A 72,089-nucleotide genomic window follows, 5' to 3' on the forward strand; every position below is an offset into this window, starting at 1 on the left:
GTTTTTCCATCAATGTGGGAGAAGTTTAATTAAGTGACCCCTTTTAATTTCTCTCTCTCTCTCTCTCTCTCTCTCTCTCTCTCTCTCTCTATATATATATATATATATATATATATATATATATATATATATATATATATATATATTTGTTGAAAACACTTCATTCTCTTTTTATAGAGAAGACTTTTTTTTTTCAATCAATGTGGACAAGCTAAAATAGCTTTTTTTTTTTTTTTTTTTTTTTTTTTTTTTGTCAATGAATAACTATATAATGAAAAAAAAATTTACAAAAATAATTAAGAGTTATGCCAGCTAATCTATCAATACGAAAAATGTTTCTTTTGATTCACTATGGATTTCAAAAAATAAGAAAAGAATTAATAAAAATTAAAAAAAAAATGATACTAGCTATTGAAGGGTCCAATGTCAACTATATTAATCTCTAGTGCAAATACTACAACTAAAGGAAAGAATTGAACATTTCTCAATCCGTGACCCAAAATGACCCGTGGCCTTGAGAGACCCCACCTAATCAACCGATCTAACCAGAACACATTTCCTTTCCTTCAAAATAATATGTAATTGAAAAATGTTAATTTAATTCATATTCTTTGCTGATTAAATGGTTCAAATTGCAATTTTCAACTTTGTTACCCCGCAACTTATGGTACAAAAAATATTTTACTTTGATGTGTAAGATCAAAATATGGCCATTTAATATTTGATCCACCAATATAGATTTAAAGTGTTACTAACAATTCATCAAGGGATACAAAAAAATTGTGGATGCATGGTTCAAATAAATGCAAAATTATACTCGTACTAATTAACTTAACCTTAAAAAAAATATATGAAGTAAAAATAGTTTCAATTTACTAAAAATAAGTTCAGTAAAAATAATTTCAGTTTAGTAAAAAATCAGTAACTCTAAAGAGGAAATATAACATAACATCAGTAAAAATGTTCAGCAAAAATAATTTCAGTTCAGTAAAATTAATTTCAGTTCAATAAAAATAATTTATGTTGCAAAAATAATTTTGGTTTAGTAAAAATCATTTCAGTTTAGCAAAAATAAAGTGCAGCAAAAGGGACCTAAGTCTAAGGCATGTTCTGTTCACCTTATTTACACATAAAAAAAAGGAAAAATAAGTTCAGGTATGTTCATATAAGTTCAGGAAAAATAAATTCAGATAAGATAAGTTCAGGAAAAATAAGTTCAGATAAGATAAGTTCAGATAAGATAAGTTCAAGGAAAACAAGTTCATATAAGTTTTAAAAAATTGCGATAAGGGTTAATCAGAGGTACCTAAATTCAATCGGATTTTTCCACCAAATACCACTGAGTTTTAACAAAATTCACCAAATACCACCAACTTTTTTCGAATTCACCAAATACCACTCACTTTTTACAAATTATCACAATATGTCTATTTTCTTAACAAACGTTAGCCTGCTATTTGTGTTAGTTTACTAATTCACCATATACCACTCTGATAAACTTTAATTCACCATATACCACACTGATAAAATTTAATTCACCATATACCCAAATCTAATAACGGCTACATAAAAAACAAAAAAAAAAAAAAAAACTAGTCGTTGCCATTTATAAAGGCTAGTTTGTGTATGAAAGCAACTTCCTATAGGGGTGTAAAGTACAGCCACACCTTAGACCATTATCCATCATGGTAAAAACTTTTATACCATCCCCCTCTCTCTACAACTTTCTCACTCCTCCACATCATGTATACCATAATACAATATACTTTCTCCAAAAATCACCCCACCCATGGTATAAAAAATGTTTACCACCACACTTTCTCTCTCCTATATGTATTAATTTTACAATTAATTTAATTATAATTTTATTTTATTTTATTATTGGAAATAGATAATTAATGTTTGTAAAGATAATTAAATAAAATAAACCATTTAGGTGGTAAAAAGCGAATTCAAAAAAATATATAAAACTATATCAATATGGGTGTTTATGTGTAGGTCTTGAAAAATTATGAACAATGGTAATTTTTTCATAATTATTTACTTTATAATTTTTTCTTAAATTGCAATTGAAAAAAAAAAGATACATGATAACCAGGACACATGGGGTGACCTGGTTGGTTCATGTTACACGGAGAACAAAGCAAATGCTTACCATGTGATGTTATATACCATCAAATGGTATAATTTTATACCACAAATGTAGTAAAAATTTACAGATTTTTGATGAATATTTACACCGTGGTATAAAATTATACCACGAGTGTTGATGCTCTTAGTTAATTTGTAAAGATGTTCACAGACTCTAATTCGTCATCCTTTTGTTATGAATCTTTATATGTGAGAGTGCCAAACAAAGTGTGCTCTTGTTGAAGGGAAATTGCAACTAGGAGCTTTTATTCGGCAAAAAATCCTCAAATATTTTTGTTCTTTGAGGCTTCCAAGTATTAAAGATTCAATCTTTAAATATGTTAAGTGATTGAAACTTTATATTACTAAATTCCATGAATTTTTGTTAAACTTTGTTGATTTAATCATTTTTTAGTTGATTGGAATCATAAAGTTTGAAACTTTGTGATAGAAAAATTGTTTATCTTCATATTGGAAGATATAATTTTTCAAGGATTCACAAGTATTAAAGTTGGAATCTTTATTGAATTTATGTTCATTTTTCCAACTCCCTCTTATTTTGTCAAAAACTCAAGGTTAATTTAAATTAATTAAATTAATAGTGAGTAATTGCCCTATTATTTTTGTTGCACCAAGTTAAACCAATTTAATTAACAAAAGGTTCTTGGGAATTATTTTGGTTACATGCACTTTAAAATTTTTATTTAAGTTATACTTGTTTAAATTTTTTATTTTGCTCAAATGAATTAGTTCTAAAATTAATTTAGAATTAATAATTATGTCACGCAAAATTGGGATCAAAATCCCGAGGCTAATGGCATGCAAAACAAGGCATAAGCGCCCTTGGCTAGCCGGGCTGCATAGCAGCCCGCATGTGGCTGCCATGTCCTGTTCGTGCAGCCAAGCCGTGGTTGGTGCGCACAGCCGCAAGCAGCAGCACACTGCCATGTGCGTGCGTGTGTGTGTGTTGTGTTGCGTGGTGCTTGGGGCTGTTGTGGCGCGGGTGTGGGGGCATGAGCACATGGTGCATCGCTTGGGACTTGGTGCATGTGTCGTCTAATTAGGGGTATGCGTAGACGTTGCTTGCGAAGCAATGTAGTGCAATGAATTCGTTCAACATGGCCATCAAGGGCCACGTTATTGATGTGTGAAAGTTCGCTGATGTGGACGGTGTAACGCTTAGCGACATCGGGCCCACTTCCACGTTCATTGAGCATCAAACGGTTGTGCGAAATGTGAGCACTCCATGTCTTAGTGCTAGGCACTTAGACACTTTGGACAACGTATTTTTGCTTAAACAATTGTCGTTTTAATTATTTTATTAATCTAATTTGTTTTAATTATTTTAATAAATTTTGGAGGCTAGGCCTCGGTTTTGAGCGGCATTGGCAAAATTTATTTTGACAAATTTTGGGAATTAACGGCTTAATTAATTGGATTAATTAAGTTGGATGCGGAATTTAGTGGGAGCTTCAAATGTTAATTGCGCTTATTTACATAACCAGTTAAAACAACTTTGACTAGTTTTATTTAAGCGTGTTAATTGGATTAACCACCTAGATTAGTTACTAGTTCACGCGTGTTTATGCATTGTTACTTGTTTATCGTTGTAAAATGCATGGGCCATTCACAGATAGTGAATGGATGAATGGAATGTATATTCTCTCACAGGTTTTATGAAATGACAACTAGTGGGGCCCGATTAGGATAGAAAATACGGACTGTGATCCGTGAGGTATTTTTGTAAATCTAAATACGGTATGCGTACCGTTGAGTATTTTTGTACCTTAATATTTAGATTAGTCCTAATCGTAGATACTAGTAGTTGTATTTATTTATGGTCAAGTCTTGAAGATGGAGGTTCTTGGAAGACGTAGCCATGAAGTTGCAAATGAAGACCTTTTGAAGATCTCAAGGGGTCATGCTAGTTGCCAAATGCATCTATATATATATATATATATATATATATATATATATATATATATATATATATATATATATATATATATATATATATGTTTATGTATATGAATTATATGTTAGATGTATGTTTAGGATTTCGAATGTTTTGATGATTAATTAAGTTCACTTAAATCAACCAACATAGAAACCCTAGGTCCCTAAATATTGAGTAAAAAATTGCCATTCCAAAACAACACTTACCAGCCGAACGAGGGTAGTGGTGGGCTACGCCAAAGCGAGGCATCACTACCTCTCCTAGGAGTGTAAGGCATACTGGGTATGCAAGTTGGTTTTGGTTGTACTCAATGATATGAGTTATGGAGTCCTAACATGTCGTGGTAAAGTGAATAAATTGTTAAGAGAGCATTAGATGCTACGATTTATTCAACCAAGTGTGGCTTGGAGCCATTAGCAAAGTGTTGCTTACCTTAGGAGATTGAGTGTTAAGACAAGTCAAAGCATGCTTAACCACTCTTTGTTTCTTCGGATCTTGGAATCGACTTATTGTCACCAAATTGGGGACAACTTTAAATGTGTGAATAAGACGTTTTAAATAAGTTTGATTAAAACGCAGGAATTCAATCTTATTTAAATTTCATGAATGGTTTTTCATTTCAAATTCTTTCAATTGTAGAATCATGTCTTCAAATAACTCAAATAACCAATTCTCGTTACGCTCAATTCTCGACAAGGAGAAGTTGAGTGGGCCAAATTTTCTTGATTGACAAAGGAACTTGCGAATTGTTCTTATGAAAGAGCAAAAGGAATATGTCCTTGACGAGGAAATTCCCGAGGCTCCTAATGAGGAGATGACTCAGGCTGCCCTAAATCGATGGCAAAGTGCCAATCGAGATGTCAAATGCATCATGTTGGCCACAATGTCTCCAGAGCTTCAAAAGACTTTCTTTAAGAAGGAGACAACTTTTGAGATCATTTCTGAACTTCAGAATATGTTTCAAGAGTAGGCCCGAACTGAAAGGTTTGAAACCCACAGGCAGATCCTTGAGAGCAAGCTCAAGAAAGGAGAGCCAGTCAGCCCACATGTACTCAAAATGATAGGATTATTTGAGAACATGGGAAGGCTTAATGCAGGGTATTCAACCGAGATGGCAATAAACATCTTTCTCCACTCGCTGCAAAAAGGCTATGATCAGTTCAAGATGAACCATAACATGCACAGCATGGAGAAAACACTCACCGAGCTTCATGGTATGTTGAAGCAAGCAGAGCAAACGCTCAAGGATGAGGGGAAGCATGATTTGCTCATGATTAAAAAGGGCAAGCCGTTCAAATTCTCAGGAAAAAAGAAGAAAGGCTTTAAGGGGAAGGGCAAGAGGAAAACCTTTCCGCCTAAGCCTAAAGCTACCAAGGATTACAAAGAAAAGAAGGTAGCATCTTCTAAATCTAATTTCGAATGCTTCTACTGTAAGAAGAAGGGACATTGGAAGAGAGATTGCCTCAAGTTCAAGGAAGATAAGAAGAACGGAACCGCTGCTTCTGAATTAGGTATATTCGTTATAGACTTTAACTTCACTAGCTTAGCATCATGGGTATTAGATACCGGATGTGGCTCACACCTTTGTTCCAATTCTCAGGGACTAAGGAACGCTAGAAGGCTAGAGAAGGGAGAGGTTGAAATCTGGGTCGGCAATGGAGCCAAAATTAGTGTCGTATCCGTAGGAACTTTTAGTTTGTCTTTGCCCACCGGGCTTGTTTTGGAACTAGATAATGTTTATTATGTTCCTAACATTACCAAAAACATCATTTCAATTTTGGCGTTGGACGCCAAGGGTTTTGAATTTCGAATAAAAGACAATGAATGTTCGTTTTATCTCGATAATGTTTTATATATATGGTATTGCACATTCTGAAAATGGTCTTTATGTGCTTGATTTGGACAAACAAGTTTATAATGTGAATAATACTAACAAAAGAGCTAAGACCATGGATTCAAACCAAACTTACTTGTGGCATTATCGTCTTGGCCACATTAACATCAAATGCATCAAGAGACTTCTACAAGAAGGTGTTCTTGACTCTTTCGATTAAGAATCGTTTGAGAACTGCGAGGGATGTTTATTAGGCAAGATGATTAAGCAGCCATTCTCCAAGCTAGGAGAAAGGGCAGGAGACTTATTAGGTCTAATACACACTCATGTATGTGGACCAATGAGCTCAACCACAAGAAATGGACACCGATATTTTATCACCTTCACAGATGACTATAGTAGATATGGTTATGTCTACCCAATGTTGCATAAATCTGAATCGTTTAAAAAGTTCAAAGAATTTCAGAGTGAACTTGAAAATCAGTTTGGCAAGAAAATCAAAGCCCTTCGATCGGATCAAGGTGGTGAATACTTAAGCCAAGAATTCGATGACCATCTGAAAGAAAAAGGTATTCTTTCATAATTGACACCTCCAGGAACTCCACAATGGAACGGAGTACCCGAAAGGAGAAATCTGACCTTGTTAGACATGGTATGATCAACAATGGGTCTTAGTGATCTTCCTATATCTTTCTGGGGACACGCACTTCTAACTGCAGCACTAACACTGAACCGTGCACCATCAAAAGCTGTAGAAAAGACTCCATATGAATTATGGATAAAGAAACCTCAAGGTTGTCTTTTCTAAAGATATGGGGATGTGAAGCATATGTCAAGAAATTGATTTCTGACAAACTTCATCCCAAATATGACAAGGTTTACTTTGTGGGCTACCCAAAAGAAACCAAAGGGTATTAGTTCTACAACAAATCGGAGAACAAAGTGTTTGTTGCTCGCGATGGTGTCTTTTTGGAGAAGGAACACCTTTCCAAAATGACAAGTGGGAGGAAAATCAAAATCGACGAAGTTCATGAGGATGAGAAACAAAATCAATTTGACAGTCAAAGTGCACAAACAGCATCTGTTGACGCAGGTCAAAATGATCAAAATGTGCAAAGTCAAAGCGATAATGCAAATGCTCAATCCATTACCCTACGTAGGTCTTAGAGGCCGAGATCTCAACCTGATAGATATCTTGGTTTAGTATTAACCGAGATCTCAGAGGACATCCTGATTATAGTTGGAGATGAATCGACAACCTACAAGCAAGCGATGGCAAGCACCGACTCTGCTAAATGGCATGAGGCCATGAGATCTGAAATGGATTCCATGTTTGAAAATCAAGTCTGGGACTTGGTTGACTTACCCGAAGGTAATACACCTATCGGATGTAAGTGAATTTTCAAGATGAAAATCGACAAAGATGGAAATGTATTCATTTACAAAGCTAGATTAGTGGCAAAAGGTTATAGACAAGTTCATGGTATTGATTATTATAAAACCTTTTCACCAGTTGCAATGCTTAAATCCGTTCGGATCCTCCTAGCGATTGCTGCATATTATAACTATGAAATATGGCAGATGGACGTCAAAACCGCCTTCTTAAATGGTATTTTGGAAGAAACTGTGTACATGACACAGCCTAAAGGTTTTTTCGACCAAAACAATGCTGGGAAGGTTTGTAAGCTTAAGAAGTCCATTTATGGACTAAAGCAAGCTAGCAGAAGTTGGAATCTGCGATTCGATGAAGCCATCGGTAATTTTGGTTTTATCAAGAATCCAGATGAATCTTGTGTTTACAAGAAGGTCAGTGGGAGTGACATCGCCTTCTTAGTCTTATATGTCGATGACATATTACTCATTGGAAACAACATTTCGTTGTTAGAGTCTTTAAAGGCCTGGCTTGGAAAATGTTTCTCAATAAAAGACTTAGGAGAGGCTCAGTACATACTAGGCATCAAGATCTATAGGGATAGATAAAAAAGGATGATTTGATTGAGTCAAAGTACTTATATTGATAAGGTACTTGCTCAATTTAGCATGGAGGGGGCCAAGAGAGGTCTCCTGCCAATGTCACATGGCATAACCCTGAGTAAGAAGTAGTGTCCATAGACACCTGATGAGCGGGAAAGAATGAATCTGATTCCATATGCTTCGCTTATTGGATCGATCATGTATGCCATGATATGTACTAGGACAAATGTATCGTATGCCTTGAGTGCTACGAGCCGTTACCAATCAGATCCAGGAGAGGCCCATTGGACTGCAGCCAAGAATATCCTAAAGTACGTGAAAAGGAACAAGGATAAATTCCTGGTGTATGGTGGTTCGGAAGAATTAGTTGTTGAAGGTTATACCGACGCAAGCTTCCAGACAGACAGAGACGATTTCAAATCGTAATTTGGATATGTGTTCTGTCTAAATAGAGGAGCGTTCAGTTGGAAGAGTGCCAAGTAGAGTACAACTGCAAATTCTACAACTGAAGCCGAGTACTTAGCAGCTGCTGAAGCGGCTAAGGAGGCTTTTTGGATTCGTAAGTTCATTGGTGAACTTGATGTTGTACCCTCCATAAAGGGTCCAATAGCCCTCTATTGTGACAACAATGGAGCTATTGCTCAGGCTAGAGAGCCAAGGGAACATCAGAAAGTCAAACATGTCAATCGACAATTTCATATGATTCGAGAATGGAAATCAGAAGGTGAAATCAGAATTTGCAAAGTTGGAACAGATGACAATGTAGCCGATCCACTTACTAAACCTTTGCCTCAAGTGAAGCACAACAAGCACGTTGAGGCAATGAGAATCAGGCATGTAGGAGACTGCCTTTGATTTCCTTGTTTAGTGTTTTAGTTAAATTTTTAACATTTAATGTAAGACACTAAGAAAAATCATTCAAGTTTTGGAGTAATATAAATTTCATGCAATATTTTATTACTCCGTTAGCTATTTAATTGTGGTTTAGGATTAAATAATGAGTCCATTCGATTCTTGGAATATTCAAAATAGGGTATCAAGACCAGTCTTGGTAAGGAAACACCTATTAAGTGAACATTGAATATTATAATCGAAAATTATCCCTTATCAAGGTCATTTAAACAATGGACGAATAATGATCAATTGCAATTAGTGTGTAGTCTGATTTATAGCACTGTTTCTTGTGCTACGAGGACATGATTGTCATAAATCATTTGCACATGTATTGCTTTAGAACCATACTGGATCAACCTATGAGAATACTTTAAGAGATTAAAAATCGTCATAAGTATACTTCTCATTATGGCTATCGGAACCTATTTCCTTGACCATGAGTATTGTGAGTTCTCTTCTTTGAGTACTAGTCCGCTTTGATGTTGTCAAACGTCTGCCGTAATAGGGAATTATAACGGCAACACTCGGGCGGCTAGGTCCTCTCAGTAAGAGGAGCTAGATTACAAGACTGGGAATGTCCCCCTACTAAAATAGGGAAGATGTCTTTGTTGTATACAAGGCCTCTCGTAGAGCGAGGCTGTAAAAATACATGGCCGTGCTCGGATGGATTTTAGAAATCATCTGTTTATTGACAATCGGACTCGGAATCGAGAAACACTTCTGGACGTAATAAGGATGACGAAATAATCTTACCTTATAGTTCATGAAGAGACATAGGAAAGGGGCTATACACTAAATGCTCACTTGTCCGGAAGGACAAGTGGGAGATTGAAAGGAATGGTGTCCTTCGAACAAGTGTATTATTCTGATAGCGGGTTCAGAATTATTAGAAAGCTAATATATTCAGTAAGGTCAAGTGATCGGAATGTCTGGGTTGAGGCCGCTTCCGATCAGTAATATTAATGTATAATTAATATTACAGCTTAATCTTGACTGAACCCTTCGGGTCACACCCAAGCAAATATATGAACCGACTCGACGAATTAATTCGGAAGAAATTAATTCGTCGCCCGAGTGTTAAATATTTAGACGTCGAAAATTCGAGCTAAGAGCGTCGAAACCGAGCGTCGGAAGTCGAGTCAAAAATAGTAAAAGACGAGACGACAAAATTAGTAATAAATCAACAATGACTTAAATACCCCTAGCACTGGAATCCCGAGTGCTAGGGGATTAGACAGGCTAGCAGCCCGCACCATGTGCGAGGCTTGCTAGCGAGCCAAGGCCAGCAGCTCGCAAGCATTGCATGGCATGCTGAAGCGCGCCACTGCTAACAGCCCGCACATATGTGCGTAGGTGTGCTGGGCCGAGAAGGCTGCAGCTAGCAGCCTGCGTGTGCGGGGCTAGGCTGGGCCGAGTGCTAGGGCGAGTCATTGGGGAAGCATGTGAAGGGAGTGTGTTTGTATGAGGACAAGTGGCACAAGGAGAGGAAGGAGTGGGGAGCAAGTATGGTCCCCTCCTCTCCAAGTGATCCTCACTTCTCTTTACATACAATAAGGACACTTGTTGATTTATTACTTGCTTGCCTATTTAATTTATTTTAGCTTTAAATTAAATTGTGGAATTTCATGATCCCACATTGATGGGATTGAAATTCTCACTCCCTCTTTTCTCTATAAATACCCATGTTAGGTTTTGGAGAAAAGTGCTTGAGTGAGAGTTAGAAAGAGCATTGCATTTTGGCAAAAACTCATAAACTCCATTAACACTTGGGTTTTGGTCGGACCTTGCTAACTCCAAGGTAGAGGACCTAAAAAGTCGGTCTTCATCCTTTGTGGGTGGATACCGTTGGAGGCTCGGTATTTTCGGAGCTAAAGCTTTCAAGTAAGAGCCCATTAGGTCGGGCGAAGCACGCGTCAAAGGTAAATTCCGATTTTATCCTTTTATGTTTATTTGTTATGCTTTATGGTTTAATTAATTGCGAGTGGTTCTTTGGGTCGGGGTTGTTTCCGCGGTAAGTTGGACTTACCAAACCCCAACACCACCCTAGACTTCAAACTCTCGACCTCCACCTAACAGAACCTAGACTCATCACTCCTTGTCTCCAAAACCCCTTTATCAAACTCTGTCAGTTCAGTAGGTTCCTTGTTAATTGCTTTTTCAAACATAGCACCTATCCTTTTCATGCACTAATTTCTTACATTTGATTAATTAAAAAAAATGGTCTAGGGTATATGGTGAAATAACTTTTAGAATAATAGTATATGGTAAAATAACTTTTAACTTAATAGTATATGGTGAATTAGTAAATTACCTTAACGGCAGACTAACGACAAGCATAGTTTATCATAGTGGTATATGGTGAATTAAAATTATCATAGTGGTATATGGTGAATTAGTAAACTAACACAAACGGCAGGCTAACGTTTGTTTAGAAAATAGACATTTTGTGATATTTTGTATAAATTGAGTGGTATTTGGTGAATTTGAAAAAAGTAGGTGGTATTTGGTGAGTTTTTAATTAAAACTCAGTGGTATTTGGTGAAAAATTCGAAATTAAACTTACAGCTAAAATAAGTTCTAATAAGAGCTAATAAGTTCATATAAGATCATATAAGTAAAAATCAGATAAATAGAGCGCATCCTAACACCAAAATGAGAATTTCATATTCAAGATTTTTTTTACACGGTAAGATATGGGGGTGCCCCTCCTATCACAGGAGGGTGGGGTTAGGATGAACCCAAGTCACTCTTGGGGGAGATAGAGGGACAAACCGTCCATCCATTCCATATCCTCATTTCATATTCAAGTTATTGTCTTCTAGAATATGAGAAATCAAAATACGATACTACAAGTAACAATTAAAGTGTAAGAATCCAAAAATGAGTCAATGAGATATTTTGACTAGTCCAATTTGAAATCATTTCAGTTGCACAAATAGTACACTAAGGGCCAGATCTCTTCAGATTAATTTCAATGCAGTTCAACCAGTTCTTAATTTTCTTCTCATAAAATATTAAGTTCAGTTCAGCTTATTTCAGTTAATCAGTTAAGGCTTTAAGATTAAAAGTTTGTTTATGCTGGAAATAAATCAAATTAACTCAACAATTTGATTAATAAATAGCTAAGCTTCATGTACTATTGTAAATTTGTAATTGTAGGAAGAAGTGAATATGGGTAAAAAAAAAAAAAACTACGGAGTGCACAACAATACATTGATGCATCAATAAATTGAATACTTCGTACATCACGACTAAAAAAATATACATGTATTTTTTTTTTTTTTTTTTTTTTTTTTTTTTTACAAATTCTCTCTGTTTCTTAACCCTTCTTGACAAATAAGTCTAAAATATAATTGAGATTGAGAAAAACAACGAGAGAGTAATGATAATACAAACTTATTTTGTTCCTTCAAAAAAAAATACAAAATTGTTTTGTAACTTTTTTTTTTTCTTGGTAGCAAGTTACTATTTAAAGGAGAAAGTGGAAATGGAGGAATGTTATGCATTTGTAAATACCTAACATTGATTAAAATATTTTAAAAACACATGGAAAAGAGAGAAAGAGGAGAGAGATAGGAAGAGAGAGGTCAGTAGGTGGACCCCACCTACTTTTTGGTCGGATTGTATCACGTGATGGGGGGGACCACATATTGATTGTTCCACTGAAAATTTATATGATACCATTGAATCTTCAATGATATTATTTATGCATAAATTTTATAAAACTGAATGCATATATTATACCATTATGTGCATATATAGTATCACAGTATCTTCAGTGGTACAATTTGATCATCCAATGATACCAATATATGCATTCGTTTGTACATATGTATAATTACATGAATACCCATTGTTATGAATTTTTACATGCCTAACATTCCTCCCTTTAAAATCCCTCCTATTTAAAGTATGTATTAAATATTTAGCAAGCTAATCCCTTTCTTAGCTCATCTACCTTCCCCCTTTTCATCATCTTCAGCAACATTAGAATCCGCACTTCTGCAGCAACAACACCAACAACATATTATATGACCTAACAACATCAAAAGAACATTGTCACAAATCAAATAAAAAGATACCCTAAACATAACATAATCAAGAAAAAAACACAGCAAAAGAAAGAGATAAAGAGAAGAATTAAACGGAAGGAGCAGGAGGAATACAACACTCTTCTGACTGTGAAAAATATTTTATACTCAGAAATAGAGGACATTAGTACTGATGATAATCAGTACATATGGAATAATAAGGCAAAACATTAAGCCCTGTAGACAGTTGATTATTTAATTTTAACAAAGTATATTCTGTAAATTACACAACCTACAACATTAAACAAAAATATAGAAGGAAAAATTACGTTATTAAAGAGTCCGATTTAACATTAACATCCAATATAATAATCTCAATTCAATACAGTATACACCATACTCTACAAATTATATGGGTAGACAATCAACTCTTAAACTAACACTCTATTTTCCTCATCTGCTAAAGGCCCAAAGATCATGAGTTATATTTTAAGAATTACAATTTTTTCTTACAATTTTGTCAGTTTAATTTCAATTTGTTTAAAATTAACCAAACAATTCTCTAATTCAACTGAATTGTAACCTACTAACCTGATAATAACAATTAAAATCAAATCCTATCACTTTAAATTATTACAATAGTGAAATTCAAGTAAATAAAATAACCTAATCAAAACTAATTACACAGATTAATATAAAAAATATAAGGAAATAGTAATACCTTGAGTAACATATATAATAAGACTTTATTGTTCTTTTACCTCTTTAAAATGCAATAACAAGTGCTATCCGAACTCCTCACAATAAATCTTTAATCTTCTTCGGCCAAAACTACGAATTAACTGAGTTTAGATTTGAATATGAGAAAATTGCCAGTAAACACAACGGCTATGCCGAAGGAGAATTAGACGATGCAATTAATGGAGGAGAGAGAAGATAATGGGGGCTTTTGGGATTATTAAAGAATTTTACCATTGATGTTTGGCGCTTAACAAAAATTATCCCGCCCAATCCAACCCTCATCCGCCAAAAGACCAAATTTTTTTCCGCCCAAGTTTCCATCACACTAATTTCCCTTCCCTCTTATTTTTTGTGGGACCTGTTGAGTTGTCCAAATATTATTTATAGTTTGTAACATCAATTTGTACACTGAGTGTAAATGTAGTGTTTTCGCTTTAATTATAAAAGACTCTATATAATCGCGCAAATTGTAAATGCTTCCTAACAAACAATATGTTACATGCTAACAACATATTAAATTCTGCATATTGTATATTGAATTTCAGAGTAATCTTTATATCTTAAAATCGGAGAAAACACAACTGTATATATATCTGTTGAGCTTTTTTTTGTTGAGAGTTACATCAAGTATGAGCATTATACGTTTGATTTTGTTTCAATAACATCGGAACGCATTACCATGTTTAGTGGAATAAGGCTAATTAACCTTTTGTTGTAAGACTTTTCCCTTTTCTTGTAATACACTAACCAATGAAATCTTACTTTCAAAGTACAAGTATTTGGATGAGTGAAGGTGTTCTAGTTTAAATTTATGCAATTTTAATGTTGTTTATGCCAAATTTCACCCAAGGAAAACGACCTAAGGTTAAAACGTTGGCAGCTAGAAAATCAACTATGAATAACGATGAAATCTGAAGTAAAGAGCAATAAAAAGACAAGGTGTTTTAATGATGCAAAAAATCCAAATGCACGAAAAACTGCGGGTGGGAAAGACCACCGTTTCACTATGAATATCTTTTAGTACACTGAGTATGAGAGCTATTAGATGAGAGTAGAGTGCGTACGAATTGTGTGTCTACTGAGTACAAGCGCTATGCTATTTATAATACTAACTAAGATGCCTAACCCTAGCCAATAATGTCGTTCGGAGCAGCTAACAACTTCCCTAAAATATCGGATGGTTGTTGCTTAAACTAAGTCTTGAGTTTATCTTCTTGTCGAGGACCAATCTGGATATATTTTGAATTAAATATATATATAGGTTAACTATGCTGTTGAGAAATAGCTGCAGTACTATCGTGCGCCTTGATCAATCAACTTCTTTCGCTAAATCAGTTACAAAGTTCTGTGTCGTCCTTATTTGTTGTGCGGTAGGTCGTTCGTCTGGACGTGATTGAAAATTGACCATAACAATTTCCCCCAATTATTGACTTGATCATGGGTAACTCAAGGGAACAATTCTAACTTCCCACTATCCCACTATAAATTAAATCTTAATGCAATAACTTCTCACCGACCTGCTGCATAAATAACCATGCCCCCCTTACCAATTCTACACTCTTTCGAAGTCTCTCTCCGAGAAATTCCCAATTTGATTCTTTGAATTATCATGCTACTTCAAGCTTTTGGATGAAACTTGCAAATTTTGACCAACTTTTGACAGGTAATTTCTCGTTTTTTCTTTAAATTTCCTTTTAATTTTGAGGTAAGCTTATGTAAACAAGTCGAATTTGCCTCAGAGAACTAGGTTTTTTTTAGGGTTTTGGAGAAAGGGGAGAGTAAGTTTGTAGGAGACATGGCTGACAATGACGACCCTCCAAGTGATTTTGTGGTAGAGGATGTGCCCTCCTTTGTTGCTTTGGCAAGAATGCTGGAATGTGTTACATTGTAGGTACCTTCTTAGGAGGAGAGGCCAGAAAACTACCCTGCGGGGCACGTTGTGATGTATGAATACCCTTTTAATAATCTGTGATACACCTTCTTGTTTGGTCCTTTGTCCCAATCTTTGATGGGCGTTCCGGATGTAAGCCCAAGGCAAGTGATGCCCCAATTTTTTAGGATAGCTCATGTCCTCGAAAAAGTGACCAACTATTAGAGTGACCATTTTGACTTGTCAGATTTAGTTCATGCTTATCAATTGCAAATCACTAAGAGGGCCTCCTACTTTGGTTAAGAGGGAAGGAAACGTAAATGACCGCGGCTGGAAGTCGCGCTACTTGTTTTTAGATAAAGAGTCGTATCTCTCGTCACTTCTTTGCTTCAATTTTGTACGCGTGTTCTAATGGCTTGTTTTGTTGTAGAGATCAATGATGATGTTGTAATACTTGGGAAGAAGATTCTACACAAGGTAGAAGCTATCTTGAGCATTGCTAAGGAGGATCGAACCTTTTGCGCCCTGTCATCGTTGAAGATGTAGAAGAGGAAGAGGGCGATGAGCAGTAAATGGCTTCTGGTAAGCGGGTCGTCCTTTGCTTTTGTTTTGCCTGTGATACTTTAATTCTTTGACATGTGTCTTCTTTTTTTAGAAACTCAATCTGGTAACACCAAGAGGACTACTATGCTTTTAGACGAGATGTTGGAACGAGCTGCCAAGAAGTAGAAACAAATTGCTTCTGAGGAATTAGAGGTCAGGATTTTGGACGTTAAGCCTCTTCAAATGTGTTCGTTGCCTCGTGCTAAGAAAATACCTCCTAAGGTTCCCAATTTCTGGGTCAAAATTGATACAAGCTCAATTGTTGAAGCATAAAGGTTTTGATGATGAGGAACTTAAACTAAAGCAAACTCAACTAATAAAGGTTTTCAAGTGTTTGATTAGTTTAGGTGAAGTTGATCGTGGTGATGTAAGAAATAGCTGGAACTAAGAAGACATGAAAAGATCTTTATTGAAGGAGTTAAACAAATCAGAAGAAGAGTTCTCTAACAAGAACTGAGTTCCCTAACATGAACGTTCCCTAACAAGAACTCGAAGACAGCAAGCTTAAGTTCTTTGGTGGAACTTAATAAGCTTGGAGCCCAAGTAATCTACCTGATTAAAAGCGCGGCGCAACAATTATATTTAGTTAAGGTTTTTATCTTCTAGATTATTGTTAATATGATAAGTAGGTTATTGCGCGAAATTTATTAGAAGCGTGACAAGTTGGCTTGGTAAATAAAATAATATGGAAAATTATAAAAGATAGATTTTAGTAAAAGATTTTCTAAAAAGATTGTTTTCTTTAAATCAGTTTGTTAAAAAGATAAATCTTTTTAACAAATATCTTTTTAATCTTATTTTCCGGAAAAGATTTTATTCCACTTGATTAACATAAAACCGTGTTTAAAGATAAGTTAAGTTAACATATTTATATTTTAGAAAACCTACTTTCTATACGAGTGATACTTGTATAAATAGTAGAGAGCAAAATGGTTTAAGGTTTTTGTGAATTTATGCGTGGAGAAATCACAGTGCTATAATTGAGTAAGTTTACCAAGCTTCTAACTTGTCGTATAAGTTTCGGATTTCGTGCATTGCTTACCTATCATACTAGGTGTCGTTCACTTGTATTGGTTTGGGTTATTTGGGTGAGTTTATTGTTTGCTTTACATACAATTTTGTAAGCTTCGAGGTGAGGCTGAGAGTTCTGTACTTAGGTGGTGCAATTAGTTTGTACTTTGGCAGTACGTGTAGTACTTAGGTGGTACGAGTGAATCAAAGTGTGGTACTAGATTGGGTAGGATAGGGTCCTATCAAGTACCAAGTCCAGTGAGGATCTTGTGAAAATAAAGGTCCGTGTCTAATAGGTTGTAACTTGGTGTTTGCCCTATTATAGTGGAGTTTGTGTGTTTGAAATCCCTAAGGCAGGGTCAAGGTTTTACTTCCAGTTGGGCCCTAGAAGGTTTCCTTGTAAAATTTGTGTGTTCTAGCAAGTTCCTATATGCATTGTTTAGTATTCAACAAAAAGTAGTCATTAGGAACTCAATACAATTCACCCCCCCTCTTGTATTAATTGTCTCAACTAATAATTGGTATCAGAGTAAGGTTCTCACGTGTAAGCAGATAATAACTTTGCTGAGTAAGTTCTTGGAGAGATGAATTACAAGGAGAAACTTGAAGAAGGGTATTCCACCCAACGTCCACCCATGTTCAATGGTAAGTTTTACACCTACTGGAAGAACAGGATGGAGATCTTTATCAAAGCTGAAAATTACCAGGTTTGGCGTGTTATTGAAACTGGTGATTTTGAAATAACTCCAACCAATGATAAGAACGAGGTAGTTCCTAAACTTATTTCTGATTATGATAAGGAAGATTATCAGAAACTTGAATGGAATGCTTTAGCTATAAAGTATTTGCACTGTGGACTTAGACCTCATGAACATAATCGTATCATGGGATGCAAGTCTGCTAAACAGATTTGGGCTCTACTAGAGGTAATTCATGAAGGTACTAATGAGATAAAACGTTCTAAGATTGATTTATTAATGTCTAGATATGAAAGTTTTGAAATGCAATCAAAGGAATCTATAGAGGAAATGTTTACTAGGTTCAATGATATTGTTAATGAATTGAATTCCCTTGGCAGACACATTCCTATTGATGAACATGCAAGAAAGATCTTAAGGAGCCTACCACAATATGAGCGATGGAGATCCAAGGTTACTGCCATGCAAGAAGCCAAGGACTTCACGAAGTTTAACATGGAACAACCAGCTAGATCATTGATGACTCATGAACTTCACCTGAGTTCCAATACTGAAAGTTCCAAGAACAAGAGTCTTGCTCTTAAGGCTCAAGACTTAGAGGAATTGGAAGCTGATGAGGAAGAAATGGCAATTCTAGTTAGAAAGTTCAAAAGGATGATAACCTACAAGAAGTTTGATAGGAACAAGAAGTATGCAAGTTCCAGAAACACAACTTGTTTCAAATGTGGGTCTAAAGATCACTTCATCAAATATTGTCCACTACCAGATGGTAAGAAAAGAAAGACAAAGGGCAAGGAGCAATCCAAAGAATCAAGAGTCTATAAGCCTTACTTCACCAAGGACAATGTGAAGAAAGCCATGCTGGCTGCTTGGGGAGATTCGGATTCAGAAGAAGAGGAAGATCAACCGTCAGAGGAAACTGTGCATCTATGCTTGATGGAAAAAACTGATGAAAAAGCAAAACTGAAGGAACTAGAATCTGAGGTATGGTTTTCTAAAAAAGAACTTAGACATTTCTCTAAAGAAAACTTAATATTTGATGTTTTAGAAATTCAAGAAGAATTGAAAGAATTGCATAGAGCTAAACAGCAAAGTGATGAAGCTTTGGTAACTTTTAAAGAAAACAGTGAGTGGGTTGATAATATGAAATTTGATATTCAATATAGATTCTTTAGTCTGTTTGATGATAATAATTATTTGAAAGAAACTATAGACAGGTTGAAACATGATAACATAATGTTAAATGTGGAACTATCCTTGATGAAACCCTGTCTTAATACTCCTGATTCTGAAGTTCCTCCACTTGCTCAATATCCAAATTTTTAAAAACTAAAATCTGATTTGGAAGATATAAAAGCGGATAAGGCAAGACTTGAGGGGGAACTTGAGAAAGCCAGGAAAGGTAAACAACCTGTAGGATACAGAGTTCCAGATTGGATCACCAAAGCTCAAGCTAAAAGAACAGAAGGTTTGGGTTTCAAAAAGAGGTTCCAAAAGGAAAAGAAGTATGTTGACCTACCTAGTAGTATTGTTTGTTATTTCTGTGGCAATACTGGACACAAACAGGTTAAGTGTTCTAAGAAAGAAAAGAGTACACAAAAAAATGAAAAACATGTATAACAGATTTGGATCAAGAAGAATGATGAACCTGCTGCTGTTACACAGGAACCCAAGGAAACCTGGGTTCCTGAAACTAACATTTGATTTCTCATGCAGGTTCCAGTGAGGGGGAACAACACTTGGTACCTCGACAGTGGTTGTTCTAAGCACATGACTGGAGACAAATCTAGATTTCTCTCACTGGATGCCTACTATGGGGGAACTGTGACCTTTGGTGATAACATGACAGGAGATATAGTTGCTATTAGCAAAGTAGGAAGGTCAAGTTCCCATGTAATTGATAATATATTTTTAATCGAGGGCCTCAAGCACAACTTGTTAAGTATTTCACAATTTTGTGAAAAAGGTAACTCTGTAAGCTTTACTTCCAATAAGTGCAAAATCATTCACAATGACACTGGGAACATTATTTTAGAAGGAACTCGTAAAGGGAACACATATGTTGTGGATCTTAACGAGGTTCCTAATAGCAGTTTAACTTGTCTTAGTGTCATTGAGAATGATCCTCTATTATGGCACGAGAGATTTGGCCATGCAAATTTTACTTTACTTGATAAATTGAGATCTAAGGAATTAGTGGAAGGACTTCCTTGCATTAAGTTCCTGTATGACAAAGTGTGTGATGCTTGTGTTAGAGAAAAACAGACTCGAATTTCTTTTAAGTCTAAGAAAATGGTAAGCACCAAAAGACCTTTGGAACGAAATTGTTCATATGGATCTATGTGGTCCTATGAGAATCCAAACCAGAAGTGGTAAGAGATATGTTATGGTTATTGTTGATGACTTTTCAAGGTTTACTTGGGTTTTCTTTCTTGTTAGTAAAGATGAAACGTTTGATGAATTTGTAGCTTTTGTAAAGAAAGAACAGAGAAGAACAGGTAATCCACTGATTCGCCTCAGATCGGATCATGGAACTGAATTTGAAAATTCAAAATTTGATGAATTTTTCACTAAGCATGGAATGGATCACAACTTATCTGCCCCAAGGACCCCACTACAAAATGGAGTGGTGGAATGCAAGAACAGAATCCTTGAAGACATGGCTAGAACAATGCTGATCTCAAGTGGTTTGCCTAGGAACTTCTGGGCAGAAGCAGTGAATACATCTTGCTATATTCTTAATAGAGTATCAGTTAGAGCCATCACCAACAAAACTCCTTATGAGCTATCAAAGGGAGAAAGCCTAATATTTCTTACTTTAGATCTTTTGGTTGTAAATACTTTGTTTATAATAATGGTAAAAGAAACTTAGGAAAGTTTGATGAACGTAGTGATGAGGCAATATTCTTAGGATATGCCTCTAAAAGTAAAGCATATAGAGTTTATAATAAAAGGACAATGTGTGTTAAGGAATCTGTACATATCATATTTGATGAAACTGAACAATTGAATGATGTACAAGATTGTGATGATGATTTTGAAATTGGACTTGTACGCAAGACAGATCCAGAAGTAGAATCAACATCATTGCAGAAGCAGCAAGTTAAAATTGCTGAGCAAACGAATCCTGAAGCAAATGAAGATCAAGAAATGGAGAATACACAAGGAACTCCTCCTCAAGAACAGAATCAAAATCAGAATGGGGAAGATCCTGTTGAAGTTCCAACTAAGGCTCAAGAACGAGTTCCTATAGAAGAACCACTCAATAATGATCAGGAAAAATTGTATCCAGTAAAGGACTTTACACCTAAGCAACGGAAATATCAGAAGTCACATCCTGTAGATGCAATCATGAGTGATATTACAAAAGGAACTCAGACCAGATCTTAGCTTAGAAACTTCTGTGCATTATATGCATTCCTCTCTTCTATGGAACCTAAGAACTATGTTGAAGCTTTAACTGACGCAGACTGGATTAATGCTACGCAAGCTGAACTAAATGTGTTTGAAAGAAATAAAGTCTGGCATTTGGAACCTAGACCCAAGAATAAGAATACTATAGGTTTAAAGTGGGTGTTTAGAAATAAGCTAGATGAGCATGGGATTGTTGTCAGAAACAAAGCAAGACTTGTTGTACAAGGTTTCAATCAACAAAAAGGAATAGACTATGAAGAAATATTTGCTCCAGTAGCCAGGTTAGAGGCTATTCGTTTACTTATTGCTTTTGCTGCTTATATGGGATTCACGTTGTTCCAGATGGATGTTAAATGTGCATTTTTAAATGGATTTCTAAATGAAGAGGTCTATGTAGAACAGCCTCCTGGATTTGAAAATCCAGAGTTCCCAAACCATGTCTACAAGCTTGACAAAGCTCTTTATGGGCTAAAGCAAGCTCCTAGAGCATGGTATGAAAGTTTTTCAAAGTTCCTATTACAAAATGGTTTTAAACGTGGTAAAATAGATAAAACTTTGTTTTTAAAATCAAATGGAACTGACATATTAGTTGTACAAATTTATGTTCATGATATTTTATTTGGTGCAAATAATGAATCTTTGTGCAAGTATTTTGCTGACCTTATGAGTGGAGAGTTTGAAATGAGCATGATGGGAGAATTAAATTTCTTCCTCGGATTGCAAATCAAGAAATATGAAAAAGGAATCATGATCCATCAACAAAAGTATATCAAGGAACTGATCAAGAAATACAAGCTTGAAAATGCTAAGACCAATGATACTCCAATGGGTTTAGCAACTAGATTGGATGAAGATCCAACTGGAACTTGTATTGATCAACCTATGTATCGAGGTATGTTAGGATCTCTAATTTCTTGAGGTTCCAAGAAGCAAAACACAGTTGCATTATCTACAGCTGAAGCTGAGTACGTGGCAGCCGCAACATGTTGTTCACAAGTACTCTGGATAAAGCAACAAGTTAGAGATTTTGGTCTTATTTTTTAATGTGTGCCTATTTCCTGTGATAACACAAGTGTTATATGTATTTCTAAAGATCCAGTTCAGCACTTTAAGGTAAAACACATCCACATTAGGCATCACGTTCTAAAAGATAATGTGGAACAAGGGAATATTAAATTGAAATTTTGTAATACGGAATATCAACTTGCAGATATTTTGACCAAACCCTTGAATAGAAAAAGATTTGAGAAATTGAGACTGGAACTTTGGATGATCAAGCTGAATTGATTGCTTCTGAAGTTCCAAGATATGGCAAAGTCGAAAATATTGGAAATAGAGCAAAAATAGCATTTATCACAATTATGGTGTGCTAAACATAGTTGAAGTGTCACCGTTGTTAATTACTAAAGGTAAGGTCATTAAATTGCTTAACTGTGTAAGTTATTAAATATGTACATTGCACATATGTAAAAAGTGTGTTCCAATTGTTTATTTATAGAAAGTTTCTTTTAAATTAAATGAATTTGGAAAGAAAAGTATTTTAGCAAATTCATCCTGTGAATTTAAACTTGGAAAAATTAATTGAATTTGTTCAATTAACGACTGAATAGTGAAATCTTTTAAAATCCCTCACACCGCTTCATTAATTATAAAAGCTGATTTCACCTACCTCTTTCACCCCACTGTCAAATCAATTAACCTCTTTCCAGTATAAATCCTCTTGAATTTTACCATCTCTAGAACAACAATGGTCATCATTGCTGAAATCGTCTCATCAGAAAACTCTCAAAGCTTCGAAAACACCATTCAAGAGGAAACATCGTCTTTAGCCATGTTGAACTACAAACCTTCTTCAACTTCAACCAAAACCCCTGAGAATCCTAAAACCTCATCTCCAAAACCTAAAGAAGTGGAAAGTAAGAATGACCAAGAAGAGTCATCTGTTTCAAGTGTCCTTCAAAGGCTGAAAGAGTGGAAAAAAAAGAAACAAAGAGAGAAGTCTCTTGAGGAGCAAATTGAAGAAGTTGACGAGTTTGCTCAAGAAAAACATCCAGAAGAGACCAAAGAAGATGATGAAGAAGGAGGAGAGATGAATGAGGGAGAGGAAGACAAAGAAGATCCCAACATTTCAGAAAAGGAAAAATCAGAAAAAGAAGATGAAGAAGAGGAGGTAACTGATCAGGCCGAACTTGAGTCACAAGCAGGGAGGTATGTTGTAGGACATCGTATTGATCTAGATTGGTGTATGAAAGCTAGATTCCTAGAGTTTCTTGATTTGATTAAGTTTCAAGGCTAGGAATACTTGTTGTCAAAAGTTTCAGCAAACTATTTGTATCCAATTGCTATGACCGAGTTCTGTTAAAATTTTCAAGCAAAATTGGGGGTAATTTCTAGTGTAGTTGATGGTGTAAAAATTGAATTAAATGTTGAAACCCTAGGTAAAATTCTAAAAACTCTGACTGAGGGGTATGAAACATACATTAAGGGAAAATCTAGTGTCAAAGTAGGAAATTACTTGACTGGTGACATTGTTGAAGCCCTAAGTGGTCAAAGGGGGAAGAAGATCATGAGTCACAATGATTTGAACCCGTTAAACAAGTTGTTGTTCAACTTAGCTAAGAAAAACATCTTGCCAAGAACTGCAAAGAAGGGAGAGGCATGCTTGATGGATATGGCTGTAATTTTCTGTCTGTCTAAGAAAATTAAAGTTAATTTCCTTGCTTTAGTGTATCAGCACTTAGCACATTGTGTTCCAAGTAGGACAAAAGTGGGCTATAGAGCCATTTTGTCAACTATGTTTGAAAATGCTGGAGTGGTTCTGATGGGTAGGTATGGTGCTCTGGATGAGAAGCCAGAGAATGTGCTAAATGAGGAAACACTAGCTGGACTGAGTTCGGAGGTAGTAAAAGGAAAAATTTAAAGAATAGAGAAGGGAGAGAAAAAGAAAGAAAAGGTGACAGGGAAGAGAAAAAAGATAGAGGTGTCTGAGCAGCCTATAAGAAAGAGTATGAGGATATCTGTCAGTTCTGTTCCTCAGAAAAGCACGGAACAGCCTTTAGAGTTGGATGTTGAGGAGGGTATCCTCGATGGGCAAGTTGCAGAATTGGTGGACAGGATGGAAAGGGTTGAGAAGCAAATGAAGGATTCTGCTGGAAAACTTCAGTTGTTAACTCTGGAAAAGCTAGTGCAGGAGCAGGGAAAGGAGTTAAAAGAGCTCAAGAAGCTGGTGCTGAAACAGGATAAAGAACTTCAAGAGCAAAAAAGGTTTCAGCAAGAACAGGACAAGGCTTTACAGGAACAAAAGGAGGAGTTTCTTCTGAAACTCTAGAGTCTTGAAGATAATCTGGCAGCTTCTTCACAACAAACAAAGGAGGACTACAAGAAAATTCTGGAGTTCCTTGAAACCTAGCCTATCATACCCTTTTCAGCCTATATCCAAGCCTACCCTATTTTTTGCTTCTCTATTTCAGTCATGAACAATTTTAATTTCTGTTTTAGTGTTTGAACAATTGATTTTGGTTGTAAATTTTCTAAAATTGTTTAACAAGATGATAAATCTTTTGGTTTTAATGAATAGTTGGAACTTTGCTTATACTTGTGTGTATATGTATGTAATGAACACTTATGCAAGAAAGTTGAACTTGCTTAAGGTAACTTAGCAGCGCTGCCTTCAGTTTCCCACACTCGATGAATTGCTTGTGAGGGTGTGGCTAGATACTCAATAACTTGAAAAACATGACTTTTTGATAATGCCAAAAGGGGGAAAAGAAGAAGCAAACTTGGAGGCTAAAGTTGTTCTGGGTTCCAATTGAGAAAGTATCAGAAATTTCTCTGATATGATGCTATAGTAGTTTATAGTAGTTTAGTTTATTTTTGTTTTGTTTGCTTTGTTTATTTTTGTTTTGTTCTTTCTGTTTCCGTTTTTATTTCTGTGTGTGTTTACTTTCTGTCAATAAACCAAAAACACAAAAATACGACCTTCTATTTTGTTTAACTTGTTTCTAGAGTTTGATTAAGTTTGTCATCATCAAAAAGGGGGAAATTGCTGAAGCATAAAGGTTTTGATGATGAGGAACTTAAACTAAAGCAAATTCAACTAATAAAGGTTTTCAAGTGTTTGATTAGTTTAGGGGAAGTTGATCGTGGTGATGGAAGAAGTAGATGGAACTAAGAAGACATGAAAAGATCTTTATTGAAGGAGTTAAATAAATCAGAAGAAGAGTTCTCTAACAAGAACTAGTTCTCTAACAAGAACTGGGTTCCCTAACAGGAACTCGAAGACATCAAGCTTAAGTTCTTTGGTGGAACTTAATAAGCTTGGAGCCCAAGTAATCTACCTGATTAAAAGCGCGGCGCAGCAATTATATTTAGTTAAGGTTTTTATCTTCTAGATTATTATTAATATGATAAGTAGGTTATTTCGCGAAATTTATTAGAAGCGTGACAAGTTGGCTTGGTAAATAAAATAATATGGAAAATTATACAAGATAGATTTTAGAAAAAGATTTTCTAAAAAGATTGTTTTCTTTAAATCAGTTTGTTAAAAAGATAAATCTTTTTAACAAATATCATTTTAATCTTATTTTCTGGAAAATATTTTATTCCACTTGATTTACATAAAACCGTGTTTAAAGATAAGTTAAGTTAACTTATTTATCTTTTAGAAACCTACTTTCTATACGAGTGATACTTGTATAAATAGTAGAGAGCAAAATGGTTTTAGGTTTTTGTGAGTTTATGCGTGGAGAAATCACAGTGCTATAATTGAGTAAGTTTACCAAGCTTCTAACTTGTCATATTAGTTTCGTATTTTGTGCATTGCTTACCTATCATTCTAGGTGTCATTCACTTGTATTAGGTTGGGTTATTTGGGTGAGTTTATTGTTTGCTTTACATACAATTTTGTAAGCTTCGAGGTGAGGCTGAGAGTTCTGTACTTAGGTGGTGCAAGTATTTTGTACTTTGGCAGTATGTGTAGTACTTAGGTGGTACGAGTGAATCTAAGTGTGGTACTTAGATTGGGTAGGATAGGGTCCGATCAAGTAGCAAGTCCAGTGAGGATCTTGTGAAAATAAAGGTTCGTGTCTAATAGGTTGTAACTTGGTGTTTTCCCTATTATAGTGGAGTATGTGTGTTTGAAATCCCTAAGGAAGGGTCGAGGTTTTACTTCCAGTTGGGCCCTGGAAGGTTTCCTTGTAAAATCTGTGTGTTCTAGCAAGTTCCTATATGCATTGTTTATTATTCAATAAAAAGTAGTCATTAGGAACTCAATACAATTCACCCCCCCTCTTGTATTAATCGTCTCAACTAACATCAATAATTAATACATTTTATCAAACAAGTTACAAATCTAATATCTAAATGCAAAAAAATCAGAAAAAAACAACCAAAAATAGCTTGTATAAGTGTTCAATTTAGCTTAGAATAAAATCATTGTAATTCGTTGTAAAAGGAGCTTACAGTGTTAATTAGATCAATAATAACGGAGAGCTCTTGATGAGCGAATCTTAAATTCTCAATCACCCCTTACAACGTGGAAGGTGCAGATGATTCCTTCGTCTTCTTCTACTTCTTCGCATCTCTCTCTAATGCCCAAGCAAAGTCGATTCGCCGAATCAAATTCACCGTTTTCTCTTCGTATTTAATTTCGCTGAGAAAATTCCACAAATTCAAATCAAAATCACAAAAAAATTGCAGAAAAAATTAGGTCAAATTAAGCTATTACATAAATGGAGGAGAGAGAAAGTACGGGGAAAAGCGTTTGGCGCTGAATTCTTTGATGATTTTGAGGTGTTTGATACGGAGTTTGCCGAGAGAGATTTCCATGTCGCCTTTGTCCGCCATTGTTGAGCTTTCGCTAGAGTTTTATGGTTTTAGGGGAGATTTAGCAACTAAGCCCTAAGTAACATTAATGAGCCCTAACTAAGGCAAGAAAGCAAACGAGAGAGATGCATATTAGAGAGAGATGGTGGCGGCGTTGATGGTTGTTGAGAATGAGATATAAGTAGAGAGGAGAAAAAAGAGACCGAAAGAGACGGGGAGAGAGAACAAGAGAGAGAAATGAGCTGAACGAGGGTTTACAAAGAGAAAAAAAGGGATTTTTTAACGCCACTGATTTCAACCGGTGCCCTTTAAGTAATTTAGCACCGGTTTGGTTTAAACCGGTGCCAATTCTCTTTTCACCAATCCTGCTGTAGGCGTCGCTCGAAACCACGAAGGCAACAAAGACTGACCCGTGAAGGTTACACCCCATTCATAATCCATGAGATTACTAACTCCATATGGTTCGGAACCACGAAAGGAGGATCGGGGATGATGGTACGAAGTGAGTCATGGAGTCACATTCGCCCGTATTGGCCTCTACTCGATTCTTACAGTGAAAAGTGATTCCTGCGATCTCAAAGCAAGGCATACAAACAAAATATTCAATTCGCTCCAAACTATTATTAAGCTAAATTGGTTGAATATTAATGCAACATATAATTCTAAAATATTAGTGATCACTTGATTTAACAACAAGATTAAAAAGGAACCTAAGCCGGTTGTCCAAATTATCTTATTAGGCGTGATTTTCAATTACATATTCCCTTTAACATGCAATATGGTGATAAAAAATAATAATAGAACAAACATTAATATTGGAAGCAATTTAACAATAAATTGTTAGTCAAATCAAATATAAAATTAACCTAATCATGGTACTAGCAATATTAAAATAAAATAAGAGTAATTAAATTGATTAATTACTCACATTCTGCGCGTTCCTTTAAATTGCTACATCATGAATAAACTGTTAGTAACTTCAATTAAAATATAAATCAAATTAAAACAATTAAACTAAATAAAAGTAGAGTTAATTTGGTCCAAACCCTCAGTTAGTTATACCTTTCACGCCTTGGTTTAAGTATAGAACTTTGGGTATTGTATGGACTCCTTGGAGTGCTTAAGGGAAAAATGGTGTAATTAGGAATATAGGTTTAAGGCTTAGAATATGAGAGAGAGAAGAAGAATGATTTCTGGTGTAAAAGAGAGGAAGAGAGAAGGATTTGATGATCAAGCTTCTTGATTCTTGAAAAAGGGAGATATGAACTCTATTTATATGGAAAAAAGAGGGGTCGAATCAAGAAAAGATAAGAATTCGAATCGGATAAAATCCTTGCAATAGGCAGCAGTTTTTACGGTTTTTGTTTTTATCATATCTTTTGATCCAAAAATCGGAATAAGATAAATGAGATATCGTTGGAAAGCTCTTGAAGTCTACTTTCTAACCCAATTAGAATCAGATTAAAATACTTTGTATAACAAAACATATAGCCGAAATAGTGAGACGGTGTCAGTTTTGGATAGAATTTGACATTTTATTCATATCTTTTCCGTTATAGCTCGGAATTGATATTATAATATATCATTGGAAAGATAATTTCAAGGGATATCAAATAATATAAAATTCAGATAAAAAATATGAGGTACGAAATTCATATCTGTCTATCTTTGAACGCCTTTCAATTCAGATAAAATAGGACTTTAAAAAAAGGAGTTTTATTCAATTTCGAACTCTTTAATCTTATCTTTTCAAAAAGGATAATAAAGATATTTTAGAAACTTATAGAAGCTTCCAATTAATCCTAATTGGTTTTGGAATGGGATTAAATAATTTGGACCCTCCTCATGATCATTGGGTCGTAGGTAAGGTGGGCTTAGGTTCGGTTTGGGCTCAGTTTAATATTTTGGTCATAACTTAGTCGTTATAACTCGGATTTGGGCTTATAATATATCGTTGGAAAGATGTTTTAAATCCCCATCCAATTATTCAATCATTGGACCAATATTATGGACCAAAATAAACTGGATTAAACGTTTTTAAAAAAAGGATACGAAATGAATGATTTTAAAGGACACGAAATGAATTATTTTAGGTTTAAAGGCACGAAAGGAGGATAATAAGTTATGGTTTGGGGAAATGGGATAGGAATTGGGTTGGTTTATGAAATGGAAATATGGATTTAAGCACTTCAAGATTAAATACTCAACCCGACCAATAATAGCGGTGAAAGGTTGTTCATCATCGGGTTTGGTTTTGGGGAGACATTTTTAGGTGTCTACAGAAGCCCCCACTTTGACTGAGTTTGTAGAAACGTCAGTTTCGAAAACGATAGTCAAAGTAGTTGATAGGGACGGAGAATGATTTAAGACGTTTTGCGATCCTAAATCACTCTGTATACGCCGATACCTGCAAAAAATGTTAATTCGACAGATAAAAGAGTAAGGGATAGAACACTTATCTGACACCAGTGTATTGGTGACAAATGAGTTTGGTATTTTCCTATGCTTGAAGGAATCCACCGGATGACGTTTGTTGAAATGCTTTCCATGCTTGACGAAAGTCGAAAGATGAGTTTGGTAGCTTTCTAAGCCTGAAGAAACCTACCGGATGACACTTTCCATGCTTGAGGAAAGTCGACATATAATTTAGGCGTTTTTCTATGCTTGAAGAAATCCACCGATAATGCTTTCCATGCTTGAGGAAAGCCGACAAAGGAATTTGGCGGTTTTCTATGCTTGAAGAAATCCACCGGATAATATTTTCCATGCTTGAGGAAAGTCGACAAATGATGAGATTGAAAGTCTCTATGTATCGAGAACCTTGCGTCATGAAAGGATGGTGGTTCGATTGTCCCCGAACGTGGGCTGTAGATGGTCCGCTTGTCCCCGGACGTGGGCTGTAGATGGTCCGCTTGTCCCCGGACGTGGGCTGTAAATGGTCCGCTTGTCCCCGGACGTGGGCTGTAAATGGTCCGCTTGTCCCCGGACGTGGGCTGTAGATAAGACCTGCAAATGAAAATTTGCCAAGGGACTCGTATATACTGTGATTGACTTGACCAACTGACTTGACCAAGTTTGACTTGACATGACATGACATGTGTATGACTTGTGATTGTGTGTGTCTTGAGTGAGTGTGTGCACTGACATAAGCAATTAAAAATGCAAAAGCAAAAATTTTCCGTCATTTTTGTCATGAGTGGAGGGTACTGACTTTCTCCCGAGAAAGAAAGACGTGAAAAATAAAGTTTTGTTTTTTAACTTCCCCAAAATAAAAGTCATGATAAGAAAAGGGAAGAAGTTTTGAACTTCTTTGTTGAGCAAGACGAAATGAATTACATGGATTTTCTTCTTGTCATATTGAACTGTCCGTCTTGAGTATAATGTATGCATGATGTATGTGCTAAGGCTAGGAGGCTAAGGAAAATTACGTCATGTGACATGATAGATGAATGAACTTAGGTCATGGAGCTAAGCATCACATATGGTGTAAAGAAACGATCTTGAACGTTACTTAAACTTGGAAGCTAAGCACATATATAGATGAAGTGATCGATGAGTGTCGCATAATGAATGTCACATAGGTCAAGGAGCTAAGAACGATATGCTTTTTATTATTACAATTCATTGATATAGAAATGTTACTCAGCACATTATGCGATGCATGAAACAATGAACATTGCTCAGGTCAAGAAGCTAAGCAAGTATACTACAAGATTTGATGATAAAGGGTTCCTAAGGGAAATATGATATGGATATGTATGTGTGAAAGAAGTGTGTGAAAGTGATACTAAGGTGAGGCTGCAAAGGTTATGGTGATGGAAATATATGTGTGAACAGTCGAAGATGATGAATCTTTAGGCTGGGTAAGCTAATGTGATGTGGGTTCAAGCCCCCAAGTCTAGCTCTAAATGGGTAGGGATATAGATATAAGCATTGGATATTCTTTGACTCGATCATGAATAGATATGAATATGAATGTGGCCGCACCTCAATGTGAGGTTGCCTACGTATCCGTTAGGAATCAGGCCGAATGTAGCTCTAACCGAACTTTGCACAAGTGTATGTACACCTCAAAGAGGTCTTTTAAGGGTTGTAATGTGGTTAAGTTGATGGTTTAAGGAAGAAAGGGGTAAAAGGCTCAAGACCCGAGAGAAGCCCCTAAGATATGCAATTGTGTATTAGACTTTGCAAGTTTTATTTTTCTTATATTTTTTTGTTTTGAATTTTGCAAGTTTATTTTCATTTTTTTCTTCTTTTTTTTGCTTTTTTTTTCATTCTTTTGAATCAATGTGGGCAATCTCAGATCATGCGGTCTAACACTCATTTAGCATTCATGTTTCTAAGGCACGGTGCCAAGCACTCGATAAGAGACGCAATTCGAGACGTGTTCGTATCAAAGACATTGGAACACTTGCCTTTAGACATTGTTTTATTGTTGCTTTGATGCTTTTTTTTATTTGCTTTTTACTTGCCTTTTGAATGTTATACAATTACACATATTCCAATCCAGGGTTAAGTGAATGTGGGTTGAATAAATGAGGCTAACCGTTAGACGAGGCTCAAAATGGTTGATGAAGAAATGGAATGTGATTGAACGGTTAACAGGGAATGACAGGGTTGCAAAGGTGCCTCAAGTCATTGGTTTACCTTGGGTTTAGTTCGGTAATTGATTTTTTTTTGTTTTATTTTTATTTATTTCAATTTTTTTTTTTCTAATGACATGATCGAATGAAAAGGAAAGAAATGCAGATTGATGAAAAAGGTAAGAAATGTGACACATAGACACATGGATAAGGAGAACCTATGCTAGACTTTTTAGGGGGAAGGGTTTGAAACAAAAGAAGAAGAAAACATGAAATCTTGGTGAGAATCTTGCATCGTGCATTGTCTTCATGGCTGTTTATGAGTTACTTCTAGCTTCCTGCTGAGGAAAATAGTTTCATGTTGTTGATGTTTTGATTGGAAGGAAAGAAGAAAGGAGTGACGTTCCCCTTATTCTTCCAACTATTGCTTAGTGATTTTAGACTCAAGTACTGTGTAAGGATGATTTCACTTAATGCATTCACTCAATACTCAGATTGGAAAGGAAGAGTGTATGAAACAATTTTGAAATCTGATGGGAAATACTCCACTCATTCCTATTACGACGAAAAATGACGCATGCATGGTCCTAATATACGATCATAAACAATATAGTGCATTACTCGAAGACAAAGTGTTTGCAATGACTCAACATGTGTGATTAGGTGAGTTTATTAAGACTCGTGGTATGATCGCATGGCTAGACATGAGGACGTTGTGAAAAACAAAAAACCCAATGACCAAATAGCACGGAAGACTAAAAGACAAACTAACTTGATTAATTTTGTCCAATTTTAATGTTTATGCTATTTACTAGGTGAAAACGGTCCATTGGAAATCGTTAGTCATAAATAAGATCAACCACAATCAAAGACAAAGAACACATGTTAAGGTTAGCACAAATTAAAAAAAATCACAAGAAACTAGGAAGAGGACTAGAATTCTAGAAGAGTTAAGACTCATGGGTATAAAAAAAAATCTATAATCCTATGTTATACGATTTGACACGGATTAAAGGATTTGGCTAATACTAACTTGACACGAAAAGATTAAAAAAAATTAAAAAAAATTAAAAGATAGTTGACACTAAAAAGACACCTAAATTGGACAGGTTGTAGTGTATTGGTTATAAATTTTTATCTGTGACTCTGATTGATACGAAACCAACGCCAAATGAAAGATAAAACCCACGGCTACAGATCCATAGGTGGCAGGACACGTAACTCTTTCTAGAACTCCGTCTATCACTAAAACAAGTTGACTCTTGTGCAGTATACATGAATAAAAATCCGGGTGACTCAAAAATAAAAAAATAAAAATCTATGGCTTGACTCTAATAATAAAAAAAGGGGTTTGATAAGAGAAAAAAAAATTAATTAAAAAAAGGTCAATAAAAAAAATGCAAACATAAGCATATAGTCACGCATGATGCAATGAAATTCGCAACCTAAAGTCAAGTTCTATGTTCGACTATGGTCAAGCTTTTGGGTATCAAAGGGTACCATGGTTAAGAGTTTGGACGCGTTAGCAAGGCAGCCTCCCTTGAGGGTGTATGCCAATGGGCGGCTCCGCAAGTTCGTAATGAAATCGAACTCGACTCCATAGTTTGGGTGGATTTAAAAACTCGGATGAACCTTCTTGCCATGAGCGTTTTCAGGTTGATAGAGCATAAATCCCCCGGGCTAGCCACATACGTAGAACATGTACTATTGTGGCAAAATAGGTAAGCTAAAATGCATATGAATATGTTACAATGCCAATTAAATCACAGGAATATTATTCAATAATCTTTTAAGTCTCATCCACTCATCTCAATTAAATACCGATCACTCAAATCGATATATAACCAAGAATCCTCCCCAGTGGAGTCGCCAAATTGTAGGCGTAGCTCGAAGGCGCCTACATAAAAGCATGTTGTGAATATGCTTGGCACTCATAGGAAATGGGAATTGACATTACGATTAGGGACAAAGAAAAGTAGGGAGCCGCCAACAAGTTTTTAAGGAACTTGTAAACCGTTCACGGATCATAAAAAGCAACCACGAATAAAGGGACAACGAAGGCAACAACGACTGACCCGTGAAGGTTACACACCATTCATAATCCATGAGATTACTAGCTCCATATGGTTCGGAACCACGAAAGGAGGATCGGGGATGATGGTACGAAGTGAGTCATGGAGTCACATTCGCCCGTATTGGCCTCTACTCGATTCTTACAGTGAAAAGTGATTCCTGCGATCTCAAAGCAAGGCATACACACAAAATATTCAATTCGCTCCAAACTATTATTAAGCTAAATTGGTTGAATATTAATGCAACATATAATTCTAAAATATTAGTGATCACTTGATTTAACAACAAGATTAAAAAGGAACCTAAGCCGGTTGTCCAAATTATCTTATTAGGCGTGATTTTCAATTACATATTCCCTTTAACATGCAATATGGTGATAAAAAATAATAATAGAACAAACATTAATATTGGAAGCAATTTAACAATAAATTGTTAGTCAAATCAAATATAAAATTAACCTAATCATGGTACTAGCAATATTAAAATAAAATAAGAGTAATTAAATTGATTAATTACTCACATTCTGCGCGTTCCTTTAAATTGCTACATCATGAATAAACTGTTAGTAACTTCAATTAAAATATAAATCAAATTAAAACAATTAAACTAGATAAAAGTAGAGTTAATTTGGTCCAATCCCTCAGTTAGTTATACCTTTCACGCCTTGGTTTAAGTATAGAACTTTGGGTATTGTATGGACTCCTTGGAGTGCTTAAGGGAAGAATGGTGTAATTAGGAATATAGGTTTAAGGCTTAGAATATGAGAGAGAGAAGAAGAATGATTTTTGGTGTAAAAGAGAGGAAGAGAGAAGGATTTGATGATCAAGCTTCTTGATTCTTGAAAAAGGGGAGATATGAACTCTATTTATGGGGAAAAAAGAGGGGTCGAATCATGAAAAGATAAGAATTCGAATCGGATAAAATCCTTGCATTAGACAGCAGTTTTTACGGTTTTGGTTTTTATCATATCTTTTGATCCAAAAATCGGAATAAGATAAATAAGATATCGTTGGAAAGATCTTGAAGTCTACTTTCTAACACAATTAGAATCAGATTAAAATATTTTGTATAACAAAATATATAGCCGAAATAGTGAAACGGTGTCAGTTTTGGATAGAGTTTGACATTTTATTCATATCTTTTCCGTTATAGCTCGGAATTGATATTATAATATATCATTGGAAAGATAATTTCAAGGGCTATCCAACCATATAAAATTCAGATAAAAAAATGAGGCACGAAATTCATATCTGTCTATCTTTGAACGTCTTTCAATTTCAGATAAAATAGGACTTTTAAAAAGAGGAGTTTTAATCAATTTCGAACTCTTTAATTTTATCTTTTCAAAAAGGATAATTAAGATATTTTAGAAACTTATAGAAGCTTTCAATTAATCCTAATTTGTTTTGGAATGGGATTAAATAATTTGGACCCTCCTCATGATCATTGGGTCGTAGGTAAGGTGGGCTTAGGTTCGGTTTGGGCTCAGTTTAATATTTTGGCCATAACTTATTCGTTATAACTCGGATTTGGGCTTATAATATATCGTTGGAAAGCTGTTTTAAATCCCCATCCAATTATACCAATCATTGGACCCATATTATAGACCAAAATAAACTGGATTAAACGTTTTTATAAAAAGGATACGAAATGAATAATTTTAAAGGACGCGAAATGAATTATTTTAGGTTTAAAGGCACGAAAAGAGGAAAATAAGTTATGGTTTGGGGAAATGGGATAGGAATTGGGTTGGTTTATGAAATGGAAATGTGGATTTAAGCACTTCAAGATTAAATACTCAACCTGACCAATAATGGCGGTGAAAGGTTGTTCATCATCGGGTTTTGTTTTGGGGAGACATTTTTAGGTGTCTACAGAAGCCCCCACTTTGACTGAGTTTGTAGAAACGTCAATTTTGAAAACGATAGTCAAAGTAGTCGATAGGGACGGAGAATGATTTAAGACGTTCTGCGATCCTAAATCACTCTGTATACGCCGATACCTGCAAAAAATGTTAATTACACAGATAAAAGAGTAAGGGATAGAATACTTATCTGACACCAGTGTATCGGTGATAAATGAGTTTGGTATTTTCCCATGCTTGAAGGAATCCACCGGATGACGTTTGTTGAAATGCTTTCCATGCTTGAGGAAAGTCGACAAATGAGTTGGTAGCGTTCTAAGCCTGAAGAAACCTACCGGATGACACTTTCCATCCTTGAGGAAAGTCGACATATGATTTAGGCGTTTTCTATGCTTGAAGAAATCCACCGATAATGCTTTCCATGCTTGAGGATAGCCGACAAAGGAATTTGGCGGTTTTTTATGCTTGAAGAAATCCACCGGATAATATTTTCCATGCTTGAGGAAAGTCGACAGATGATGAGATTGCAAGTCTCTGTGTATCGAGAACCTTGCATCATGAAATGATGGTGGTTCGATTGTCCCCGAACGTGGGCTGTAGATGGTCCGCTTGTCCCCGGACGTGGGCTGTGGTTGGTTCCCTTGTCCCCAAACGTGGGCTGTAGATGGTCCGCTAGTCCCCGGACGTGGGCTGTAGATGGTCCGCTTGTCCCCGGACGTGGGCTGTAAATGGTCCGCTTGTCCCCGGACGTGGGCTGTAGATAAGACCTGCAAAAGAAAATTTGCCAAGGGACTCGGATATACTGTGATTGACTTGATCAACTGACTTGACCAAGTTTGACTTGACATGACATGACATGTGTATGACTTGTGATTGTGTGTGTCTTGAGTGAGTGTTTGCACTGACATAAGCAATTAAAAATGCAAAAGCAAAATTTTTCCGTCATTTTTGTCATGAGTGGAGGGTACTGACTTTCTCCCGAGAAAGAAAGACGTGAAAAATAAAGTTTTGTTTTTTAACTTCCCCAAAATAAAAGTCATGATAAGAAAAGGGAAGAAGTTTTGAACTTCTTTGTTGAGCAAGACGAAATGAATCACATGGATTTTCTTCTTGTCATATTGAATTCCCCGTCTTGAGTATAATGTATGCATGATGTATGTTCTTAGGCTAGGAGGATAAGGACAATTACGTCATGTGACACGATAGATGAATGAACTTAGGTCATGGAGCTAAGCATCACATATGGTGTAAAGAAACGATCTTTAACGTTACTTAGGTTTGGAAGCTAAGCACGTATATAGATGAAGTGATCGATGAGTATCGCATAATGAATGTCACATAGGTCAAGGAGCTAAGAACGATATGTTTTGTATTATTACAAATCATTGATATAGAAATGTTACTCAGCACATTATGCGATGCATGAAACAATGAACATTGCTCAGGTCAAGAAGCTAAGCAAGTATACAACAAGATTTCATGATAAAGGGTTCCTAAGGGAAAGATGATATGGATATGTATGAGTGAAAGAAGTGTGTGAAAGTGATACTAAGGTGAGGCTGCAAAGGTTATGGTGATGGAAATATATGTGTGAACAGTCGAAGATGATGACTCTTTAGGCTGGGTAAGCTAATGTGATGTGGGTTCAAGCCCCCAAGTCTAGCTCTAAATGGGTAGGGATATAGAGATAAGCATTGGATATTCTTTGACTCGATCATGAATAGATATGAATATGAATGTGGTCGCACCTCAATGTGTGGTTGCCTACGTATCCGTTAGGAATCAGGCCGAACGTAGCTCTAACCGAACTTTGCACAAGTGTATGTACACCTCAAAGAGGTCTTTCAAGGGTTGTAATGTGGTTAAGTTGATGGTTTAAGGAAGAAAGGGGTAAAAGGCTCAAGACCTGAGAGAAGCCCCTAAGATATGCAATTGTGTATTAGACTTTGCAAGTTTTATTTTTCATATATTTTTTTGAATTGAATTTTGCAAGTTTATTTTCATTTTTTTCTTCTTTCTTTTGCTTTTTTTTTTCATTCTTTTGAATCAATGTGGGCAATCTCAGATCGTGCGGTCCATCACTCACTTAGCATTCATGTTTCTCAGGCACGGTGCCAAGCACTCGATAAGAGACGCAATTCAAGACGTGTTCGTATCAAAGACATTGGAACACTTGCCTTTAGACATTGTTTTATTGTTGATTTGCCTCTTTTTTTTTATTTGCTTTTTACTTGCCTTTTGAATGTTATACAATTACACATCTTCCAATCCCAGGGTTAAGTGAATGTGGGTTGTATAAATGAGGCTAACCGTTAGACGAGGCTCAAAATGGTTGATGAAGAAATGGAATGTGATTGAACGGTTAACAGGGAATGACAAGGTTGCAAAGGTGCCTCAAGTCATTGGTGTACCTTGGGTTTAGTTTGGTAATTGATTTTTTTTTTATTGTTTTATTTTTATTTATTTTTTTATTTTTTTTCTAATGACATAATCGAATGAAAAGGAAAGAAATGCTCATTGATGAAAAAGGTTAGAAATGTGAGACATAGACACATGGATAAGGAGAACCTATGCTAGACTTTTTAGGGGGAAGGGTTTGAAACGAAAGAAGAAGAAAACATGAAATCTTGGTGAGAATCTTGCATCGTGCATTGTCTTCATGGCTGTTTATGAGTTACTTCTAGCTTCCTGCTGAGGAAAATAGTTTCATGTTGTTGATGTTTTGATTGGAAGGAAAGAAGGAAGGAGTGACGTTTCCCTTATTCTTCCAACTATTGCTTAGTGATTTTAGACTCAAGTACTGTGTAAGGATGATTTCACTTAATGCATTCACTCAATACTCGGATTGGAAAGGAAGAGTGTATGAAACAATTTTGAAATCTGATGGGAAATACTCCACTCATTCCTATTACGACGGAAAATGACGCATGCATGGTCCTAATATACGATCATAAACAATATAGTGCATTACTCGAAGACAAAGTGTTTGCAATGACTCAACATGTGTGATTAGGTGAGTTTATTAAGACTCGTGGTATGATCGCATGGCTAGACATGAGGACGTTGTGAAAAACAAAAAAACCCAATGACCAAATAGCACGGAAGACTAAAAGACAAACTAACTTGATTAATTTTGTCCAATTTTAATGTTTATGCTATTTACTAGGTGAAAACGGTCCATTGGAAATCGTTAGTCATAAATAAGATCAACCACAATCAAAGACAAAGAACACTTGTTAAGGTTAGCATAAATTAAAAAAATCACAAGAAACTAGGAAGAGGACTAGAATTCTAGAAGAGTTAAGACTCATGGGTATAAAAAAAAATCTATAATCCTATGTTATATGATTTGACACGGATTAAAGGATTTGGCTAATACATTGACACGAAAAGATTAAAAAAAAAATTTAAAATAAAACAAAAGAAAGTTGATGCTAAAAAGACACCTAAACTGGATAGGCTGTAGTATATTGGTTATAAATTTTTATCTGTGACTCTGATTGAGACGAAACCAACGCCAAATGAAAGATAAAACCCGGGGTTACAGATCCATAGGTGGAAGGACACGTAACTCTTTGTAGAACTCCGTCTATGACTAAAACAAGTTGACTCCTGTGCAGTATACGGGAATAAAAATCCGGGTGACTCAAAAATTAAAAAAAAAATCTATGGCTTGACTCTAATAATAAAAAAAAGGGGTTTGATAAGATAAAAAAAATAATTAAAAAAAGGTCAATAAAAAAATGCACACATAAGCATATAGTCACGCATGATGCAATGAAGTTCGCAACCTAAAGTCAAGTTCTATGTTCGACTATGGTCAAGCTTTTGGGTGTCAAAGGGTACCATGGTTAAGAGTTTGGACGCGTTAGCAAGGCAGCCTCCCTTGAGGGTGTATGCCAACGGGCGGCTCCGTGAGTTCGTAATGAAATCGAACTCAAATCCATGGTTTGGGTGGATTTAAAAACTCTGATGAACCTAATTGCCATGAGCGTTTTCGGGTTGATAGAGCATAAATCCCCCGGGCTAGCCACATACGTATAACACGTACTATTGTGGCAAAATAGGTAAGCTAAAATGCATATGCATATGTTACAATGCCAATTAAATCACAGGAATATTATTCAAGAATCTTTCAAGTCTCATCCACTCATCTCAATTAAATATCAATCACTCAAATCGATAAATAACCAAGAATCCTCCCCAGTGGAGTCGCCAAATTGTAGGCGTCGCTCGAAGTGCGCCTACGTAAAAGCATGTTGTGAATATGCTTGGCACTCATAGGAAATGGGAATTGACATTACGATTAGGGACAAAGCAAAGTAGGGAGCCGCCAACAAGTTTTTGAGGAACTTGTAAACCGTTCACGGATCATAAAAAGCAACCACGAATAAAGGGACAACGAAGGCAACAACGACTGACCCGTGAAGGTTACACCCCATTCATAATCCATGAGATTACTAACTCCATATGGTTCAGAACCACGAAAGGAGGATCGGGGATGATGGTACGAAGTGAGTCATGAAGTCACATTCGCCCGTATTGGCCTCTACTCGATTCTTACAGTGAAAAGTGATTCCTGCGATCTCAAAGGCATACAAACAAAATATTCAATTCGCTCCAAACTATTATTAAGCTAAATTGGTTGAATATTAATGCAACATATAATTCTAAAATATTAGTGATCACTTGATTTAACAACAAGATTAAAAAGGAACCTAAGCCGGTTGTCCAAATTATCTTATTAGGCGTGATTTTCAATTACATATTCCCTTTAACATGCAATATGGTGATAAAAAATAATAATAGAACAAACATTAATATTGGAAGCAATTTAACAATAAACTGTTAGTCAAATCAAATATAAAATTAACCTAATCATGGTACTAGCAATATTAAAATAAAATAAGAGTAATTAAATTGATTAATTACTCACATTCTGCGCGTTCCTTTAAATTGCTACATCATGAATAAACTGTTAGTAACTTCAATTAAAATATAAATCAAATTAAAACAATTAAACTATATAAAAGTAGAGTTAATTTGGTCCAAACCCTCAGTTAGTTATACCTTTCACGCCTTGGTTTAAGTATAGAACTTTGGGTATTGTATGGACTCCTTGGAGTGCTTAAGGGAAGAATGGTGTAATTCGGAATATAGGTTTAAGGCTTAGAATATGAGAGAGAGAAGAAGAATGATTTTTGGTGTAAAAGAGAGGAAGAGAGAAGGATTTGATGATCAAGCTTCTTGATTCTTGAAAAAGGGGAGATATGAACTCTATTTATGGGGAAAAAAGAGGGGTCGAATCATGAAAAGATAAGAATTCGAATCGGATAAAATCCTTGCATTAGACAGCAGTTTTTACGATTTTGGTTTTTATCATATCTTTTGATCCAAAAATCGGAATAAGATAAATAAGATATCGTTGGAAAGATCTTGAAGTCTACTTTCTAACACAATTAGAATCAGTTTAAAATATTTTGTATAACAAAATATATAGCCGAAATAGTGAAACGGTGTCAGTTTTGGATAGAGTTTGACATTTTATTCATATCTTTTCCGTTATAGCTCGGAATTGATATTATAATATATCATTGGAAAGATAATTTCAAGGGCTATCCAACCATATAAAATTCAGATAAAAAAATGAGGCACGAAATTCATATCTGTCTATCTTTGAACGTCTTTCAATTTCAGATAAAATAGGACTTTTAAAAAGAGGAGTTTTAATCAATTTCGAACTCTTTAATTTTATCTTTTCAAAAAGGATAATTAAGATATTTTAGAAACTTATAGAAGCTTCCAATTAATCCTAATTGGTTTTGGAATGGGATTAAATAATTTGGACCCTCCTCATGATCATTGGGTCGTAGGTAAGGTGGGCTTAGGTTCGGTTTGGGCTCAGTTTAATATTTTGGCCATAACTTATTCTTTATAACTCGGATTTGGGCAATTTTTCCATATAGGAAAAATTGCTCCCATTAATCTGAAATTTGGCTCGTCCGCCGAAAATAATCCCAACTTTCGTTTATTATCTATTGCACCGAACTTTGGGGGGTATTAATTTTCGTTGCACCCAACTTACCTGCAACCGGTTAATCCGGTCAACATTTGTATGTTACATTTTTTTTTGGACACGTGTCACTACATGAATGGTTAAATAAAAAAATTTAAAAAAAAAACAAAATTTAAAAAAAAAATAAAACAAAATTAAAAAAAAAAAAAAAAAAAAACCCAGTCACCCCTTAACGGCAGCCACCGTTAATGGCAGTGGGGGAGGATATAGGAAGGGGTGAGGCCGGATTTGGTCGGAAACGAAGGGGAAGGGGGAGGAAACGACGGGGAGGGGGAAACGGCGAAAACGAAGGGGAAGGGGAAGGGGATTCGGGTCGGAAAACGGCGGGGGAGAGGGGAGTGACGGAGGAAATAGGGGTGGGGGAGGGGTTTTCGGGGGTGGGGAAAGGGAAAGGGGGAGTTTTGAGGGAAGGGGGAGGGTTGTGCGGCGGTTTCAGGGAGTGAGGGAGGGGTTTTCGGGGGTGGGGGAATGGTTTTCGGGGGTGGGGGAAGGGAAAGGGTGGGTTTCGAGGTAGGGGGAAGGCTGGGCGGCGGTTTCCGGCAGCAAGGGAGGGGTTTTTCGAGGGTGGGGGTGATTTTCCGGCGTGGTGGGGGTGGGGGTGTGGTGGCAGCCGCTGGGCGTGGGTGGTTTGTGGGTTTTTTTTTTATTTTTTTGTTTTTTTTTCAAAAAAAAAATTAAGCCAATCATACGTTGACACGTGTCTAGGTAACTTGATACATCAGGTTAGATGACCTGTTGGGTGCAACGAAAATTAATACCCCCCAAAGTTCGGTGCAATAGATAATAAACGAAAGTTGGGATTATTTTCGGTGGACGAGGGAAAGTTCAGATTAATGGGAGCAATTTTTCCTATAATATATATCGGTGGAAAGCTATTTTAAAGCCCCATCTAATTATTCAATCATTGGACCCAGATTATGGACCAAAATAAACTGGATTAAACGTATTTATAAAAAGGATACGAAATGAATGATTTTAAAGGACACGAAATTAATTATTTTTGGTTTAAAGGCACGAAAAGAGGAAAATAAGTTATGGTTTGGGGAAATGGGATAGGAATTGGGTTGGTTTATGAAATGGAAATATGGATTTAAGCACTCCAAGATTAAATACTCAACCCGACCAATAATGGCGGTGAAAAGTTGTTCATCATCGGGTTTGGTTTTGGGAGACATTTTTAGGTGTCTACACCTGCCCATTTTTTTCCCACCGGTTTTTAAAAACCGGTGGCCATTACTCGGTGCCCAATTATAATTTTCTACTAGTGTACGGGTCCCTTTTGACTTTCTCTTAGAGAGTTCTATGTCGACCTCCCTTTGGCCCTTTATTGAGATGTTATTGTTTCCATGGGCTGAGAGACGTTAGGAGAAGATGACGCCTGGTAGTATTGTTAGCGAAGCGGTGTCGCTCTAGCTGAATGTTTTTTTAAACCGACCTAAATTATTATTACTAATCGTTGGTTATGCTAATGAGATATGATAATATATAAATTATTTGTAGAAAACAGACAAAATTTATGTATTATTTAAGAAATTCTACTAAGCAAACATGATGCTTTGAGGCCTTTGACCCAAGTGTTCATCTTCTGAAATGAAAAAAGTATTCAGCAAGATCTGCTGTGTTCAATTATATTTTGCACCTTTGTCTTCAATGATGTGAAGCATATACTCTATCTCGTCCTTGACCTCACTCATTGAAGGACGATTGTGCCGTTGCTCATCCAAACAAGAAATAGCCAGAATTCCAATCAACTTCATAGTTTCCAGCTCTAATTTGCTGGCTCCTTTTTCCAGAAAGGGATCTACTGCATCCAGCAGTTTTTGCTGATTTACCATTTTCCTCATGTATGAAACAAGGCTTACATTTTCAACCTCTCTGCTAAAATCGATAGCTTTCCGTGTTGTAAGTAGCTCTAGCAGAACAACACCAAAGCTATACACATCGCTCTTGTCTGTCAATTGCATGTCTCGATAGTACTGAGGATCAAGATACCCCAAAGTCCCCTGAGCACAAGTAGTCATATGTGTTGCTTCATCATCCACTATTCTTGAGAGACCAAAATCTGAGATCTTGATATCTAGCTTTTCATTGAGTAAGATGTTGCTTGTCTTAATGTCTCGATGGATGATAGGAGGAACAGAAGAGAAATGCAGATATGTAAGGCCTTCAGCTATCTGACGTGCCATTGCCAGTCTTTGATTCCAATTCAAGGGTGCTTCAATATGATCATTAGAACAAGATACGTGTAGTCGATCATAAAGCGTTCCATTGGAAATGTATTCGTACACCAGAACTGGCTCCTCCAACTCAACACAACACCCTAGTAGCCTAACCAAACTCCGATGATTCACTTGGCATAATATCCGCACTTCATTTAGCACTTGATCATTACCTTTTGTGTTTCCAAAAATAGCCCTTTTTACTGCTATTATAGTGCCATCTTGTAGGATGCCTTTGTATACTTCACCAAATCCTCCCGAACCTAGAACATTTTCTTTTGAGAAATTTCCTGTTGATACTCTTATCTCTTTTGCTGAAAAGAGCTTAGCTGATCTCCCACTTGAATTGTTTGCATTTAAGATCTGTTGACGTTCTCTTACTAATTGCTCACGTGCTTTTCGTTTGATTCGTCGAAGATGGATGTATACTAGGATTGCAAATGATCCTAGAATTGCTATTATACCTCCAGTGTATGTTAAAGCTGAAACAAAATAAGCAAATTTTTTATCTTGAAATAAAACTGAGTATGATTAGTCAAAGAAACTCCATGTACATTTATTTTTTATTTTTTTATGACAAAACTATGTACAATTATAATTGTAGTAAATGTATTTTAATGTGTGTATGTTGTTTAATACACACATTGGCAAATCTTATAAGTCCATGTACCTGCAATCATCTTTTTTCGTTTTCTTTTTCTTCGACATTTGCTGGTTTCACATTTCACCTCTGCAATAGATCAAGAGTCTAATATCATTAGAGGGACGTTTAAGGAAAATTTTGGAACAAATTCATCAAATGGTATTACCTTACATAATTGATATACATTTCGCTTTTTGAATATTAAATTGAGAGTTATTTATTTAACCTATTAAACGATTCCAAAGTAGCACAACAGAGCTAATCAAAGCAAATACGATGCTTTTGTTGCAGCATGACTTGTAATTAATTAATCATAGTTTATACAAGCTTGACTGAAACTAACTTCTAAAGTAAAAAACTAGAAAAAATTAAGAAATTTTGTCAAGAACTAGCGCGTGTTTTGAAAATAATTATTTATTAAATTTTTATGTAAAAAAATTACCCTAAACTTGTAAAAAGTTTAAGTAGATCTATCACTCTAATAATTCAAATAAGAATATTATTATTATTTAAATTGACTAAATTACCTTTCATAAAGGTAAAAAATGATAAAAAGTGACATTGAAATATCAGAGATTCTAGCAAAAATTGTTAGAATGGTAGTGCTACTTTAATTTTTTTACAATTTTGTGATAGTTATGTTAATCACGTGCTTTCACTGTTGACAAAATTTCCAAAAAATTAATACTCCCCCGGTATATACTCGTATATTATTTGACAGTGTCATAACTCCTAAATTTGACTTCATTATGAGTAATTTAATCATTCAACAAATTCGTACTGTACATATTTCAACTAGATGCATTATTTATAGTTTTATACTGAAACTCTGTTTCAACAGATATATTGGACTAGCAAACTATTTTTTAGAAGTGAAGAAAGATTTAATTAACTTACTAGAACACGCTCCTTTAATGGGATCCCATTTATATGGCACTTTGCAGAGGCATCTCTTCGGTCCTTTTACAGCGCTAGGCACACATGATGACTTTGGCAACTTTTTGCAGTCTATATCAGTTGAGCAGACTGGTTCAGGAGGCAGAACCCAGTTTATTGCTATTCCAGGCTTTGGCCATTTACTTACGGGCAGTGGAGTATTCAATGACAATCCTACGAAGCTTGTGTACACAGCACATTTCTCCGGTGCTAACTTTATGTTGTGATCATTTTGGGAACCTCCTCCCGTAAAAGAGCAACATATATGTTTATCCTTACATCTTGATGCGACCTCTTTCTTTTCTTTCATATACCTGCAGGAAAATAATGAAGGTTAATTTGTAACGACGACAAAAAAGCCTAACAGTTTGTTCGGATAAAGAAAGTGGATGTAAAAAAAAGGGGAGGGAGGAGAAGAGGAGGGGAGGGAAAGAGAGGGGAGCGAGGAATGAGGAGCTTTCCTTCCAAATCTCTCCATTGTTGGAGGGATCAATTTCCTACAATTTAATCATTTTATTTCTCTCCCCTCCAATTCTCTCTTTCCTCATTTGCTATCCAAATTAAAGATACTCCATCTCTCCATTTCTCTTCCCTTCCTTTCTATCCATTTCCTTCAATCCAAACACACCGTAAATGACCAGAGTAGAAGTAGCAATATCATGCCTGAAACAGATACTACTGGATGAACAGTTCATCGCTGATATAAAAGCAAGAGGTTGACAGTTCAGTTTAAGAACGGTGTTGTCGCTGCTGATATTAAAAGGAAGCTTCTCGTCGAGCCAGAGACCTCCAGCATGATAATCAGTGGTGATGCAGGTGCTACCATTGAAGCCTGGAGGATGGATTATCAGCTGCTGGCTCTTCGGAGTTATCGAGGTGATCACGTATGATGAACCATTTAAGGCATCAAACCATAAAGTTCCTTTTGTGCATCGGACCTTATAGAATGGACTGCCACAGGCTGGTGAAGTGCTGAGTGGAAATGGTACAGGCTTTGTGCCGCAGTTGGGGCAGTTTAGAATTGCAGTGGCTGAGCTGGTGGCGGGGAGAAGCAGTGCTAAGTTGAGCAGTAGGAAATGAATGGAAGAACTATTTTGCATTATGTGGATCGGAGCTGAAGGATTGTGTGTATGGGTACTGCGCATAGTGATTGTTATTCGTAAACGGAGCTTGCAAGGCAAGCTGTCACTTGTAAGATTAGTGTACTCGGAAGTTGAAACAAAGTGCACATGTTTCTTTATTGTGCCAATCATTCTCTCTTCCTCTTTTGCTGTTTTCGAAACTTCTATTATAGTCATCAACTAGTTAAAGTCCCGTACAATGCATGGATTTTATAAAATTTTTTAACAAACTATAACATTAATTTAACAATTTTATATAAACAAAAAATTACATTTATAAACTTAAACTGACATCAAGTTTTTTTTTTTTTTTTTACAATAATGCATGTAAATTTATAAGGCTACTGATGTGTTAAACTTTATAAATATGAAAAAAAAAAAAAATTAGAGTCTATTCATTATTTAGAACCCATGCTATATACCATGTCATGTCTTTATTTTGTTGACATCATTTGACATACACATTGGTTTATACAAGTTTAGTTAACTTCAACTTTAGTTTTTATATGTAAAAATCAAATTCTTAAAAATGACTGAGACATAGGTTTTTATATATTAACCTATTAACCTATACTAAAAGCGAATCCATTTATGACACTTGTCATTATTACATTGTGTCATCACTTGTTTCGCTTTTAGTACTAAGTTATTGATTGGTTATTGATGATTAGAACCCATGTTATATACCTTATCACGTTCTTATTTTGTTGACATAGTTTGACATACACATTGGTTTATACAAGTTTTGTTAACTTCAACTTTAGTTTTCTATATATATGTAAAATTCAAATTCTTAAAAATGAGTGAGGCATAGGTTTTTATTATAATATATAAATAAGGTGAGGAAAATAATGAAACTTCATATACTATTATTATAAAAAAAATATTAGCATGAGATTAATATAGAAGTAAGGCTTTCCCAAATTATAAATTAGCACGAGATTATTATAGAAATATTAGCATGAGAATATTGTAGAAATCTTGGAGAATATTACAAAAATTATTTAATATAAAATATATACATATTAGAATATTTCATTAGGTGAATATTATAGGGTATAAATAATTTTCATGAAGAATTGACAAAATAATAAAAAAAAAAAAAAAAACGACAAAATAAAAAAGGAAAGAAAAAATGGAGGGAAAATTTTTAACCATTGAATGACATGTGTCAACAATGGTTTCGATTTTAGTATGTATAAGTTATTGATATATGTAAAATTCAAATCTTAAAAATGAGTGAGTTATAGGTTTTTATTATAATATATAAGTAAGGTGAGGAAAATAATGAAACTTCATATACTATTATTAAAAAAAATAAAATATTAGCATGAGATTAAAATAGAAGTAAGGCTTTCCCAAATTATAAATTAGCACGAGATTATTATAGAAATATTAGCATGAGAATATTGTATAAATCTTGGAGAATATTACAAAAACATTACTTAATATAAAATATATACATATAAGAATATTTCATTAGGTGAATATTATAGGGTATATATAATTTTCATGAAGAATTGATAAAATATAAAAAAAAAACGACAAAATAAAAAAGGAAAGAAAAAATGGAGGGAAAATTTTTAGCTAGTGAATGACATCTGGTTTCGCTTTTAGTATTAAGTTATTGATTATTGATTGATGATTATGGTAGAGTGGTAGACAATATGGAATAATACAAATAGTACTCCCTCATGTATTTTTTTTTAGGGTTACACTTAACAAATACAATTGTGTGTGTGTGTGTGTTTTTTTTTTTTTTTTTAAATGTTACACTTCTTTGTTAAGCAAAAAAACTACATTCATTACTTTATATATCTCCTCTGTTGGTACTCACCTAAACCTACTGCTACGAATTTTAATTTTTATTATTTCCTCTTACATTCACTACTTTTCGATAAATTATTAACCATTTTATCCTTATACAATTTTTGTAATACTCCAACACCCTATCCATTTACCTCTTACTCCCTCTGTCCCTAAATAATTGAGACGCACGTTAGATAATTTTACACTATTCGATATTAACTTTGAATATAGTTTTTATTAACACAATAAAAATATATTTTATCATAAATTATGTCGTTAGATAGATAGTGATATGAAGTTTCATAATATAACTTTTTTTTATTTATAATTTTCGTTAGTATTTGCTTATGCAAATATAAGGTCAAATTAGTGTTATGTGCAAAGTTTAATTTGACCGTGTCCATTATTCTTAGAAAGTGAAATTATTTTATTTAAGTCAATTAAATTGTCTAAAATAATTTACGGATCAAATAGGATGAAGGGAGTATTATATTTTTTTTGAAGGGAAAAATAATTTTAATAATAATTAGCCATACGAAATTTACAATAATAAATTTGTAAGCAAAAAATTTAGAGAAAAAACTTAATGTTTTCAATCAAAATCATAATTTTTTTTTCCATATTCAGCTTAGCTAATACTCGATTGCTTCTAACTTGATGTGGCAATGAATTTTGATATCTTTGCATCTTTTCAATTAAAGATTTTCACATTAAGCGCTGATGTTTGTCATTTTGATTATAAACATGATGACATTACTTAACCCCATGCGAATTTGGATCGCCATCCCATTTATTAAAACCCTAATATAATAGAATTCTCATCATAGATGAAAATAAAAAACCTAGAAAGTTAAGAAGAAGACTCTTACAGATGGCGAAAACAATAAATTTATTTGTATTAAAGAAATGCATTCGAAAATCAGATTATTTTCTAGCCTAAGCCAATATGATGAGAGGTAAAGAGAGGGAAAAAGACAAGTTTGAGCACAAATTTTATAAGTGGTTGGTCGCAAGGTGTGACTAGTAGGGCTGAGCAAAACTACCCGAAAAACCGATCCGTAACCGTTCCGAAAATTAGGGTACCCGATCCCGATAACCATAACAGTTCGGGTACCCGTTCCGATAATTTGTTATCGGGTATGGTTTTGGGTATCGTTTTAAAATTAACGGTTACCCGATCCGATCCGATAAACATTTTTTTTTTTACTTTTTTTCTCTACTTAAATCTATTAATATAAATCTAAACTTTTACTTTACTTCATAATCACTTTATAATATCAATGATTAGTAATATTATTAATAATTTGGTCAAGATCATATGGTATTGTTTTTAATTAGTTATAAATTATATCATAATAACTACATAACTAAGTTTAATTATCATTATTGGATATCTTATTGGGTACCCGATAACCGATCCGAAAATCCGGGTACCCGAACATATCGGTTCCGGTTATGGGTATCACTTTTAGTAATTTTGGTTATCTGGTACCCAAACCGTTAGTACTAACGGTACGGGTACCCATCCCATGCTCACCCCTAGTGACTAGTCATCACAAGGGTTACATTCAGTTAGTGTTATAAAGTTAGTCAATATTGTAAAAGTTACTTTGTTCTTTTATAGTTGGTGGGCTGGCCGCACACAAGATGTGATGATGTTGGAGAGCCTTTTAAGAGTTTTGACATTTATAAATAAACTATAACACCATAATTAAAATTATGCTGTAAATGTGTTTGTAATGAATCTTATAGTAGTCATTAAACTTGTTGGAGAAAAAAAAAAACCCCTTTATCTTGACACATTTAGCAACGGACTTCATTTTTTTATTAAAATGGATTCACAATATTTTATTATTCACATGTATGTCATTGATGAGCGTCATTTATGGCGCTCAAAAGAATAAGATTTATTTTCTTTTTCTATATTTTATTTTATTATTTTCATATAATTTTCTTAGTTTTTTTTTTTATTTTACATTTTAATAACACATTTTAGTTCTCGATTAGTTTTTATGAGTTTTCATATTTTTATTTCTTAATCCGTAAATTTAGTTTAGTTTTTTTTTTTCTCCTCTTAATTGGTGTCTTGTGTAGGTGTTTGTTCGGGGTCAAGATGTCTGTTTCAATTCCATTTGCAAGTTCAAGTTGCCGCGCTCTCATCGTTCTTGGTGATGAACACACTAGTGGAAAATTTTTCATTCGTATCATGCTATTTGTAACGAGCAAAGCTATGCTCGTTACATTAAATATATCCGCAATGGTCAAAATAGGAGTCTGTTACAAATATATAATATTTGTACCCGGCAAAATAATGCCCGTTACAAATATATAATATTCGTAACGGGAAAAATACTGCCCGTTACAAATATTATATTATTCATAACAGGCATATTGTGCCCGTTACAGATAATTTAGTTCAACTGATCATGAGAGGAGCCCAAAGCCCATAGCCAATTAGTTATTATATTAGGGTTTCACTCTTAGAGTACAGCCATCCATTGCCCTCTTTGGTGGTCATGAAGAGAAAGAATTTCCAAAAAATATTAAAATAATAAAAGGGAGTGATTTTTGAGGGAAATGGTGCATGACCAGGTCATGGCCATGCCCATTTGTGAAGAGTGGGCAATGGATGTGTATGTGACACTTGTCCAAGAGCTATTGGTTGATAGTTTTTTTTATTTTATTCAATTTACATTCCTTCACGTGAGAAATTGGAGGAGGGAAGAAAGAGAAAATCAATAACCATAAAATTAGAGGGCAACCAATGGGAGGGCATGGGCATAAGTGGGTATGGGAGTTGGGCATGAATGAAGTGGAAGAGAGAGAAATTAATTAAAAATGTGATGACCATCATTGCCTTGGGCAATGGATGGCTATGCTCTTAGTCGTCAAAGCTTGTGCTCCCCCTCTTTATCCTCTCTCCTCATTCATTTCCACTCATCTTTCTCACTCTATCTCTCTTTCTCTCTCTTTTCCTCACTCTCTCGTTCTTTCCAAAAAAAAAAAAAAAAAAAATTCTATCATCTCAACATCAAGCCGTCGCCGTCGTCATTGTTGCTCCTTCCACATACAATACCATGTTAATCTTTTCACATTTTTCAATTTAAATTCCTCAATTTTCGTTGCTTTACTCTCAAATTAGTTAAATTTTGTGGGTGATTTCGTGGGATTTGTGGGTTTGTGAGGGTGGGGTTTCTAACTTTCTGGGTTTGTGAGGATGATGTTTGTGAGGGTTGTGGGGGATTTCATGGGATTTGTGGGTTTCTTCATTTCTGGGTTTCTAGCTTCGTGGGTATGAATTAGGTCATGAAATCTAGGTGTGATTTTGTGGGATTTTGTACTGTTTTTATTAATTTTAGTCTGAAATTTTCTATTATTTTGTAATTGTAAATTATTTATGCGTTTTTTTGCTTCTTTATACTCCCTCCGTTTCATAATGTTTGTCTCATATACTATTTTGGGCGTTTCTAAAAGATATACCCATATTGAATATATTTCATTTATAACTTGATTTTTTTTTATTTAATAAGTTATGTATTAATGACATGACTCTAAGTAATTTACCTTAAACTATTCAATTATGACTTGTGTTTTTCTAATAAAAAATATAAAAAGTTAAATAAGGTAAACTAATTATGAATTATGTTGTAGTTTAATGTTAGATTCCAAATATATTTCTTTTGTTATTTTATGTGATTGATTCCACATAGGACTAACATTATGAAACGGAGGGAGTATAATTTTATTCTTGATTTTCTCGTCTTATTATTCTCTTTTGAGATGTAGATCGATTTGTTGTTGTTTTTTTTTTTATTTTTTATTTTTTATTTTGTGTTATTGATTTTGTTTGCATTTTTCGGTGGAAGTTTAATTCTAGGTTTTTGTTGGAATTGATTGTGTTTTTGTAGATTGAATCTGTTTTAGTTCATGATTTGTTAGCTCTGTTAGGTTTCTGCTTTATTATACTAATTTTCGATAGTATTTGCTCATTCTTTTGCTTTTGAGATTGAAAAATTGGGGTGATTTAGTTAATTAGCTTGTGCTTTTATGTCATTGTACTGAATCGAGCTTTCGATTTTGTTTTGTAAGTTTCAAGTTTGTGGGAAGTGATTTGATTGCCATTTTGAGGTAGTAACAATTTAGGGATTTTTTTTTTTTTGTCTCTTTGATTTGAATTTTTTTTCTATGAGAATATGATTGGTTTTAGACAAAGTGGGTGATTGGGTTGTTCACCTAATACACTAGAGTTTAGCTGATTGTCCAATTCTTGCCCGATTTTTCGTCTTTTGCTCATGGTACTCTCTTTATGATGTAGTTGTGTAGCATGATTCCCTTTTGGTGAAGTGGGGGATTGAATATATTGATGTGAATGATGTGGAATGCGTTTTGTCATGCTTATTTTGGGATTTTTTGTGGTGTTTGAGATATTTTTGGCTAATGTTTTGTTTGATAATTCTTATTTTTAGTTGAATAAAGCTAAACGTTCTGTTTCTGGTTGTGAATTGGGATTTTATGTCTAAAAATATGCTTATTAATCTTCTTTCAATGAGTTTGTTTCAATTTTCTAATTGTTAAATAAGCAATATGGATAATATGTAATAATTTCTATCCTGTGATCCTGTCTCTTAAAATTTTATTCTGACTGCATTTATCAGAGTTTGATCCTCATTCCTCATGACCATTGTTTCATAGTTGTCAGCTGTTCAATGAATTTTGAGAATTGTGAATGGATTGAAATAACCACTATCGAACCTGTTATCTAAATTATGATCCAATGGCATATAGCACATGCGTAGAAAACTCATCGAATTAAAAAACTGTACCATAATTTCTTCATTAATTTGTCCTTTATGTACTATTGATTTGGGGTTAATTGAGACTATTGAGTCAAATTATTGGCCTGTTATGTAACCTTTGATGTAACGAATCTTAAATTTACTTCCTGTTAGTTTGTGTTTCCATTGACTAGGTTGTTGCTGCTCGTTTATGCTGGTGAAAATCGGTGACTTTGGCTTAGCAGCAATAGTGGGTGAGAGCCATGTAGCGCACTCAATATTGGGTACACCAGAGTACATGGCACCAGAGCTGTATAAGGATTTATAAGATTATTCAAGTTCTTAGTCTAATATGTAATAGAACACTTGTTTAAATTTTCATGTAGTATAACAGAGTATTATTTATGTAGTAGCTTTTGACTCATGTTAAGGAGTTATTGTAAAGTCAATTTGGACATTTGTGAAAGTTGTACTAATTAAATTTTACATTTATTATTATTGAATATTTATAATAGTAATCAAACTTTGGCATCATAGTAGACAAGCAGGTATAACTTGCTACATTTTTTTAATCTGGGTTCAATTATATTCGTAACGGGCAGTTTAAATGGCCGTTACAAATAACGTGTTATTCGTAACGGGCAGTCAAACAGTCCATTACAAATAACGGGTTATTTGTAACGGGCAGTCAAATTGTCTGTTACCAAAAACATATCCTATCCGTAACGGCAACATACGTAACGCCTGTTGTAGACACCCATTTGTGTCTCCCCAAAACCAAACCCAGTGATGAGTACCTTTCACGTCGAATCATAATCGAATGAAGTGAAAGTGTGGAAAGTTTAGTGTTGCGGATAGTTTTAATTCTTTTCTCTTCTCTCTGTTTTTGAAAACTTATTTTAAGAAAATAGTCAATCCAGTTTGGTTGGTCCATGATAAGGATCCAATAATGGTGTAGTTGGATGGGGTTTGAAAAGACTTTTCCAACGATATATTATAAGCTCAATTCCGTTGACTATCGAGGAAGTTATGGCCAAAATACTAAACTGGGCCCGATTTGGTTTTTTTAAGCGGCCCAATGATCTAGAGGAGGGCCTATTATTAATTATCATTCCTAAAGATATTAGGATTGATTATAGTCTTTTAGAATACTCTAGAAGGTTATTTTAAATCCTAATGGAGTTAGGATTGATAATTATGTTTTAAAGAGTTTGAAATTGAATAAAACTACTCCTTTTTAGAAGCCTTATTTTGGACGAAGTGGAATATATTCAGATTTTATTTTCGTGCCTTATAATATTTATCCAAATTTTATATGGTTTTATAGATCTTGAAATTATCTTTCCAATGATATATTATAATATTAAATCCGAGTTATAACGAAAAAGATATGAATGAGACATGAAACTCTATCCAAAACTGACACCCTTCTACTATTTTGGCCATATCTTTTTATCTACAAAATATTTTAATCCGATTCTTATTGGGTTGGAAAGTAGACTTTAAGAGCTTTCCAACGACATATTATATGCCTTATTTGGACTTCCGGATCAAAAGATATGATAAAAACAAAAACGCGTGAATTTCTGAAATCAGCGCCAAACGCCAGCCAGTGGCGCCAATAGCCTGGTGCTGGCGCCAGCTCTGTTTTGCGTGCGCCAAGTGCTCTGTTTTGATATTTTATCTTTTTGGCTAGTTTTCTCTATAAATAACGTATTAAAAACTCCGTTTTCATTCACCAACTCTCATCAAGATTTTCTTGATTATTCTCTCTCTCTCTTTCTTTTTCTAAACTTTGTTTTCTCAAATACAAAATTCCTCATTAGCAAGACTTAGATACACCTAGCCATATTCGAAGTTGTCTTCTCCCTAGACGTGAAAGGTTTAATTTCTGAGGGTTTGGTCCCAAATCTTTATTTCAATTATTTAATTTAATTGTTTTGATTATTATTTTCCTTGAAGTTACTAACGTGTGTATTTTGTTATTAGAAAGAGGTACGAGGCATCAAAGTTAGTGCTTTAATGATTTTTATTGATAATATGATGTAGAAATCATGTTTAGATTGTTGTTATGATATTCCTAGTATCATGTCTAGGGTATTTTTAATATTAAATATGCTTATTATAATTCCTGCGATGCTTCCTATGTTCTTCCTAATATTTATGATTGTTAGTATCATGTTAGGGTTAAAGATTTGATTTTTATTGCTTAGTGACATGTTAGGGTTTGTTATTAATCTTGTTAGTATCATGCCTAGGATATTGCTATTATTATTATGCTTTAATATTAACATGAACATGATTATGATTATAATTGTTATAATTTATTATTATTTTGATGATGATTATTTTATTTATGATGATTATGAATATTATTATTATTATTATTTTGATGATGATTATTTTATTTATGATGATATTATTATTATTATTATGATTATTATAATTATTATTCATGATATTGATTATTATTATGTTGCTTGATATTTATTTTTATTGCTTGATCACTTTTATTGCATGTTTAAAGGGAATTGGTACTTGTAATCACACTTAAAAAGATAATTAATAATCTTGTTTAGGGTTAATTATGATTATAAATTCAAGTGATCGCCAATAATAGTTCATTTGTGCATTAATATTCAACCAACATAGATAAACAGGTTTAGGGTTAATCCTATTGATTGCATGTTAATTAGAAAGCGCACATGAATACGATCAGAATAAAGTAGAGGCCTATTATTAGGGCAGGTTCAATCTCTATTAGGTTGGATTTGTACCATCATCCCCGAACCCTTATTTGGTTCTAGAACTTATGGAGTTGACGATCTCTTGGATCGTTAAGGGGTGTAACCTTTATCCCATGAACGGTTTACAAGTTCCTAAAACTTGTTGGCGACTCTTTTGCTCTATCTTCTTCCCTTTTGGACGCCACCGTACTTTATTGTATGATCACAGTGGGGTTCAAGCTAGGGGTTAACTCTTGAAATTTATTCCATACAGTTTTTGGCGACTCCGCTGGGGAGGATTTCTATTTTAATTCCTGAATTTGTTTCGGTAATGATTTAGAATGAGTGGATGAGACTCGAAACGTTCTAAGTATTTCATGTGCGTAATTTTGATTAACATTATTGTCATATGCATGAAAAAGATCTCATTGGAAAGACCATCCGTAATGAGTTAAAAACATAGGATTTTACACGTAGGAAATTTGAGAAATATCTTTCACAACTAGGACCGAAATGACACCGCGCGAAACTGGAAAATTTTATCAAGCACAGAAAGCTGCTGAGGCATGTGGGAAGTAGCGCCAGAGGCCAGAGCTTGGAGGCAGCATTTTAGCCCTAGCGCCAGGCGCTACAGTTAAAAGCTGGCGCCAGTCTCTGATTTCTGGCGCCAATTTCCCCCAATACCGAGCCAGAAATATGCGTTCTAATTTCGACCGGTTTTTCGTATTGTTTGCTCGATCCTACTTCCTGATTGAATTTTTTCTCACTTTTCTGAAACCCATATGTGTTCTACATATGGACATAACCCTCTGGGAATTCATGCTCCATTTACCCGATTGAACGCTCCGTGCAACAAAGGGTACATCCGAGATGTTGAATTCACCAAACCATGGAAGCGCGTTTTTTTTGAGGCTCGCGGTGTCCCATCCACTCGCGCCAACCCTTCACGGTTAGGCTTCCGCGCGGTGCATCCGGACAATAAACCATGGACCCTCTATTGACTAAACCATATCCCGAACTTTAGAGAACTAGAGCCATGGTTAGGTTGCAAACTCATTGCATCATATTGTGCCTACTTGACTAATTGTGCATTATTTGTTGCGCATACTCTATGTGATTTTTCCTAACCGTTTGTTTGACTTGTGTTAAGACTAAATAAAATAATTAATGACTAAAGGACTTTGTTTAATTAATTAATTAATTAATTTGAGCTAATAAATAAATATAAAATCGAGTCATAGTTCCTTTAAGTCAACCCGGATTTTTATTCCCGTATACTGCACAAGCGTCAACTTGTTTTGGTCATAGCTGGAGTTATAAGAAGAACTACGAGTCGTACAATCTATGGATCTGTAGCCCCGAGTTTTATCTTTAATTTGGCGTTGGTTTCATCCCAATCAGAGTCACAGATCAAAAGTTATGACTAAAATACCACAGTCTGTCAAGTTTAATGCATATACGTGAAGTCTTAACTTAGTCTTTGCTTGAGTCTAGTCACATAGTCTAGCCACATGGTCATGACAAGAGTCTTAACATGCCACCTACACTCACTAGTCTTAGCACACACTTTGAGTATGCACCACCATGACCATGTTTTAGGTTCACGCATGAGTCGGTTTTTTCCGTCATTTGAGTTGGGGGGTACATTCTATTCCTAATTCTTCATACCCCTCCATCTACATCATTTTTCTTTCACACTCTATTCCAATATTTATTCACTTCCTCCATCCATTGCATGTTGAATAAAGCTTGAGTTAAATAATTAACAATGAATATCCCCAAATTCCTTTTCCACAGTACTTGGTCGAGGAGAGAAGGGCGATTAATCAAGGACAACCTCTTTATTCAAGTCTCGCTTTTTGATAAACCGATTCGTTAAAAGAGGATGGCTAAAAAGATAATGGCAAGCCAAGAAGAAGTCAATGATCTTAGGGACCAACTGGTTACCGTGACTGAGACACTGAAGCTACTCACACTCAAGATCGATGATCCCGTGAAGCAACAACAAATGAACCTCATACAAGAGAGTCTAAGCAAGCTATCTAGTGACTATAAATTTCAGGGCATGAGTTCACAAGGGGTCTCGCTGGACAAGGAACTTCTTCCGCATAATTTCAACGCCACTGACATCCCTAAATGAGGCAACTGATAACCCTTATTTTCATCTAAGAGCTTTCGAAACTATAATGAACATTAAGGGTATCGATAAGAAGGTTTTCCCCTCTCTGTTCCCACTATCTCTTGAAACCGTTTGCTAACAATGGTTCTTCTCCCTTGACAAGGAGAAAACCTCTACCTGGGAATCGATAGTGAACGCTTTCGTTGATAGGTACAAGTGCAATATCCAAGTTGAAACCGACCATAGACAACTTGAGATGCTAAGACAAAAAGAGAATGAAGGCTTTACTTCTTTCTTTAATATATGGAGGGAAACTTCCGCCAAAATGATTGAGGTCCCCACTGAAAAGGAGTCTGTGAGGATGTTTATCAAGAATCTCCAAGAAAAGTATTCAAAGCACTTAAAATATCAACATAACTTGAATAATTTCAAGGCCGTTTATGACATCGGAATTGAAATTGAAGACGACCTCGCAAAGCAAAAAGCTACTAACAATAGTAACCACGGTGGCTGGAAAGGAAAGAAGAACGACAATCCTTCTTCTTCCAAAAACGCCCACTCTAGTAATAATGTTAGTACCTTTGACCATAATGGTGTCTTAGCCATGGACAATCAAGGATCTAAAAGGAAACCCAGGCGAGAGTTCACACCCATTGGAATGACCTACGATGCTGCTTTTGATCGTCTTTATGATCGAGGATTAATCAAACCTATTGACCCTACCGAGGATCCAACACCAGAAAATCGATCTTCGAGATGGAATCTAAACTCCTATTGCAATTACCATCGAGGGCGTGGTCATACTACTGATGAATGCTACAGGTTTCAAAACCTCATTCAAGATCTCATAGAGGCAAATAAGATCCCATTGCCTCTAGCTAGCGAGAAGACTGGATGATGTCGGAGCAAACAACACAAGACAGAGGCGAGCTTCAACGACAAGTTTTCATGACCTCTTTTTCTATTTCTTTTTCATTTTTTTTCCTTTCCCCAATAAGTCTAACATAGGCACATTTTCTTTTCCTTTAGATTAATTTTGTAGTTTTTTTTTTCCTTTTTCCTTTTTAATAAAATGAGCATTTATTTCCTTGCATATGATCATCGCATTGCATTGCATTAAAAAAAAATCCATGTCGAATTAAGCACAAGGTATACCAATGATTTAAGGCACCCCTTGTAGCCACATAATATCTCATTTCACCCTTCAATTATACATCCTTTCTTCATAAACCACTTTGAGCCTCGTCTGACGATAGACCTTTCTTTTTTCAACCTACATCTACCTAACCTTGGGATGGGATGGTGTGTAACTTATGCAATGTCAAAAAGCTTGAGCAAATTCAAAAGAATAAAATAGCAAAGATAAGCAAAAATAAATAAATAAAGTGTACAAACGGGCAAGTGTTCCAATGTCTTTGATATGAAAATATCTTCGATAAGAACACGTCTCAGATTGCGTCTCTTATCGAGTGCTCGGTACCGTGCCTGAGAAACATGAATGCTAAGTGAGTGATAGACCGCATGATCAGGGATTGCCCACACTTATAAAAATAAAAAAGATGCTAAAGCAAAAAAAAAAAAAAAACAAGAGCTAAAAAAGAGTAGAAATTCAAGCATAAATATATATAAAGATTCAAAAGCGAGGTTGCACACCTTGGGGGCTTATCTAGGGTTTTGAGCCTTTATCCCCTTCTTCTTTAGCCTTTAGCCTAACCGCGTTACAACCCTTAAAAAGACCTTTTTGAGGTATACACACTTATGCGAGGTTCGGCTAGAGCTACGTTCGGCTGATTCCTAACGGATACGTAGGCAACCTCACATCGAGGTGTGGCCGTAATAAACATGCATTCATATTTACATTCATAATTGATCATATCAAGGGATCCCTGTGCTCATCCCTATTCACTTAGAGCTAGACTTGGGGGCTTGATCCCTACATCATTAGCCTACCTAGCCTAAGAGTCACCATTATTTGACTCTTCTAATAATAATATCTTTCCACACACTTAGCTCTTGTGGCTTAGCTTTAGTGTCACTTTCACACACCGCACAGATACATGACCAAATATATTTCCCTTAGGAACCCTTTGTCATGAAATCTTAACATTAAAGCATGCCTTGTCACATCACTCATCAATCATAATTGTCATTACATCACGAAGTATGAAGTGCTTAGCCTCCGTGCCTAAGTTACCCAAATGCTTTCATCATTGAGTCAACAGTTGAGATATCCCAAGATGGATTAATCCTTGCACCTTGAGAGACAGTATCAAACAACATTTGACTAAGTTCATTCAACAAGTACCTTCAAAACTTGGATTTTTTTTTCGCATCTTTCTTTTTCGAGAGAAAGTCGGTACCCTCCACAAAAATGACGGAAAATTTTTGCTTTTTTGCATTATCGAGTCGCACACTCATAATACAATGCACACACGGGTCACGAGCCACACGTGTCATTACACTTTGAGTCGAGTCAACCTCGAGTCAGTCAAACATATCGAGTCAAGTTTATACCTTGAGTCGTGTCAAGTTATTGAGTCAAGCGACGTTAAACCTTAGGTCAACCCTAAGATAATTAAAGAGATTGGCAAAGTTCTATAGTTAAAAATAAATACAGGTGCAGCAGAATAGGGAAGACCCAACTCCAATTTCTGGCGCCAGAAATATCTCAGCAACGACAGAGCTCGAAGCCTCTCAGAAAGGTGATTTCGATCTCATGCAGCAATTTCGGGTTCCTTGGTACGCCAGTTAGCCCCTATAAGCAATTTGACATGATTAGTAGTTGGCCCGATTACAATCGTAGTATGTGATTGACCTGACAAAAAATCGTCTCACTTAGCTTAAGCGCCTAAGACACTGGCTCATTACAATCGGTTCAAAAGCAAGCACTTAAACGACAATATTTCCAAATATGGATTGTCGTGCATTCTTATTAAACGACAAAGTTTTCCAAAAATTGGATTGTCATCACCAACTGACAATATTTCCAAAAATGGATTGTCGTGCATCTTCTTCAACGACAATTTTCCAAAATTGGATTGTCATCCTTGGCAAGGTTTCCAAGCGTGGATTGTCGTGCTCCTTCTCTGTTTGGCAAGTTTTTCCAAGTTCGGATTGTCATAAATTCATAGATCTTTGGCAAGTTTTCCGAGATTGGATTGTCATACACCCAGTTCCCTATGACAAAATTTCCCAAAAGGATTGTCGTAGGTCTTTACTCATCATAAATTTCGGCAAAAGTTCCTCAACGTGGATTGTCATTCATTTCATCAAGTGGAAAATTTTCCTGAAGTGGATTGTCGGTCTACTCTTTTTTGCAAATATTCCAAGACGCGGATTGTCAATTGTGGCAATAATTTCCTAAAAGGATTGTCGCATAGCCTTAGCAAATTTCCAAGGTGGATTGCTTTCAAGAGTTATATTCCAAGATGTGGAATGTCGATCGTAGCAAAGTTCTTATGAAGGATTGTTACGAAGCATTGGCAACTATTCCCAAAGAAAAGAGGATTGTCATCACAGCAAAAGCACCGACATACTGGTTCACAAGCAGCAAAGCGCCGACGTACTGGCATAGAAGCATTAAGGATTAAAAAGCAGTGATCTTTTTGAAGACTATCACAGCGGAAATTCGAGTCATATCAAAAAAGAAGCTCTTTGTTCAGAGACGAGTGAACATCGAAACAGCAAGGTGGCGTTCCCTAGCTTGTGGAGAGTTGTCACAAACAACTGAAGGTAATTTCGAGAGAAATAATCTTTGATGATATTCCCTTGGACGTGGAATATCATCATAGCGGAGGAGGATCGTTTCAGGCGAAGCAGTCTTCTAATTTGGAAGCAGTTACGGGCGTAGCAGTTTTCAGGCGGGATGGCGTTCTCTAGCTTGTAGGAGGTCATCAAAACAACCGGTTACTTTCAGAAACGTGTGCTCGACGGTGCAAGATACGCGTTTCTTAACTCTTCTATCTGTTTAACTAATGCTAGGTTGCAGGTATCGGCATTACAAGAGTGATTTAGGATCGCAAAACGTTCTGAATCATTCTCCGTCCCTATCGATACTTTGACTTTGGTTTTCGAAACTTGCGTTTCTCCAAACTCAGTCAAAGTGGGGGCTTCTGTAGACACCCATTTGTGTATCCCCAAAACCAAACCCAGTGATGAGTACCTTTCACGTCGAATCATAATCGAATGAAGTGAAAGTGTGGAAAGTTTAGTGTTGCGGATAGTTTTAATTCTTTTCTCTTCTCTCTATTTTTGAAAACTTATTTTAAGAAAATAGTCAATCCAGTTTGGTTGGTCCATGATAAGGATCCAATAATGGTGTAGTTGTATGGGGTTTGAAAAGACCTTTCCAACGATATATTATAAGCCCATTTCCGATGAATATCGAGGAAGTTATGCCTAAAATACTAAACTGGGCCCGATTTGGTTTTTATATGCGGCCCAATGATCTAGAGGAGGGCCTATTATTAATTATCATTCCTAAAGCTATTAGGATTGATTATAGTCTTTTAGAATACTCTAGAAGGTTCTTTTAAATCCTAATGGAGTTAGGATTGATAATTATGTTTTAAAGAGTTTGAAATTGAATAAAACTACTCCTTTTAAGAATCCTTGTTTTGTACGAAGTGGAATATATTCAGATTTTAATTTCGTGCCTCATAATATTTATCCAAATTTTATATGGTTGGATAGATCTTGTAATTATCTTTCCAATGATATATTATAATATTAAATCCGAGTTATAACGAAAAAGATATGAATGAGACATGAAACTCTATCCAAAACTGACACCCTTCCACTATTTTGGCCATATCTTTTTATCTACAAAATATTTTAATCTTATTCTAATTGGGTTGGAAAGTAGACTTTAAGAAATTTCTAACGACATATTATATGCCTTATTTGGACTTCCGGATCAAAAGATATGATAAAAACAAAAATGCGTGAATTTCTAAAATAAGCGCCAAACGCCAGCCATTGGCGCCTGGCGCCAATAGCCTGGTGCTGGCGCCAGCATTGTTTTGCGCGCGCCAATCTCGTTTTGCGTGCGCCAAGTGCTCTGTTTTGATATTTTATCTTTTTGGCTGATTTTCTCTATAAATAACGTATTAAACACTCCGTTTTCATTCGCCAACTCTCATCAAGATTTTCTTGATTATTCTCTCTCTCTCTTTCTTTTTCTAAACTTTGTTTTCTCAAATACAAAATTCCGCATTCGCAAGACTTAGATACACCTAGCCGTATTCGAAGCTGCCTTCGCCCTAGACGTGAAAGGTTTAATTTCTGAGGGTTTGGTCCCAAATCTTTATTTCAATTTTTTAATTTAATTGTTTTGATTATTATTTTTCTTGAAATTACTAACGTGTGTATTTTGTTATTAGAAAGAGGTACGAGGCATCAAAGTAAGTGCTTTAATGATTTTTATTGATATTATGATGTAGAAATCATGTTTAGATTGTTGTTGTGATATTCCTAGTATAATGTCTAGGGTATTTTTAATATTAAATATGCTTATTATGATTCCTGCGATGCTTCCTATGTTCTTCCTAATATTTATGATTGTTAGTATCATGTTAGGGTTAAAGATTTGATTTTTATTGCTTAGTGACATGTTAGGGTTTGTTATTAATCTTGTTAGTATCATGCCTAGGATCTTGCTATTATTATTATGCTTTAATATTAACATGAACATGATTATGATTATAATTGTAATAATTTATTATTATTTTGATGACGATTATTTTATTTATGATGATTATGAATATTATGATTATTATTATTTTGATGATGATTATTTTATTTATGATGATATTATTATTATTATTATGATTATTATAATTATTATTCATGATATTGATTATTATTATGTTGCTTGATATTTATTTTTATTGCTTGATCACTTTTATTGCATGTTTAAAGGGAATTGGTACTTGTAATCACGCTTAAGAAGATAATTAATAATCTTGTTTAGGGTTTATTATGATTATAAATTCAAGTGATCGCCAATAATAGTTTTTTTGTGCATTAATATTCAACCAACATAGATAAACAGGTTTAGGGTTAATCCTATTGATTGCATGTTAATTAGAAAGAGCACATGAATACAATCAGAATAAAGTAGAGGCCTATTATTGGGGCAGGTTCGATCTCTATTAGGTTGGATTTGTACCATCATCCCCGAACCCTTATTTGGTTCTAGACCTTATGGAGTTGACGATCTCTTGGATCGTTAAGGGGTGTAACCTTTATCCCATGAACGGTTTACAAGTTCCTAAAACTTGTTGGCGACTCTTTTGCTCTATCTTCTTCCCTTTTGGACGCCACCGTACTTTAGTGTATGATCACAGTGGGGTTCAAGCTAGGAGTTAACGCTTGAAATTTAATCCCTACACCTGTTTACTATTCAAAATTTAGGGGCTGCGTTGCTCATCAGCATCAAGTAAGCTTGATGCTCGAGAGTACAGACGAGCCGCACCACAACTCACCACCATAGAAGTCCTGCTGCAGCTGATAGGTTGACGTACACCTGTCAAAAATAAATTCCTAACAAAACCATTTAATAATGTAATAGGGTAAGTAGGGTCGAATTCACATAGAGATGATTATCATAGCGGAAATGGAGGCGGTTATAAGTGTAGTAGTCTTCAGGCGGTATCCCCTAGCTTGAGGAAGATCGTCAAAGCAGCAAGATAGCATTCCCTAGCTTGTGGAAGGTTTTCACAACAACAATGTAACAATCGGTTACTCCTAGAGACGTGTGCTCGACGGTGCAAGATACGCGTCTCTTTAAATCTTTTATCTGTTTTAACTAACGCTAGTTTACAGGTATCGGCGTTAGAAGAGTGATTTAGGATCATTTACAAGAAGATTCTGTAGTCTTAGTAAGAGGGGGAAGGGTTAAGGATTTACCCGGTGTTTGGTATCACATTGTTCGAGGAACCCTAGATGCTGTCGGAGTAAAGGATCGTCAATAAGGGCGTTCTAGTGCGTTGTAGATTCTTATCTAAGATTTGTATCATTTGATGATGCCATGTGAATCGCTAGAAACATGTAAAGTGTATGGCTAACCCAATAACGAAAGTTTCGTAAGGGGACTGGAGCAAGCTACCATGAGACAAAGGAACATCTTTCTAAAGAGATTTGATTTGGAACTATTATATGTCCAAGGTCTAATATTGAAATAATTTCAGAGGTTTTTCCTGAATTTTTTCGTGTCAACAAACAATTCAAAATGCCTCGACTTTATTAGAACAGGTCTGCGTCAAATAGAAATGATTCGAAGCACTTCTTTTTACACTGTTACAAAATTCCGAATCATTCTCCGTACCTATCGATACTTTGACTTTTGTTTTCAAAACTTGCGTTTCTCCAAACTCAGTCAAATTGGGAGCTTCTGCAGACACCCATTTATGTCTCCCCAAAACCAAACCCAATGATGAATACCTTTCACGTCGAATCATAATCAAATGAAGTGAAAGTGTGGAAGTCTAGTGTTGTGGTTAGTTTTATTTCTTTTCTTTCTCTCTGTTTTGGAAAACCTATTTTACGAAAATAGCCAATCCAGTTTAGTTTGGTCCATAGCAAGGGTCCAATATTAGTGTAGTTGGATTGGGATCGAAAAGATCTTTCCAACGATATATTATAAGCCCAATTCCGATGAATAATGAGGAAGTTATGACCAAATTACTAAACTAGGTCCGGTTTGATCTTTATAAGCGGCCCAATGATCTAGAGGAGGGCCTATTATGATTTATCATTCCTAATGAAATTAAGATTGATTATAGTCTTCTAGAATCTTCTAAAAGGTTCTTTGAATCATAATTTGATTAGCATTAATAATTGAGTTTTAAGAGTTTTATTTAGATTAAAAGAAGTGTTTTAAAGGAAATTACAGTTTTACCCTTCGTACGCTTAAATTTTATCAAAATATGAAAACGCATGGAAAAATTGACTGCAGCGCCGCACTACAGGCTGTCGCCTGGCGATAGACCTGGCGCTACGGCGACACGTCTGTTGTTTGGCGACAGAGGTTTGTAAGGCGACAACGTCGTGTTTTATTCTTTTCAAAACTCTGATTCTTTTTTATCATATTCCGGCTGATTTTTGTTATAAATAGCCTCCTAAAACCTTTGTTTTCAATCACCAACTCTCATCAAGAAATTCTTGATATTCTCTTTGTCTTTTCGAAACTAGCCTTTTCTCAAATATAAAATTCCGCATTCACAAGATCTAGACACACCTAGAAAAGTTCGAAGTTGCCTTCGCCCTAGACGTGAAAGGTTTTATTTCTGAAGGTTTGATCCCTAATCTTTATTTCCATTATTTAATTTAATTGTTGGCTTTATATTTTCCTTGAAGTTACGAACGTGTGTATTTTGTTATTAGAAAGAGATACGAGGCATCCAAGTAAGTGCTTTAATTGTTTAATTGATATTATGATATAGAAATCATGTTTAGATTGTTATTTTGATTCCTAGTATCATGTTAGGATGTTTTATAAGTTCCTAGTATCATGTTTTGGGTAAAGAATATAATATCAATTATGATTTCTATGAAGCCTTTTATTGTCTTTCTTGATAGCATGTTAGTATTATGTCAGGGCTAAAGCTTTGATCTTTAATGTTTAGTGACATGCTAGGGTTTGTTATTAATCTTGTTAGTATCATGCCTAGGATCTTGCTATTATTATGCTTTAACATGATGATTATTATTATTATGATTATAATCATGTTTCTTGATGTATTATTATTATTGTTATTGTTTGATCACGTCTTTTCTGTATGTTTAAAGGGAATTGGTACTTGCAATCACGCTTAATAAGATAATTAATAATCTTGTTTAGGTTAATTTGATTATAATTCAAGTGATTGCAAATAATAGATTTATTTGTGTATTAATATTCAACCAACATAGATTAAACAGCTTTAGGGTAAACCTAATGATTGCATGTTAGTCAGAAAGCACACATGAATACGAGAAGAATAAAGTAGAGGCCTATTATTAGGGCAAGTTCTTTCTCTTTTAGATTGAATTTGTACCCTCATCCCCGAACTTCTAGTCTTGGTTCCAGACATATTGGAGTTAACGATCTCCTAGATCGTTAAGGGGTGTAACCTTCACCCTGTGAACGGTTTACAAGTTTCTAAAACTTGTTGGCGACTCTTTTGCTCTAGCTTCCTTCCCTTTGGACGCCACCATGCTTAAGTGTATGATCACAGTGGGGTTCAAGTTTGGGGTAATGCTTGAAATATTCCTTACAGAGGTGGATCGGACTTGGACTCTGCGCAAAGTCCGATGGAGTCCGATCCAAGTCCGAATCCGAGAGTACAAGCATATGCTCTGTAACTTGAGACCATTTTTTGCTTGTTTTGTAGCAAAATTTTGTTATGTAACTTAGTTTATAATTTAAATATGTTATGTTTATTCTTTCCTATCAATCAGTTAATGAACTATTGATGATTAATGAAACTTTTCTAATTTTATTTATTTATTTATTTTCATTTTTTCTTTCCTCCCTACTGGCTGCCATTGCCTTTCCCCCTCCCCTGTCTGCTGCCCTATGATTAGTGCAATTAAGTTTCACTTGGAGTCATGGACTTTAATCTTTTATTTTTCTTTTCATTTTTTCTTTCCTCCCTGCTGCTTGCCATTTCCATTGCCTTTCCCCCTCATCTGCTTGTTGTGAGTGCTTCCTAGTGTTTCTCCCCTCTTTCTTACTGGTTGCTGCCTTTCCCTCTCCGCTGCTTGCTATCCTACAGTCTTCCTCATACTATTGATACTTGAGCCAGACTTATATTAGTGATTTTTTTCCTTCTCTCTTCATTAAAAAATCAATTATTGCTAATGCATACCATATGATAGAGATGGTGATAATGAATATCCTACTATCCTACAGTCCTTGTTTGTTTGCTTCCTTCTTTGTGCTTATGTATGCAGTTGGTTTGATGAAATTTTAGATACATAGCTACTGAGCGGTACTCTGAAGCATTGGATATCCTTGAGTCATGTGTCTTTGTTTAATTGCAACATGATCATGTCTTCTTTACTGAACACTAACTTATAACTTTAATTCATTTTGTTAATCAATTGTATGCTGAGATTGCGGTCCATCTGCTGAAAGTTTTAATAAGTTTCTAATTAAGGGCTTGTGTCATTCTAGGGATAGTTTCTAATCATGTGTCTCTATTTGTGTTCTATCTCCATCATATTCTTTCTCACTAAAGTAGTTCCGAGTTTCTCATATAATATATCTTCATTATTCTTTCCACTATCTTCAGTTGCTTATACAATTAGGAAGCTTGCATTCTGACTTTGTTCTTTGGTTCCCAAATTTAAAAATACACTCTCTCTTAGCTTGAAAGTTTATTGCTTGCTGACATTACCTCAATGTTCCTTCACACATACTGAAATGATTTCATTGTGTTTTTGCTGTTGATTTTTTTTCTTCATATTTTTCTTCATATTTGTGGGGTTTTTTGTGCAATTGTTCTTAGTTAATATGTGTTTATATGTTTTGAGTTCAAATTATGTGGGTTTTGGTTTAATTTTCTGGGTTTTAATATTTCTGTAGCTGATGTTATGTTATGTGGGCATTGATAATTTAATTGCACTTGTAAATTGAGCTATTCTACTTTGAAACTTATTTATCTTCCTCTCTCTCTCTCTCTCTCCCTTCCTCCCTCCCTCTCTTTTATTTTCTGTCTCTTTCAGTATGAGTGTATGTGCATGATTGTTTTTTCCTTGATTATGTTTACTGCAATGTCATATGTTTTCCTTAATTAGACCCACCTCACTAACGTTCTTTCTTAGCTACACCGCACACACTCTGCTCCCTTTTTTCTGCCCCAATATTATCACTCTTATAGCCATCTTTCTTGCTCAGTTTTTTCTCTTCATGATCCTGTACGGTTCGGATAAAATCTAATATCAACACTTCTTCAAAGCATAGAAATTTCTTGGTTTTATCCTGAAATATCCACAACCTAGTCTATTGCAATCACAGAATTATGCGTGGTTTTAAAGTGCTAATATAGCTTCTCTTATTTTCTTACTATTATTTTCTTAACGTGACTTAAAACTTTTGAACGCTTGGTTTATTTTTGCATTTTCATATACTGCAGATCTTTTACCAAGGTGCAATTAGTGTACTCTGATGTTCTATCTGTTTTTGATACAACAAACTCGTAGGAATACAAGTAAGAATGTCTGATTTGTGTCGGATTTTCGGGTATAAAAAGGCTATTTCTTTTCGATATGTGGCATTAGTTCTAGAACTTATAATTGTGTAGTTAATGCAAGTCCTGAAAGCAGTGTACTTGTTGAAATCACACATTGGAGGAGCTCAAGCTCTAGCCAATCTTTTTGTATGGAAGTGTACTTTGGATCAGACTTTCTTTCTTTGTGTGCTATATACTCCCCTTGAGTAACCTCTGTTACATTGGCTAATATTTTTTTTGAAATAAAATATGCTTCTTTTGAAATTGCAGTGAATTAAACTTTGGACTTGTAGGTTATAACGACAAAATCTCGAAAACAAGAAAGCAGATGCTGGCTGAAATCAAAGAAGTTCATGTTGTGTAGTGTACTAGTTAGAGAAAGCAAGGTGTTTAAGACGCTTCAGGATTTGCCGCTGTTGTTGTAGTTAGTTGCTGCTGTTGTGTTGGACATTGCTTCTTCTATGCCTATTGTTGCTGGTGCGCTCCAACTTCCAACTATAGTGTACTTTAATTAAATACTTGTATTTTTTTTTTCATTTTTTTGGGATGAAAAGTGTAAATTTACAATCTGTTATTAATGAAAATATACAAGTTTATTTGTATATATTTACTATGTATGTTGATCAAATTGGGCAATAAAAATGCAAAATATAAGATTTGTGGCAAATAAGCTTATTGGCCACGATAATAAGCGGCAACAATGTTTATTAGCAATGGTAGAATGTGTGGCAAATAATTTATAAGCCATGTTAATATTTCTGGCAAATGAATTTGTTTACCACGTGAGTACCCGTGTGTAGGGAATATTTCAAGCATTACCCCAAACTTGAACCCCACTGTGATCATACACTTAAGTATGGTGGCGTCCAAAGGGAAGGAAGCTAGAGCAAAAGAGTCGCCAACAAGTTTTAGGAACTTGTAAATCGTTCACAGGGTGAAGGTTACACCCCTTCACGATCCAAGAGATCGTTAACTCCAATAGGTCTGGAACTATGACTGGAATTTCAGGAATGAAGGTACAAATTTAACCAAAAAGAGATTGAACCTGCCCTAATAATAGGCCTCTACTTTATTCTTCTCGTATTTATGTGCGCTTTTTAACTAACATGCAATCAATACGTTAACCCTAAACTTATTTAATCTATGTTGGTTGAATATTAATGCACAACAAAACTATTATTGGCGATCACTTGAATTATAATCAAATTAACCCTAACAAGATTATTAATTATCTTATATAAGTGTGTTTACAAGTACAAATTCTTTTTAAACATGCATAAAATGTGTGATCAAGCAACAACAATAATAAGCATCAAGTAACATAATAATCATCATCATAATAATCATGTTAAAGCATAATATTAATAGCAAGATCCTAGGCATGATACTAACAAGATTAATAACAAACCCTAGCATGTCACTAAACAATAACGATCAAATATATAGCCCTAACATGATACTAACGTGAATTTTAGGAAAGAAATAGGAAACATCACAGAAATCATAATAAGCATATTTGATATTATAACCTTTACCCTAAACATGATACTAGGAATCATTGTTGTCATTCAAAACATCAAATTAAGAAAATCATCCTAACATGATACTAGGAATCAAAATAACAACCTAAACATGATTTATATATCATAATATCAATAAAAGAATTAAAGCACTTACTTGGATGCCTCACACCTCTTTCTAATAACAAAATGCACACTTTAGTAAGTTCAAGGAAAATAATAAAATCAAACAATTAAATTAAATAATTGAAATAGAGATTTGGGAAAGTTTAGACTAAATTTGGGACCAAACCCTCAGAAATTAAACCTTTCACGTCTAGGGCGTAGGCAACTTCGAATTTGGCTAGGTGTGTCTAGATCTTGTGAATGCGGAATTTTGTTTGTGAAAAGTTGGTTTAGAAAAGAGAGAGAGAAAAGATATCAAGAATTTCTTGATGAGAGTTGGTGATTGAAAACGGAGGTTTTAGGAGGCTATTTATAAAGAAAACTAGTCGGATATGATAAAAAACGAATCAGAGTTTCGAAAAGAATAAAACACGATGCTATCGCCAAACACGCGCCTATTGCCAGACGCCAGACGTGTCGCCGCGACGCCAGGTCTATCGCCAGGCGACAAACGTGTCTTATGACACTGCAATCAATCTTTTCACGCATTTTTATATTTTGATAAAATTTTAGCGTACGAGAGTGTAAAACTGTAATTTCCTTAAAAACACTTTTTTTATTCTAATTAAAACTCTTAAAAGTCAATTTATTAATGCTAATCAAATTAGGATTCAAAAGAACCTTCTAGAAGATTTCGGAAGACTATAATCAATCCTAATCGCATTAGGAATGATAAATCATAATAGGCCCTCCTCTAGATCATTAGGCCGCATATAAAAATCAAACCGGGCCTAGTTTAGTAATTTGGCCATAACTTCCTCATTATTCATCAGAATTGGGCTTATAATATATCGTTGGAAAGATCTTTTCGAACCCGACCCAACTACACCATTATTGGGCTCTTTATAAGGACCAAACCAAAATGGATTTGTTATTTTCATAAAATAGGTTTTCAAATACAAAGAGAAAGAGAAGAAATAAAACTAACCGCAACACTAGACTTTCCACACTTTCACCTCATTCGATTATGATTCAACGTGAATGGTACTCATCACCGGGTTTGGTTTTGGGAGACACAATTGGGTGTCTATAGAAGCCCCCACTTTGACTGAGTTTGGAGAAACGCAAGTTTCGAAAACAAAAGTCAAAGTATCGATAGGGACGGAGAATGATTCAGAACGTTCTGCGATCCTAAATCATTCTTGTAACGCCGATAACTGCAAACTATCGTTAGTTAAAACAGATAAAAGAGTTAGGAAACATGTACCTTGCACCGACGAGCACTCGTCTCTTAGGGTAATCGATTTGTTGCAGTATTTGTCGT

At 35.1% G+C, this 72,089-nt stretch overlaps 1 long non-coding RNA gene and 1 pseudogene across 2 annotated transcripts; one reads left to right on the plus strand and one right to left on the minus strand.

Annotated features, from left to right (window-relative positions):
* Positions 1–43,054: 43,054 nt before the first annotated feature.
* LOC145572785 (wall-associated receptor kinase-like 20) lies at positions 43,055–46,672 on the minus strand (annotated as a pseudogene). The gene is made up of 4 exons (XR_014096927.1): positions 46,003–46,672; positions 45,336–45,734; positions 44,466–44,525; positions 43,055–44,277 (listed from the first exon to the last, which is right to left on the minus strand). The product of XR_014096927.1 is annotated as a wall-associated receptor kinase-like 20 (transcript).
* A 4,428-nt stretch (positions 46,673–51,100) lies between these two features.
* On the plus strand, positions 51,101–53,491 carry LOC145598570 (uncharacterized). The gene is made up of 2 exons (XR_014103582.1): positions 51,101–51,621; positions 53,274–53,491. It is a non-coding gene; the product is annotated as an uncharacterized LOC145598570 (long non-coding RNA).
* The last annotated feature ends 18,598 nt before the right edge of the window (positions 53,492–72,089 follow it).

Source organism: Chenopodium album, chromosome 2 (assembly GCF_948465745.1).
Source record: "Chenopodium album chromosome 2, dcCheAlbu1.1, whole genome shotgun sequence".
NCBI lineage: Eukaryota > Viridiplantae > Streptophyta > Magnoliopsida > Caryophyllales > Amaranthaceae > Chenopodium > Chenopodium album.